The 72,089-nt window shown below is 34.7% G+C and overlaps 3 protein-coding genes and 1 non-coding gene across 4 annotated transcripts; 3 read left to right on the forward strand and 1 right to left on the reverse strand.

Moving 5' to 3' along the window:
- The first annotated feature begins 15,080 nt into the window (after nt 1-15,080).
- LOC113760430 (cyanidin 3-O-glucoside 7-O-glucosyltransferase (acyl-glucose)-like) lies at nt 15,081-21,188 on the forward strand. Its single transcript, XM_027302999.1, has 13 exons — nt 15,081-15,292; nt 15,394-15,463; nt 15,554-15,609; nt 17,136-17,211; nt 17,303-17,374; nt 17,579-17,666; nt 17,781-18,036; nt 19,042-19,157; nt 19,277-19,497; nt 19,766-19,794; nt 19,874-19,961; nt 20,381-20,471; nt 20,609-21,188. Exons 1-13 carry the CDS (start codon nt 15,113-15,115, stop codon nt 20,856-20,858), a joined length of 1,593 nt encoding a protein of 530 aa, XP_027158800.1. The 5' UTR covers nt 15,081-15,112; the 3' UTR covers nt 20,859-21,188.
- A 3,007-nt stretch (nt 21,189-24,195) lies between these two features.
- LOC113759612 (beta-glucosidase 11-like) lies at nt 24,196-30,634 on the forward strand. Its single transcript, XM_027302194.1, has 14 exons — nt 24,196-24,239; nt 25,315-25,384; nt 25,480-25,549; nt 25,634-25,689; nt 26,810-26,885; nt 26,984-27,055; nt 27,256-27,343; nt 27,489-27,744; nt 28,652-28,767; nt 28,904-29,124; nt 29,399-29,427; nt 29,506-29,593; nt 30,120-30,210; nt 30,385-30,634. Exons 1-14 carry the CDS (start codon nt 24,229-24,231, stop codon nt 30,632-30,634), a joined length of 1,494 nt encoding a protein of 497 aa, XP_027157995.1. The 5' UTR covers nt 24,196-24,228.
- Nucleotides 30,635-50,530: 19,896 nt separating this feature from the next.
- On the reverse strand, nt 50,531-50,637 carry LOC113764328. The gene has a single exon (XR_003467598.1). It is a non-coding gene; the product is annotated as a small nucleolar RNA R71 (small nucleolar RNA).
- Nucleotides 50,638-50,866: 229 nt separating this feature from the next.
- On the forward strand, nt 50,867-52,010 carry LOC113759613. Its single transcript, XM_027302195.1, has 3 exons — nt 50,867-50,895; nt 50,986-51,246; nt 51,383-52,010. Exons 1-3 carry the CDS (start codon nt 50,867-50,869, stop codon nt 52,008-52,010), a joined length of 918 nt encoding a protein of 305 aa, XP_027157996.1.
- The last annotated feature ends 20,079 nt before the right edge of the window (nt 52,011-72,089 follow it).

A 72,089-nucleotide genomic window follows, 5' to 3' on the forward strand; every position in this document is an offset into this window, starting at 1 on the left:
GTTCCATTTGAACCTGAAGCTCATATACTGTGAGTGGAATTGGAACTTTTTGTGTTCGAAGCTTGAAATGCCAAATCACAAAAATCTATAATAATTTGTGAGTCGAACTTGAGTTTGTCAAAATCTGATGAGAAAGTCCAATTGGCATCCTTACAAAAATCATCAATTTTTGATGAATTGGTTGGATCTATGCCTGGCAATTGGGCGGGTTGGGTAGGTTTTGGGCGGGTTAATGTTGGGTTTTCATTTAAATGGGTTACACCCAACTTGCCCAACTTTAGATTGGGTTAATCTTGGGTTGGGTCATATTGGGTTGTTTCAAACCCATGACCCAAATATGACCCAATATATTAAATAATAGATTTTGATACATAAATTCTCTCAAATATATTTTCATATACAAAAAAAAAATTCACACACATAAATATATTTTCACACACTAAAACACTTACAGATGCAAGCACACACTCACTTTTTAAGTTCTTTTGAAATACATTATTTTTACACATACAAACACACTAAAATACACACTAATATACTTTCACAAATACACACACATACTAACTGTTTAAACTATTTGGACCCAATCACATTTTAAAGAAAGTTATAAACTGAAATTTTGACCCATAAATGAATCTTGTAAATAAACTATAGTCTCTCATATTTGTAATATAATTTGTTCAACGAAATTACTTATTTAACTCTAAATTATTATTTTATAGTATGTGTAAAAAAATAAAAAATAAAAAAAAATATGTGTGGGGCAGGTCGGTAACGCGAGTTTTTAATTATATGATCCCAGTTGAGGAATTGTAATTACTAACCACAAAAATCAATGTTTGGCTAATGAAATCCTGCTAATTAATATAATCAAAGCTCCTATTCATCCATGGCAGGACTCGAACAACCTCAGCAATCGAAACAGAGCCTTGTATTTTAAGTGGATTCATCATCTTAAATATTTGTCATTGGCAGAGCATATTGGAAAGTTAAACAAGCTTTTGGCCAAAATGGAAAACAATAATGTAGAAACAAATAAATAAAGAAGCTCAACATTTTGCTCAGAACCAAGCAATTGAAGCTACGTCACACAGTAAAAAAAATAATAAAATAAAAAAAGCCTATGTCACATCATGTTTCAAGGGGCTCATCCTCTGAACCGCTCTAAATTACAATTCCTCAACGGGGCAGGTCGGGTACCGCTCTAAATTAACTTGTTTATTTGTTTTTTTTTTAATTTAAGTTGGGTAATGGGTGCCCAACACAAATACCCAAACCACCCAAAATATATATAAATTTTTATTACCCAACCCAAAATTAACCCAAAACCCAACTTACCCAACCCAACCTCTCAAATTAGTGGGTGGGTTGGGTGGGTTATTGGATTTTGGGTATAATTGCCAGCTCTAGTTGGATCATTCCCAACTCTAGTTGAGCCCAAAATATTTTCAAATTTGGTCAATGAACCTTATTAAATTACATGCCACATTTAATAATAGCCAATTAGAATGCATGATTTTCTAGCCCCCCGGGGTTAGATCACCCGGTCTGCGGCTGGAAAACCACTCGCAAGGTCGTGGGATTGAACCTCACATAACGCCTGGGTGCGGTTGGGATGGCGCTGTACTCCAGGCGCAGGGGATTAGTCGGGCCACCTTCGGGTCTTGACCCGGACACCCCTGTGTTGAAAAAAAAAAAAAAAAAAAAAGAATGCATGATTTTCTCTACTAATTAGGCAACAACATTTAATGCTCTGTCCCACTTATCTCTCCCTCACAATTACTTTTTTTTGGGTCTGATAATGTATTCTCTAGTAAAACCTTTATAAATTAATAAGTGCGGATCATGCAAATTCTATTAATTTAAAGAGATATTAATTAATTGATAAATTAATAATATATTAATTTATGGAGTGCACTTATAGTTTAAAGAAACACTCATTTAATCAACTAAAGCTTTATTTTATTTTATAAAAATATGAATTATTCTATTAATAAAAGAAAACTAAAAGTCTAAGGAATATTAACTAATCCACATCGACTTAATCTGCAAATAAAATGTAATTCTATAAATGTATTCTATGTATGTATGCAACTGATATCTTTTTTCTATTACTAAGAGGTCAAAAAGACTTTCATTTTATTAAATCCATACAATAAATCAGATTAACAACATTATGTATATAAATGAAAAAGAAATCTTCTTATGATAAACACATACAATATCTTATTACATATCTCATTGTTAAACTATGACTTCCCATCTAGAAGGTGTTCATAAATCAACAATAGACTCCTATTTTATGATATATTAGTTTAGTGAATTACTAATTTATGATATGAATGGAATCAAAGGATTATGAAGGATTTTTTTAAAAAAATAATTATCTTATTATTTTGTCTAAATTTTTAACTCATTAGCCCAAGTTGGGATCATGAAAAACTATTAGTTAATGGAGTCGGGTATTAATTTATGAAGTTTTTACTGTATTTGGATATGGTACACCACTTTAACTATTTGAAAATCTCATTTAAACCATTGAACTAATTTTACGCCGGTCAACCCAACTTAACTCCAGCAAATGTTCATTTAACTCATTCCGTCAATTTTCTCAGCAAAAACAAACGGAAAACGTTGCATGTGCTCGGCAATATACCTTACGAGGGACATTTTGGAAATCTCAGTGTAACTAAATAATCTCCAATCTTTCATGTCCTAGTAATCTCCAGCTCCACCTTCCATGGCTATTTCCACCACCAATTGCAGCGGCTACAATTTCATATTAGCACTTCCAGTTCGAATTTCCGACAAGGAATTTGTCTTGCAACAAGATCATTATACCCATAATATCTTTTAGCCTCCATTTACAAGTCCACGGACAAATGGTGGTTAAAATAAATTACGGGCATAAGAACTCTGCGAGTGTCGTCCTCATCTTTCCCCCTCCCACATACGCGCCAAAGGCCGCTGTCTATAGTCACTGAATCCTTCGCAAAGCAGAGCCCTTTTGCTACATGCCTCAATGAACGGCCCCAACTTAGATGGCCCGAATTCAATGAGGGATTTTTTGGGTTCTCTCACTTGCATTTAGGGTGTAAATCTAATGAGGTGTGTAGGCAAAAGAGTTTATCATCTGATCAAGCTATCTAATTTTGTGCCTTAGATTTTTACTTAGAAGAGGATTCTTGATTTTTTTGGCGAGTAGTCTTGAACATGCATGTAAACTTTTTTTTGACTACATGGGTGAAAGGTACTTGTGTTCCGAAAATATATCGATTTTTACGTGTCTGATAAATGGTGGAAGTGATGAAGCGAGGAAATTGCTCGATGAAATGTCCACAAGACATAAATTTTCCTGGCCTATGATGGTATCCGGCTACGTTAACATAACCCGTCAAGCCATGCGCTTGAGTTGTATAGGTTGCTGCAGAAGAGTGGAAAATTGGTCTGTAATTAGCTTCAGTTTCCAATCCTTTTCTAGACTGCTGCTTCGCAGCTTGGGGAAGGAGGTGGTTGAAGAGATATGTCCAAATTTGCCCTAGTAAGTTGGTGCATGGAGCATGGTGGGACATTTTCCATATCTTCTAGCTAAAAATTGACAGAATGGGCTATATGAGCACTTCTGAGAGTTTAGTGGGTTGACTGGAACCATGGTTCAAAGTCGCGGTCGCGGCTTGGAACGTTCCACATCGGTCTCGGCATATCGGTCACGGTCTCGGTGAGACGCAAATTTTAAAGAATTTAATATTCTAAAAATTATTAATAATATAAAAAAAGTATGCTAAACAAAAATAATAAAAAATAACCAAAGAAATGGCCGAATCAATCCGTCGCGGTGTAACTCGGCCGATTTCTCGTCTTGACTCGAGATAACTCGGAGTGACTCGACCGAGTCAATCCGTCGCGGTGACGTCTCAGCCGATTTCTCGGCGAGATGAGTATCTCGGTCTCGATTCGTCGCGGTCTCGTCTCGGACTAGGCCGAGACGGTGACGACTCGGCCGAGTCGTCTCGGTCTCAGCCGAGTCTTCGAACCATGATTGGAACAAACATAAGTTTAATGGTCTATATGACAGAGCAATAACCATCTTCAAATAGCTTGAGAGTCAAATGTGTTTCTTGCATGCAGATGTGTTTGTCTGTCAACTTCTTGTGGAGATGAAGATGAAGATCTTTTTCTGGTTTAAAGAAGATTTCGAACTTTACAAAGAGGAAGGAGAAGTAGAAATTTTGAGAGTCGAGTTAAGAATTTCAGAGACTTCCCTATGATAGGGTGCTAATTGTTAGTCATTTTCTGATTGATTTCCCTCATTATTTGTGCCAAATATTTTGTTAATTGTCGTATTCTACTTATAATTGGCATTTGGATATAATTGTAGGGGTGGAGTACAAAATCTTAAAAAGTGAGGGATGAGACGTGCAAATATGCAAAGAGTTACAAGCTGATTCCAATTGGAGGACAAAAGTTTCCTATTTTGATGGCCGTTTGGTGCGTTGGCAGAGAAAACCAAAAAGAAACAGGACTCTTTGTAATTAGTCCTCGGAGATTACGCAGACTAGGAGCTATTTTCTTGGGATCCTCCTTTTTCTTTTGTTGGTAGTTTTAAGAGTAGGAAAGTCAATTGAGACTAGGAGACTGGCTTTTGGGTTTTTGACCAATTCCTATCTAGGAATTCTTTTCCTTCGTATGTCATCTTTTTGACTTGGTAATTGGGGGACAATATTCGGATTCCATCAAATTGAATCCTCTCAGGGGAGACAGTGGATGCGACAATTTTCTCTACAATTTTGCGTGCATTCTCTTCAACGGGATGAACTAAATCCCTTTTTTTAGTTAAGGAACAACGGAGGATTTGGTTCGACTTAAATTGTGAGATATAATCGATTTTAGTTTTCCTATTATTTTCCGGTATTCGTATATTTCCTGCTTTATTTTCCTATGGTTGTTGCATTATTCAATTGTCCCGGGTACGGATGTTAGATTAATTCAATAAGTTAGAGTCAATTAGAATAATTAAATCCGTAATTGTTTGATTGTTCTAAATTAGTGACAACTGGCATAATCACGGTTTTGTCAGGGAAATATAGGGGCTAATTTGTACACAACCCTCATAGCGTGTTGTCTGGTTAGAACATGGTTTCTCTAAATCTTAAGGCAATTGTGAAATTTAATTCTATGGTCGTTCTTAGGATTATCTTGCAATTAGGGCAATAGCTAACGGTCATACCTTAGTTATCGATAATTAAGGAGAAATTGATTGTCATCGCTCGTTTGACAATTATAACTTGTTTATCAGTTTATATGTGGAATTATTCTTGCATCGATGATCAATTAGAAGAATCATTTTCGAAGTTGCTTCTTGACTAGAGCCGTCTAATATTATTTGAGTTTCGACAGTTTGCTATTTAATTTTTATTTAATTGCATTATTTGATTAGCATAACTTATTGTTAATTTCCCTAAATCCCCCCATTGTTAACTTGAACTTCAAAGAGGCAAATACCCCCAGTCCCTGAGGATTCGATTCTACTCACCGCTATACTCAAAATTTGTATTCTTCTCGAGTAGGTAATTATTATTGAACAGGCTCGACACCTGTCACCCTAGTAGTTGAACTAGATCTCAGTCAAGACTTATGATCAGTAGGGGCAAGATTGTATACCTAAAATAATGTATTTGTTATGTAAAGAAAAATTCCATTTGGGATTTTTTTTTTTAGCTTTTTGAAGTGATTCTTATATTCTAATAGTAGTCAATTTTGTATTTAATAGTTTTGAAACTATTGTACCATAAGAGAGATGCCTAAAAGAAATTGGTTGTTTGGGGTGGTAAAGCGAGGGAAGTTGAGTATCCTTCAAAATATAGTGGACCAATGTCAAGGAAACAAGGTATTCTTCAAAGGCAAATACTTGGCCAGGTTTGGTCGGAGGTTCAAATTGTACACACCATCTCACTAACCCAAGAATTGAAGATGTGACAAAATTTGGATCACATGATCTACAAGACCAGATCTATTCAAGTTTTTGCCAATTATTATAGAATGAGTTGCTAAACTAACTCAATAAACTCTCTCTGCACTTTCTGCATATTAAAGATTTTTTTTTTCTGAATCTCTACTTTTCTTAATTTTATTGTCTTTTAAGTTATTAGCTTGACTGTTAATGACATACATAATAACAATGCAACTTAAGACTGTCTTGTCAAAGTATGGTTCTTCATTTGAAAATCAGCTTAAAGATTGCACCGCTTCTGTATTATGGCTTGTTCTAATAATTTAGTCCTTTTCTTATACTTTACCAATTAATTTACCTACGCAAAGATAATTGAAAAAGTTCATAGGAAAATAATTTTAATTTGGGGTCTGTTTGATTGGACTGAAAAATATTTTCCAGAAGATATTTTCTAGAATTTCCAATGTTTGGTTGCATAAGTGTGTGGGAAAATCTTCTCTGCCGGAAAACATTTTACACCAGCGGCTGTAAAATAACTTCCTTTCTCGCCATACTGAAGTCATTTTCCTCGCGTTCCGTGACTTCATTTAAAGAACGGACAATGATGCGTCCACTACCCTTCAAAGGCTATCGTTAAGAACTCACTCTGTCACACAATCTTTACCTATATGATTCGTTGGTGATCTCATCAGCACTTTTCCATAGCAATCTCTCTCTAAACACCCAAATTCTTGCTTTGTCAATCACGGGCAACTTTTACATCTCACAAGCAGATTCTGGATTTGATTACCTATCTGATCATGATTTGATATTGGAGATGCTCCTTTATTGACGAACTAATTCGATGAATCTTACTTTCTGCAGTATCCGATAATCCTTTTGAAAAACTAATCTGATACTAATTTATTGACGAACTAATCCGATACTCCTTTTGAAGAACTTCTTGTTGTTTCATAAGACTTCCCCATTGATGATAAATTTCTTTTGCCGTGAGGATGCGGCAGGGATGGTGCTGGGGCTGGCAAGGAGGAAGTGGTGGCAATGGTGGTGATAGTGGTACTAGGAGAAGGTTTTTGCAACTGTGGTAACAAGGGGAAAAAAGAATACGGATGGTAGGCAGCTTTGCTGGCATGACGGAGCAAAACGTATACTCGGACGCAAGGTGTTGCTGTGGGTTGGATATTCGGGTTCTAACAGGTTTAAACTTCTAGGAGGCCAAACTAGTCAACCAAACACCAGAAAATGAATAGGAAAGCATTTATTTTCTCTGAAAAAATTTTCTTTGGATAATATTTTCCAGGGAAAATATCTTACACCCAATCAAATAGACCCCTATGGTGCAAGCAATGTTTTAAAACCCGGACCGTCAATTGAACCGGTGAAGTGAAAGGATCGAGGTTCAACAGATCGGATCGGTTCGATCCCGGTTCAATGAATTTTTTAAAAAATAATTTATATAAATATATATATGCACAAAATAAGACATGCAATAGACTAATTTAAAACTTTATATGATGAAAAGTTTACTTTTTTTGAATAACTTGGATTTTAAAAAATAAATTTTTTAAATTATAAGTTGAAACAAATAAATTTCATCTCAATTTCAATTATATCTACCAAAAATATCTTAAATCCAACCCAAAAATATCACAATATTTTGAAATTATACAAAATTTACATCTATGAGAATTTAGACATTGTGAACTTAAATTTTAATTTATGTTTTTGAGATTTAGAGATTGCAATTTAAAAAAAGAAGTTTGGAGTTTGAAGGAAGTCAAGAGAATCAAAAATAGAAATACAAACTTGATAAGAAATAAAAAATGAGATAAAAGTGAGTGGTTGTGGCATTAAATAATTTGGGTTAAAGAAAAATAATTATTTTTTAACTTTTTTCAATTTAATGGACAAAAACAAAATTAAAAGATGGAAGAAAACATCAATAAATTAAAACTAAAGAGGTTTGATTAAAAAGGGAGTAACAAAAGAAAGAGAGAGAGAGAGAGAGAGAGAGAGAGAGAGAGAGAGAGTTGAAAATTTAAAAGAAAGGGTCATGAGAGGATGAGATTTTAGAAAAAAAAATGAAAAAAAGAAATATGAGTGTTTGTTTTATATAAATAAGTTATCAAAAAAAGCTAGTAAGATGTGATGGTGCAATGGTTATTACATTGGTCTTCTATTACAAAAGCCTTGAGTTCGAATCTTGATAGTTGTATTTTGCAAAACTAAAAAAAAAAAAAAAAAAGGGAAACTTGAAAACCGAAAACCACCGGTTCAGTGGTTTTTCACGAGTTGACCTGTTTTCTGACTTACTCTAACATAGAACTGGACCGGTGCCATGGCCAGTTCGCAGTTCAACCGGTCGAATCGGCCGGTCCGGTCGGTTTTCAAAACACTGGGTGCAAGACGTTTTTTCCATGGCAACTATTTCAGAAAACGGCTTAAGAGTACTTAGGTGGCGTTTGGTTCGCACATCGGTATTGGATTCGGATTCGGAATCGGATATCTTGGGTTTGGAATGAGGTCATTCATTCCAATACATTTGTTTGGTTCAAGTACCTGAAATGTGTATCATTACTATAGTTGATGTTTGGTTCGTCGACTCTTTCGGAATGGAATATAATAAATATATTATAAACCCCATTGTAAATGATAGTTATTGGCTCTTTGTAAATGGGATATAAGAAATCTTCACTAATTAAATATATTAGTATAAATGTATTAGTAAATTTAGTCTAACTAATTAATAATTTCTATTAGTAAACATGTATAATTATTAGTATAATGGATAATATTAATTATATTGCATAAATTAATATACATTATATACATATAAATAATAATAATATTATTATAAGTTTGTAACTAATTAAATTAAATATTATATATATAATTAAATATAAATATACAAATGTTATAATATAAATATATAAATATATAATATATACAAATATTAATTATAATAATATTTTATATAAATATAATATATATTACATATTAAATATAGTTATTATTATATATTATTATATTTAAAATAATTATTATTATAATTATATAACTTATTAATATTACATACATGTATATATTATAATTATATGCACATATAATATACATTTATAAATATACATATATATAAATATATAATATAATATTAATAAATTTATAATATATATTATATAAGTATAATTATATTTAACTAAATAATTATAATATATAATTATATAATACAATAACATCATTATTATAAGTTTGTAACTAATTAAATTAAATATTATATATATAATTAATTATAATTATACAAACGCTATAAAATAAATACATAATTATAATTATATAATATATAAATATTAATTGTACTCATATTTTATATAAGTATAATGCATATTAATATTAGATATAGTAATTATTATATATTATTGTATTTAAAATAATAAATATAATTATAAATATAATTATATAATTTATTAATATTATATACATGTGTATATTATAATCATATGCACATATAATATGCATTTATAAATATACATATATATTATAAATATATTATTATATAATATTAATAAATTTATAATATATAATATATGAATATAATTATATTTAACTAAATAATTATAATATATATTTATATAATGTACTAATATTATAATTATAATATATTATATATATGTATATATTATAATATATAATATATATAATATATATAAATATTAATTATATCATTGTATAATTATAATATGTAATTGGATTTGTTTCTTGGAATCAAACTTGGGAATCGGACAAAACCCACCAAAATACTTGGGAATGGAGAAACACCAAATTTTTAGAAATCATTCCAAGATTTCAATTCCCATTCCAGTGAACCAAACACCATTTATGGGGTTCATTCCATTCCCCGAATCCGATACCCTCTTACCAAACGCCCCCTTATTTTGTTCTAAAGAATGATTTCAAATGGTCAATTCCCTCAGTGCAATGCAGTTTAGACCTTTTGAAATGAGAATCAACATTTTACTATGACATTTCTTTTTTCTTTGCTACGAGATGTTGATTGAAGGTAGCACTTTCTCTGAAATGATACTTGTCCTAAGATTCGATTAAAAGATTATTAATTTTTTATAACTATATTAAGGGTCGAAGAATTAATATTTTTTTTAAAGATGTAGATCACAGTCATTTGTAGCTTTTTCTACTATTATTTTTTATTTTTTTTTAAAGGGGTGGAAGTGTTGGGGGGGGGGGGTGGGGAAATTAGCTAAGTTAATGCTATTGGTGTTTACAACGATAGAATGTTGACAGATTAAGAGTCTAAATGTGTTAGGTGAACATTGGAAAATGGAAGTTTACTAACGAGTAATCAAATTTAGCAAGAAGACATTTCAAACTTTATGCTTGCCAAGTTTTCAACACTTCTATTTTTCTTTTGGAAGAATCTTTTATTTCATTCATGTATTGTGCAAGGTTGATTCTTCCTTCTTAAGTAAATATGGAAGATGATACATGATCGACATGATCATCAGATTATCCCCTTCTATTTTTTACTTTCTTCTATGCTGCTTCGTACTTAAGAAACCTTACTTTCTGTTTTGCAGTTTTTTTTTTTCTAGATTTCAAAAGTTTAATGCAAGCTCATTGTGCAACTAATGCCGCAATATATATAAATATATATACGTATAACTACATGGGCGTATATTGTGGCAAAGCTAGTATCTTATGCGTAAGGCGACAATAGTTAACTTGAACATTTCTAGTAGAATTAAATTCATCTCCAATGTGGCTTGTTGTATCTCCCCTCATGTTTGAGGTATCATCCGTTTGTTTAAGCTAAAAAACAGGCTGAAACCCTTTTTTTCTTATAAATTAACATAAATATTTTATTTATAGTACATTTGAGAGAAACCCTAAAATAATATAGACATACCAAAAGTGCGACCCTTACCGTAAAAGTTGATGAAACTTTGATTTGTGAGAAAGCTGGTGTGTTCTCAAGATGCCATAGTTTTGCATCATTTTGAATGAAGGGGACGAGAAAAATATGCGTTTTTTTTTTTTTTGGAAAATTTTAGAGACAAAGTAAGTCAATTTCTCTTCTACTTACAGAAGGGAAGAATTTTATCTTCCTATACTGCACCTAAAGGTCAATCGGAATTGGATTCTGGGATGAAATTGGTATGTTTTCAAAATGTAAGGGATGATTTTTATTGCTTTAAATGTTGGGGGACGAAAAATGTATTTCTTGAAATAGTTAGGCACAATTTAGATAAATGACCCACATGTCACATTCATATGGTCAGAAGGACTAGGCAAGTATCTCACGCTTCATTTCATGTAAGGCTAATTTATTACTACTATTTTAGTGGGATAAATGGAGCCGGCAAATACAGGATACAAATCGCATATTCTTGACAAAAATAATTATCACTGTCTTTTCCGTGAAAATGACGACCAACAAAAAGTCTGATATGATGAGAACTAGGAACATGATGGAAAAAACTTCAGAATTCGCCAAGTGACAATGGGAGAGAAGAGCACGACCACGAACATTTGTGGTGATATTATCCAACTACACAGGGCGAAAACTTTGAATCCATAACCACGAACGACCATATTATGCAAGGTATATATTGGTCCAACATTCCAAGAGAAAAAAAAATATTATAGCGATTTGATTTATATGAAATAAAAAGATGATTGAAAAATGTATTTATAAAAAATTAAAATTTTTTTGAAAGGAAATAGCTTTTCAAACAAGGTCTAACTTATGCCAGAGTATACAATATCACGAGGAAACTTTGTCGAGCATTTAGATTAAGAAACTTGAATTTTGCAGGCTCAGTTCAATTTGTATACGACACGAAATATTGACCAAAGCCATAAAAAATTTGTATACATGATGTAGACAAAAATGTAGTGTTGTCAATTACCAAAAAACAAAGAGACAAAAAATGTAGAAAAAAATATACAGTTATCTATGGGTCTACAGGGATGGCTCCCTCTCCCCCCCCCCCTCCGGATGGGCCCCTTCTTATTTATTCCAAAGAGTTTTTCTATAAAAAGCGATTAAAAAACATGATAAACAATAGATACAATGCTGGGACATCTCCCCCCTCCCTTTATTATTTATTCCAAAGAATTTTTTTACAAAAAGCGATTGAAAAATATGACATTTTAAGTGATAGACATAATGCAAAAATTTCTAAAATTAAAGAGATGGGGTCATCTTTATTTTTGTTTTTTTCGTACAATTGTGTGTTGTATAAAGTAATATTTTTGTATTTTAGAACACATTTTAAACGCTCAATATCCAAGTAAAATTCGAAAAGCACATTAAAAAACCCGCCAAAAAATATATAAGTCATGTGATTGTGCGCATTATATAATATAAAAGTTGTGGCCATGATTCCAGAGAAATATGAGCTAATACCAATACGCCACGATTGTGTTACCGGACATTTTTTTTGGGTCAAATTTCATAGTGAGGAAACTACTCAACCGATTTATCGCTATTTGAGTACTAAAATTCTCTAAGTTGTTGACAAAAGATAATAAAAGACGAGGCACCAGTGAATACTACTGAATGGCAGAAACAAAGTGATAATAACATCGAAAAAAGAAAAGGTAGTAATATAAAAGAAAAGAAACATGATAGGAGCCTACTGGATTGGTTTCTTTTTTCAATGCGTTGTTTTGTTAAAGCATTGTCCTTTTCATAACGATAGTAAATTTGCCTTTGTATTCTTAGTTTTCCTACTGATCAACATCTCTGCGATGTGAAGCATAACAACGACTGGAAGGTTCAGGATGAGCTTAGGAAGTAATCTTCAAAGCCAGTTTCAATTTGTCCAATGCACTAGGTTGTGCAACCCATCATCACATCAAAAGTTGACACCTATCTAATTTTATATTATATAGAAATTTGAGATTTCATAACTTTAGTGGGCATAGGGTATGTTTTCCGTTTAAGAGTTTTTTTTAATTAAGTTTTTAATTTAAAAACCTAATTAAGTAAAATTATGCTTTTAATCAATTTTTAGTTAAGTGGAGCGGGCATCGGACTTGCTTAATTAAGTTTTAGAATTTTTTTTTCTAATTTTTGGTATGCCCATGCATGTGGATTCAGGGTCTCTGTTATTATTAGTGATAATTGCAGCATACAAAGCATACACTATTTTTTTTTTTTAAAAAAAGAAGATTAACAATGATTCTCTATTTACTCTTGTGATGATTCGATCTTGTGATTTTTCGGTTACAAGTGAAGCTTCTTATGATTAAGTCATGCTTTGTTATTAGCATAAACTAGTATGAATATGGGCACGAGAGTAATATAGACAAAATGATCAAATTGCAAAAGAACAACTTGTATACGGTGTGCATATGTTCACGTTCTAATGTTTACCTTTATAGTTTAGCATCAATATCTATCGTATTAATTCAAACGTTGTATCATATAATTATACCATACTTGCAGGGCATGTGGTAATAGATTGTAATCTATTTTTCCTTATAAACTAACCCACAATTGTAACATCAATACAATCACATTACAATTCAACAGTACCATCAGGGGCGGAGCCAGAAAAAAATCTTAGTGGGGGCAAAAATAACACTAAAATTTTTTATCTATTCTTTTTCTAATTTTTTAAGCAAAAAAAAAAAAGTCTCATGCATAAAATCACCATTTCACAAGTTAAAATATTTATCAAATGACCCATTTATTAGTTATTACATTAACTAATCAATTTTCAAATTTCTTTAAAACAATAATAGTCTCATGCTCTAGAAATATATTTGCAAACAAATTTAAAATAATAATAATAAGAAGTAATTGTTTAGAACCTGATTTTGATGGTCTCCTAAAGTTGGTGAAAAGAGCTGCAAAATGTGCGGGACCCAGGTCTTAGAAGATCAATTGATTCTGATGCAATCTCTAAATCGGATGAAGTGATCAACAGAAAGAGTAACAAGCTTTGGTTGTGGAAGAAAAAGTGGCTCTCGTATGTATGTTGGGGAGTGAGGACAACCGAGAGCCAGAGGAGGAAAGGGAAATTGGGGAGTGGGGACAAAGGAAGTAAATGATAATTGGATGAAGTGATAAAAAGAAAGAGTAGTTGGCTTGGGTGTGGAAGAAGAGGAGCCGGGTTGTGAAGGGAAATGGAGGACCACAGGAGTAAAGGGAACTTGGGGAGTGGGGATCAAAAGGAATGACTGATATAATTGGTACTTGGCCCTGTTGGGGAGAAAATGGGGACTAGAGGAGGAAAGTGAATGATATAAATTTTGTGACCCATTCTTTCATATTTTTTCTAAAAAAAATTCTGGAGGCACATTTAAAATTATGTCAAAATTGTAAATGTATTATAGGAATTTAAGGGCCCCAGTGCCCTCCTTTAAATCCGCCCCTGAGTACTATCAATTCACAATACATTAACATTATAACTAACTCAAAAATAGTGAGATAAGCAGTAACACACACAAGATTAAACTCATATTTATGGAGTTTAGTTTGCAAAAACACTAGGTAAAACTTGGAAAAATGTAATATGAAGATTGAAAATTTACAAGTACAGTGTAAGTATTAAGAAATTTGTGAATGGAGTATGGGTTACTATTTACTAGTTAAATAATTAATAAATGTATAATTCTTCTCTCGTAACAGTGCACTCTATTGAATACAAATGTGTGCCTTAACGAATAAAAAATGTATATTTTGGTGAACATCAGTGCATATCAAAATATGCGCGCCCACATATGTATGTATGAATGTATGTATGTGCACATGAGAGTAAATTTGTAATTTTGCATGCAGCAAAAATATTTTTACAGTTTACGAAATATGAATATTAATACATAACTTACAGCATATTTATAAATTTCCACTTTTCCTTATTCCCTTCTTCCAAATTTTCCCAAAAATACCACATATTTCATTTGTGTACTGTAGATTTCGTTTGATTATTGTGGTAAAATTACACTTGGTCGCTGAATGATCAAAGCAATGACGTTGTTGCCAGTATCCACTTTTCTGTCTTATAAACGGCCAAATGAGATTTCTCGTAGTTCTGAGAACGATTGAATGTGTATTTAAGTCAACAAAGAAAATAAATCAAGCCCACAAATGGAAATATGAAACAGCAGACTAACAATCTCTGGAATTTAGTCACCATGTTGAAACAGAAACAGAGGAGTCTAATGTATTTTACTTCTGCTCCATTGATTCTAGTACTAATGGTGCTAATGTTGTTGCAGTCTCTGGCTGTAATGGTAGTAGCCAGAGTGGAGAATTATACAAGATCAGACTTCCCAGCTGACTTTGTTTTTGGCGCTGGCACTGCCTCATATCAAGTCAATACTCTGATTACTCTCTGTGTTTCATTTTCTTGTACATGATTAAATATAGTAACATGAACTCAGTAAATTTATGATCATATAATACGTATATATAGGTAGAGGGAGCAGCTCTTGATGATGGAAGGACTCCTAGCATTTGGGATACCTATACCCATGCCAATAAAGGTATGTTTGTTTTGAGAAAATTTTATTTTTTGTGCTCTAATTTTTATCATCTATGTTTGTAAAACTTTTACTCTTGAATAAAATGATCAGGTCTATCTAATGGAGCCACAGGAGACATAGCATGTGATCAGTATCACAAATACAAGGTAGATATATCTTTCCTGACTTCTAGCTTTCTGGCATACTGATGCAATTGCAACTTCAGTAGCCAAACTTAGTTTAACTAGTGTGCCAAATTCGGGTTTTCACTAGAGACAGTAAATGGTTATCATATCCCAAAATGAATTTTGTGTGAGGGAGATTAAAGGATCAAAAGGTTTAGAAACTCTGAATGATTTGTATCATTACTATCTAACAGTTGTACTAGTATTACACTTGTTGTGTTAATATTCGTGTTAGTTTCTACATATCTCTCAAGCAATTGGAATTGCCAATTGCCAAGGTACCTGATCGCCCAAATTGTGACACTTACTAAGAGAGGAGTAGATACTTGTTAGCCTGCAAAATGTTTAATCACTATTAAACTGATTTCTGTTTAATACTAGGTATTATTGATCACCTATGAAAGTGATTTTAGCAGTAGATTGTAAGGGTAGAAGCTTTAAGACACTCAAATTTTCCAACTACCACCAGAAGTAACGCTTAAGCAGAGATAGTGGGATGTAATTGGCTACTAGATATATATGCCAATAGTAACTGCAACTAGTCAAGAAAATGGATCAAGTTTTTGTCTCTCATTGTCCCCTTTCCCTACAAAACTGAATAAGGAATCTAAAGTAGTTCTCGCCTTTATGACTTGGTCGGTGAGCTGGTCTTCTACCTTCTATTTCAAGCGGATGCAGCATCTGAATCTCAACTTTGTATACAGTTACAATTGAAAACCAATAACTATAATCTTTAGGCAATTCTAACAGTTCCTTTATTGATAAGCGACCCGAAAGTTACCGGCAGCATAGCTGGTCATTGCATCAGAAGAACATGCACCCAAACAAAAAACTTATTAAGAAAACCAAAACAACCTGCTGCAACTATCATCACTACTTATCAGACTGAATGTTCAAACATTCAGGCCATTCCAGATTCCATCCAGAAGTACCCGTAAACATTCTGCTCTAGTACTGAATTCTGCTCCAGTGTCCTGCTGCTTGAATGCATTTGTTGGCTGAGAGAGTACATTCTGAGATACCTGGATCTCAGTAGCCTGCTACTCGAATCTTCTTACAATTAGCACAAAGATTGTGGATAGCAAGTGGCGAAATCATGTATTTTGTTTAATATTAAGATCATAGTTCGTCGTCGTGGGTCGCAATCGTGTCGCGGCATATGAGTTGGATATAGGGTGATACGCACGTTATAACATACAAAAATTTCCAAAAAATCTGAAAAAATTACTAAAAATAAATTAAAAATACCATAAAAGGCAGAATCTAAAAAAAATATCCAAGTTGACTATGATATTTTGGCCAATTGTATGTTTCGCAGATTCGAATCAGTCAATATCGGTCAAGTCAAAGCAAATCGTTGTGGATATTAAATTATCCACAATTCGGTGATCGGTATTGTACCGGTCCCTCTGTTCCGGTTATGACTCGGCCGAGTTTGTGTGAAGATACATGATTTCGCCACGGTGAAATCTTAATGCAGTTCACTCTAGGAAATTTATCTGTTTCAGGAAGATGTCCAGCGCATGGTTGAAACAGGTTTGGAGGCTTACAGATTCTCTATTTCCTGGTCAAGACTTATCCCTAGTATGTTTAATTCTACTGTACTACCTTTGCAATACTACTGCATATTTTGTTTATTTCTTCTCATACTCTGTTTTGTCTTTTCTCTTTTCAGATGGAAGAGGCCATGTCAACCCCAAGGGATTAGAATATTACAACAATCTCATTAATGAACTCCTCATGCATGGTAGGTTTATTCTGTTTGATAAGTAAGCACTTAATGAACAACCTGTTTGTGTGAACTGTTCCATAAATGGGATGATATTGACAAATCTTTGTCTTACAAGAGCACGGACATAAACTTCCCCTATGCTGTTGACATTCTATCTGAGTTTATTTTCATTTTAACGGTTTTTATGTTTTGACATCATTACTGTCGGATGACACACAGGAATTCAACCACATGTCACGCTGGTTCACCTTGATAATCCTCAAGCTCTTGAAGATGAATATGGGGGGTGGCTTAGTCGGAAAATGGTGTAAGCATTTGATTTTTGTCATTTTGATCGAGCTCTGTTTCGTATATGGTTTGCATGGTGAACTATATGCGCATATTATGTGATTAAATCTAAACAGTTATTACTTGTGTTCAGGAGAGACTTTACTGCCTATGCGGATCTGTGCTTCAAGGAGTTTGGGGACAGGGTTCTGCACTGGACTACTATAAACGAGGCCAATGTATTTGCCATAGGTGGTTATGATAATGGACTTGCTCCCCCAGGACGTTGCTCTCCGCCATTTGGACTGACGTGTACCGAGGGTGATTCTTCAACTGAACCATATATTGCTGGTCACAACATGTTGCTGGCACATTCGTCTGTTGTGAAACTATACTACGCAAAGTATAAGGTAGTACTATGATATAGCATTTCATATTTTTCTCACATAATCTAGTGTTTTACTACCTAGTTCTACTTCAATGGTGGGCACTTGATTTTTGTCACATTGATCTTAGTAAGCTTTTGGTTCTTGAAAAATTCTAAGTGCAACCATATACATCTCTGCATGCACAGAGGAGAACTACTATGGTACTATTAGTTAGTTGTGCTAACTGGAAGTGCTTGAGATGATTGTACAGAGTTAGATGATAATTCATTTCCCATTTATAGAGATAGGGATGGAAACGTGCTAGTTCTTTCCAACCCGGTACTGATGCTCTGAGCCACTGGCTTTTTAACTACTAGTATCTAGAGTTGCACTTGCACCTGGAATTTGCTTTTGTAGTTTAATTGTTCGACATTTACATCATCTAGCATATTACAAGTATCTTCAATTACATATATCCTACCAAAGAGTGGCTATTACGAGTCTTTTGTGCTACATTCTGACTCTTGTGTAGCCAGTTGCGTTGGAAGGGCTTGTTTCTAAACATATTTGTCACCAATTTTGGATTCAATTCTGGAAATAACAATTTGCTTTAAGCTGGAAATTGGAATGACAATATTCTGTCTGTTTCCATAAGTCTCGTAGAAAAAATGCCTAGTCGCTAGTCGCAACTCACAAGTGCTGTGAGGACTTGGTGGAACTGCAAGAAAGGAGAATAAGTTTGGATAGAGATCAAATACTCTATAGTTTACCATTAGGGATTAGTAAAAAGGGTAGCTTAATAGGCCTGGGAATGGATAGGCAATCCTATTGGTGAGCCCCTAGCTGCCACCCCTACTAACATATAGGGTATGATGCAGCCTGACCAAAAATTTCCAATCTTGCATCAGCCAAAAATAGGATTGGAGTTATAAGATTGACATTGATGCATCTCTTTAAAGTTCTGATGGTGGTCTTTTGTTGATCTTCATATCTGGGAAAACATGATGGGAAGCAAGTCATACAACAGAAATTTATGTCTGTGTGCAGGCCATTCAACGTGGTTTTGTGGGACTAAACCTCTATGCTCCTTGGTTTTCTCCATATAGCAAAGCTGTAGCAGATGTAATTGCAACAAAAAGAGCCATCGATTATTATATTGGTTGGTGAGTTTCTTCACTATGCATTTCGTCATCCCTGGCAAGCAGCAAGATAACTTCTTTCCTTTGCTACTTAAAGCAAAAAGATAAGCTCATTTTATGGTTTATCCACAATTCGACTGCAGGTTTCTCCATCCATTGGTGTTTGGAGACTATCCTGACATTATAAAGAAGAATGCTGGCAAGAGGATTCCAACACTCACTCCGCGTGAATCTAAGCTAATCAAGGGCTCCATTGACTTTATAGGGCTGAATCATTATTTCATATTCTATGTCAAGGACAATCCCAGCAACCTTAGTAGGAACATCAGGGACATAACTGCCGATATGGCAGTAAGCATCTTCTGTATGTGATCGTTTTTTCGCAAGCTTGAATTACTTTTTTCTTACTGAATTTCATTTTGCCTAGTGAATCAAGTACCTGTACCCCTTTTGAAAAGCCTTTTTTAGTTCCTCTGTTTGTGAGTTCTTTGAGAACTTGTCCACAGCTTTAGTTTCATTTTACTGTCCTTAATGCTTCTCTTTTGTCAAGGTCTCTATCTCTCTGATGACGTTTATCGCTCTATATTGTTGTTGAATTGAACTAATTGCTTTATATGTTTTGGTTTCTTTAGTAGAGCCAGAAGATGCAACAACGGATCAGGTTGGCATGAGGAATTGAATTCCATGATTTTCTGTTCATCATTTTTGGTCCCTGTTATTAACCATCTTATTTGGCACAGGATGAAGTTGAATCATCCAGTCTTTTTGCAATTCTGGAGTATCTCAAGAAAGTTTATGCCAATCCACCTATTTATATCCAAGAGAATGGTTCTCTCTCTCTCTCTCTCTCTCTCATGCACGTGCACGCACACACACAAAAAAACACATTTGCCTCTGCTACCTCACCAAGGATGTGCAATTACTAGAAATCTGCCGACCTAATCAAACCTCCTGTGTATATATTGCTTGAGAACTTTCATTTCCTTTTGAATGGTTCCCCATTCTGGAATGTGTATGCTTGGTTGCAACTCTCTAAGGTTCAGCCACCAAAAATGCAAGTGTGGTATTTTGACTTTGAAGCTCGGGATGCTCTTTTACTGGCGCATTTTCTTTTCCTTGCTATTGGAGTCTGCATTAATTTGTATCTGTCACCTGATCAAATTATGATCTAAAGATGTTTGAACATATATAGCTCATAGTTTAACGTCTTAGAATCTCTTTGGAGACTGATTGACTGGTTTTAATAGGTAAAGGAATGGAGCGTAATGGAACACTAATTGACACACCGAGGGTGAAATATGTGCATTCATATATCGGAGCCTTGCTCGACGCTATAAAGTAAGCATGTGCTGATATGTACTTTTGAGTGTTTTTTGCACGTTCTGTCTAATGCCTTACGATTTACTGCATAAATTACAATTTTACTGGTTAACATTCCTGACCTGTTCTGGTCTTTCCTCTTGCAATGTCGGAAGAAACGGATCCAACACAAAAGGCTACTTCCTGTGGTCTTTCTTAGATGGTTTGGAGTTACTTGGTGGCTACCAGACAGGTTATGGCCTGTACTACGTGGACTTGGATGACAAGCAGTTGAGGAGATACCCAAAGCTCTCTGCACATTGGTACTCCAATTTCCTCAAAGGAAGAAGCATCAGGCCTGATGAGATTATTGTAGATGGAAATGAAGCCTTTGTTTCTTCGATGTCAGAAGCCTCTGACCACTGAAACAAATCTTTTGTGCTTATAACTGCTCAAATTCTGCATAATAGAATTTCTGGTGCAATGGATTCCACCATAGGGTGCACGAATCTGTTCAATTACACCATTAAATCTTCTATGAATCAAAGAAAGAAGCATAGTTATAGTAGCTAAATTGAGATAATCTGCTGGAGCTACTCTTGTTGACAAGACATTCAGCAGTCATAGAATATGACGGGAAAATGCAAAATTTGTAGCGCTCAACTGAGTGGATATGTTGTATTCAGGTAAAACCACAAACTAGATTGCACAGATAGTTGATTCTCTTGGCAATTGGTAGTGGAAGTTTGTATTTTCCCTGGATTGTTATGGATTTTATACTTTGCTGTAACTTTCTTTTAAGACATGTTAACCTTTAACTAGAGGTGACAATTTGTCCCAAGTCCCAATGGGTTACCCATGCCCATGGGGAATTTGGGCGGGATGGGTATTGGATTTTGATATTGGGTTTAAAATGGGACAAATCCCAATTGTACCCATTAATTGATGGGAATACTTGGGAAATACTTGGGTACCCATTGGGCTCAAATAACAAGGGCTCTGTTTGGTTTAGCTATTTTTGGGGGGTATTTTTGAAATATTTTATTATAGCAGTGTATATGAAAAATTTTTGCTATAAAATTTTTTTGAAATAATTGATATACTAATATGGATGGGATGTTTTTTGAGTTATTGTATATTACTGTAACATTGTATTTGAAAAACTTATTTTTTGAAAAAATAGCCAATCCAAACGGAGTCTTAGATTAAAAAATAATCTTTAACAATTTTTATAGTCATACTAGAGAATATAATCTAGTAGTTTTCCTAGTCATTATCCACAAGAATTTTCAACATTTCAGTCAATTTAGACCTGTCATCTTTGGACAATAATGAGGATAAATATTCAACACCTTAAGTACCTTGGTCATCTTGATATATGTTGGAATATGACTGTATATCTATTTTTTCCTTTATTTGTTAATCCAATTTTTTATGGGAATCCTGAGTATAAAGCACTTGCATGTTTATTTAATAAAACTAAAAAAAATTTAATAAATCAAAAATATTAAAATTATATAAAAAATAAAAATGAATTAAAGGAAAAAAAATATGTAGAAAATAGATTTGGGTATTGGGCGGGATCAATCTAAACCCATCCCAAAGTGATCCCGCCCAAGTTAGTCCCAAAATACATATGGGTAAGGTTGGGCCCAAACCCATATGACTCGGTTCCATCACAAACCCAAGCAAATCCCGCCCATCCCGCCCATTTTGCCACCTCTACCTTTAACGCAATGCCTGACATCCCAAAAGGGGCACCAAAAAAAAAAAAAAAAAAAGGTATCAAGCTTGTTTAAGCCAATGAATTAAATGGTACCATCCTTGTTCAGCCAAAACATTTTGGAGTGATTTTGATCAACTCTTACAAATGCATTTGGCAGTGGCAGTGCAATTAATTGGAAATATTCCTACATGGATCCAGATAGAAGTACAGTTATGAGAAAGTTCTTGTTGTTTTGATGAAATTGAAATTAGCCCTTATGTTTATTTCTGAAGACCCTGAAGTTTTAGGCCATGTGATATAAAGTTACATGTCGAAACTTCAACAAGTCAATGACAAACGATCCCCCTTTGGGGTTAATTATTATGGCCTTCAGTTTATCAGCAAGAGTTCAACCAATCATAGGTTGCTTCATTGGGATGCAAGAATGAGTCTTTTGTAGATGTGAATCAAATGTCAAGTGCTTCTGAATCTTGTTACCTTTTCTTGCAGGAGGATTTTCGAGAGCTCTAGTTTCTTTATTTGATTGCATGTGTACAATTCAATTAGTTAGACTGTGCAGTTTATGATATGTACAATTAATTTTTCATTAATATTCTTATAATTTACAGTGACTCTTACAGATCCTCTAATACGTAGTACCGTACATGCCATTTACAATTGACATGATCAAAATTCACAAGATGATATGGATGCTTGCTGGTTTAAACGAATAGCACATTTATTATCACTTTGTCTCATATGCCCAATTCAACAATCAAGTCGTTTGATCAATGATTGGCTTCCCCCACGCAATCTTTTTCTCCGTCTACTTATTGTGAAATGACTTCGTAACTAAAGACTACTTGTCCAACTGCAATTGTGCATTTCAAAGAGATTATTTGACCATCCAATTCCTGATTGCTACAAGGGGTCATTCATATACCCCCAACTCCCTTTGATTTAATCAGGAATTCAATAGTTGTTCCATTCGAGTTTACCTAAAAAATTATTGAGTGGAGAATTGGTTAGATCCCACATGAAACGGATTAAACTAAAACTCTAAAAAAAATTTAAGAACTTGAGTTTTTTTTTACTATTTTATTTCTTTTTTTAGTTTTTGATTTTCTTGACTTTTCCAAATCTCTTCACATATCGATTGGCACTGCACTATGCAAGGCAGTAACGACATTACTCCTTCTGTTGCTTGAATGACAGAACAAGCACCCCCTAGTTCTACATAGTAATATGACATGAATGATGTTAGATCTAGGGTTCAAGCCCTCATGGTATCTGTATGTCTGCTTTCGATTGGAAAACAAGAAAAGGAACTCTGCTCCCAAGATTAAAGTCGAAATTTTCATGATAAGAACTTTGATTCGTATACTTTAAGAATAGTACTTGCAGGTTGAAAAAATCATATAGGATAGCCAAGAAGAATTCACTAGAGAGTTTAATGAAGAAAATGTTAGGTATCCAGACGTGGAATAAATTATTAGTGTGAAATCAACAATATAATAATTTAATGAAACATAGCATGAATAAGATTTAACATGATTCAATTTAATTACCAAATATATGTCAACTGTGAGAAAACCCTTCTTCTATTATGAGTATAACGTCACTCTCGCCCAACAACGCTCTCTCACCTTCTCTGTATGTCTATAGGGCTTCCTTGTGTGCATCTTGTAGTATGCCATTACTTTTTTTTTCGATAACACTTATAGTAATTCCCAAAACACATATAGATAGGAAATTTTTTTGGCTAGTAACTACAGAACCGCCAGAAACTATTTATATGTCACACGAAAAGGTAAGCAGTTTACTCGAGAAAAACTCAAAACAGTCCACCAAAGAGGCCATATATAAGTCAATGTCTACATTGATTTAGCAGCTTATTCATTGAAATGACAAAGTGTAAATACTAAGATAAACTAAAAAATGTACGCAATAATTACAACATATTAAAACTCACCTTTAAATGTGAACCTAATAAAGTGTTTGGATTTGCTATTCTAGAGAAAAAATTTGTTGTTTGGTGCGTACACTTGTTGTATAAAATTATATAGTGTAATTGCTCTGTCAATTATTATAATGATACTAGTGTACCTTTTTTTAAAAAATTCTTATAAACTAATCCACAATTATAAGAACAATATTTCAATAACATTACAGTTAAATCAACATTTAACAACATCACGACTAGTCCACAAATGAAAGCATAAATCACCAGTACATAGGGAGTACAATACCCAAGCCCCTCGGGTTTTGGAGAGGCATATAGAAACATTGGTGGTTGAATGTTGAAAGTTAGAAATATGAGGGATTATTATGCACGGTATTACATATACTAATGTGTACATGCCAATAAGAAAGTACATGTGCTACTTACTGAACAAATTGTTATTCACTCCATTTATTATCATTTTGCAGAGATTATAGCATTGAAAGAGGTGTTTAGACTTTGAATCTAATGGAGAGATGATTGCAATAAAAAAAATGGAAATTTATATTTGATTTTCGACATTTGCTTAGTTATGCAAGTACTTCAAGGTGGTTGATTATATATTCGTATTAGGTTGGATCCTTAGTGAACTTGTGAAATGAAATCTCCCGTAGTTGTAAAGAAAATGTTTGACTATGTAGATGAATTGTATTTGATACTTGATGGAATTTAAATCCATTTAGCTTTGTGCCTTGTGGATTAATCACAGGGTACGGTGGTGTTATGTCCAGAGTATGGAGCGTCACAGATTGATTAAACCTGTACAACTATTCAGTTTAGTGTGTGAAAATACTACTTTTTTCATTTGCATACATACTGCAAATTTTAATTTGTTTATTGTGGTAGAATTACGTTTGATGGACCGCCGGCTGAATGATCAAAGGAATGACGTTGTTTTCTATGGAAATTTAAGAGCCCTTGCCCACATTACAGTCCTGTAAACAGACAAACAAGATTTCTTGAAATGTGACAATCTTTGGATGTGTATTTAAGTCATCAATGGAAATGAATGAAAGCCATCAATAACATAGAAATAGCAGATAAAAAAGCTCTACAAATTTAGACACCATGTGGAGACAGAAACATAGGAGTCTTACGCATGCTTCTGCTCCTCTGATTCTAGTACTAGTGGTGCTAACGTTGTTACAATGTCAGGCTATAATGGTGGTAGCCAGAGTGAAGAACTATACAAGATCAGACTTCCCAGCTGACTTTGTTTTTGGCGCTGGCGCTTCTGCATATCAAGTCAGTACTCTCTCTGTTTTCTTTTTCTTGCACATGATTATATACATAACAGTGTTATACATATAACAGATTAATAATCATAGACATATACATAGGTAGAGGGGGCAGCTCTTGAAGATGGAAGGACTCCTAGCATTTGGGATACCTTTGTTCATGCCAATAAAGGTGAGTTTTCTTGAAATAAATAATTTTTTGCTCTAGTCCTTTTTTTCCCCACCAGTAAGCTCTACTGTTGAATAAAATTTTCAGGGTTTTTTAATGGAGACACAGGAGACGTAGCATGTGATCAGTATCACAAATACAAGGTACACATTTCTTTCCTGCCTTTTGGCTTTCTGACATATATTGATGAAATTGCACCGTCATTAGCAAATCTTAGCAAAAAGGAATGATTCCCAAATTGGGGTTCACTTTTGCTGGAGACAGTTAATGGTTATTATATATCAAAACAAATTTTATGTAGTGGAGACTGAAAATTTGAAAAGATTCACAACTCTGTAGGACTTGAGGGTGATCACTGCATGTATACGTCCTCCTTGTATTAGTATCTACACTTACTATACTAAGATCAGCTTCGTTATTGTCTTAGTTTCTACATTCTCTCAAACAATTGGTACTATCAATTGCTAAGATATCTGATCCCCCAAATTGTGAGGCTAATTAAGAGAGGATTAGATATTTGTTTACCTTCCACGAATTTGATCCTCAATCAGATGATTTTTGTGGTTGTAGATAGTAAATGATCATGGATGAAAGTGATTTATGTAGTAGTAAACTTTGAGCATAGAAGCTTTAAGTGATTCAATTATTGCAGCTAATAGCAGATTGTAACAATTAATTCAGAAAAATCAAGATGATTTTATAGTAGGTGTTTATAACAAAAGTAATTACTAAAGTATTAGAACATAAATCAAGTTCTTATCTCTCTTATTTCCCCTCTTCCTACCAAACTGAGGACAGAAATATAAAACAGTTCTCATCTTTCTGACTTGCTTGGTAAACACTGGTCTTCTATCTTCAATATTACAATTGCAAACTACTAACTGCAATCTTTAGGCCATTCTATAGTTGTTTTACTGATAATCAGTAAAAAAAATAACCAGCAGCATAGCTCCACATTATGTTAGAAAATTATGCAACCAAAAACAAACTTAAACAAAAAAATAAACAACCTGCTGCCTCTATCAGCAGCTACTGTTATCACTAGTTATCAGACTAAATATTCACGGCCTCAGGCCTTTATTGATGCCGTCCAGCAGTATCTCTAAACATTCTGCTGTACAACTCAATTCTGTAGCCTGCTCTTTGAATATATTTGCTGGTTAAGAGATAGTACATTATTAGATATTTTGACCTCAGTAGCCTGCTAATTGAATCTTCATATAATTAGGATGCGGTTCACTATAGGAAATTTATCTGTTTCAGGAAGATGTCCAACACATGGTTGACATAGGTTTGGAGGCTTACAGATTCTCTATTTCCTGGTCAAGACTTATTCCTAGTATGTATAGTGCTATTGTATTACCATTAACTTATATAAGACCACTACACATTTTATTTCTTTCTTCTCAAACTTGGTTTTTTTCCCTCTCTTTTCAGATGGAAGAGGCCATGTCAACCCCAAAGGCTTAGAATATTACAACAATCTCATCAATGAACTTCTCATGCATGGTAAGTTTTTCTGTTTAATAACTAAGCACTGAATCAAGTCTCTAGTTTACAGTTAAACTTCGGAAATGAGATGATACTGACTCAAATCCCAATCGTACATTTAAACTTCCTGAACACTGTTGAAGATCGATCTATCCAAGTATCATTTCATCTTAATGCGTTTATGTCTGATTATATTAGCTCTCTGATGATACAAACAGGAATTCAGCCACACGTCACGCTCTTTCACTTTGATGCCCCTCAAGTTCTTGAAGATGAATATGGGGGATGGCTCAGTCAAAAAATGGTGTAAGCATTTGATATTTGTCATTTTGATCCATTCACTTTTAAGCTTGTTATATACACGGTATGCATTGTGAAGTACATTTGGTTATTGCATGATTAAATTTAAACCATAATTCGTATTTATACCATCATTCGTTTATGACTTCAGGAAAGACTTTACTGCCTATGCTGATGTATGCTTCAAGGAATTTGGAGACAGGGTTTTGCATTGGACTACCTTAAATGAGGCCAATATGATTGCCATTGCTGGTTATGATTCTGGAATTATTCCCCCAGGGCGCTGCTCTCTGCCTTTTGGACTGATGTGTACCGAGGGTAATTCGTCAATTGAGCCATACATTGCTGGCCATAACTTGTTGCTGGCACATTCATCTGTCGTGAAACTATATTACAGAAAGTACAAGGTATTGCTAAAATGCCTTATTTCATAATTTTCTCATGTAATCTGGTGTTTTCTACCTTGATAGTTCTACTACAGTGATTGAAAACTTGATTTGTCACAGTGATCTTACTAAACTTTTGGTTTTTCAAAGATTCATGATCCAACCATATACATCTCTGCATCTACTGAGGTGACTCCTACCTAGTAGTCACAGATGGAAGAACTACAAAATGTTAGTGGTGTTAACTGGAAATGCTCGAGATGATTGCACAAAGTTAGTTGAACCTGTGCAAAAAAAGGGTTGCACCTAGAATTTGCTTTCGTAGTTAAATTTTTAACATTTACATTATGCAATGCATTTATTCTACTTCTCATAGTATACCAAGTAGTAGAATCCTTGCCTGGTGGCTGTCTTGAGTAATTCGTGCTACATTCTGAATCTTATCTAGTGATTTGCATTGGAAGAGTTGCAGTTATAATCATACTTGTGACCAATTTTGGTTTCAATTATGGATATAACGATTTACTTTAAGTTGGATGCCAATATTCGTTTGTCTCGTAGAAGAAAACCTGGTTGCAAGTGCTCCCAGCACTTTGTTGAACTGGAAGAGAAGAATATTTTGGAATAGAGATCAAGTACTGTACAGGTGGCCATTAGGGATTGGCATGAAGTGTAGCTTAATATTAGCCTGGGAATGGAAAGGCAATCCTATGTGTAAGCCCCCTTTTCCCACTCCTAATGACTTATGGGGTGTGATGCAGCCTGAATTAATGACTTCCCACCTTGAATCTGCTCAGGAAGAACAGCACAATAAGACATTAAATATTTCTCTTTAAAATTCTTATTGGTAGTTCTTTTTATTGATCTTTGCTTCTGGGGAAACATTATGGGAAGTAAGTTAACTAACGAAAATTTGTGTGCTGCGCAGGCCATTCAACATGGTTTTGTGGGACTAAACATCTTTGCTCCTTGGTTTTCTCCATATTCTAATACTACTGAAGATGTATTTGCAACTCAAAGAGCATTTGATTTTTATATTGGTTGGTGAGTAATGAATCATTGGTAGATAAGTACCTTTGCATTTAATCGTCCCTAACAAATAGCAAGATGCTATCTTTGCTTTGCTACCTGAAGCAAAAAGATAAGCATATCTTAAGGTTTATCCACAATTCCTCTGCAGGTTCCTCCATTCATTGGTGTTTGGAGACTATCCTGACATTGTAAAGAAGAATGCTGGCAAGAGGATTCCAGCATTTACTCCCCGCGAATCTAAGCTAATTAAGGGCTCATTTGACTTTATAGCGCTGAATTATTATTTCACATTCTATGTCAGGGACAATCCTGGCAGCCTTACTATGAATATCAGGGACATGACTGCTGATATGGCGCTAAGCATCTTCTGTATGTACTCATTTTTTTTGAGCTTTAATTACTCTTTGCTCATTGAATTTGCTATTGCCTAGTTAACCAACCATCCCTATATTTTTGCTAAGCCATTGTTCCTGTCCTCTGTATGTTAGTTCTACGAGAACTTGTGTACGGACTTAGTTTCATCTTAGGCATCCTTAATGCTTCTCATTTTCCCAAAATCTACAACTCTCTTATGACTTTTGTGGACATATATATTTTGTGTTTGAATTGAACTAATTTCTGTACCTATTTTCGGTTTCTTCAGTTGAGCCAGAAGACGCACCATCGAATCAGGTGGGGTTAAGAATTTAATTTCATGATATTCTGTCCATCATTTTCGATCACTATTATTAACTTTCTTGTTTGGAACAGAATGTACTTGAATCATCCGATCTTTTTCCACTTCTGGAGTATATCAAGAAAGTTTATGCCAATCCACCTATTTATGTCCAAGAAAATGGTTTGCTCTCTCTCTTTCTCTCTCCCTCTTACACATACAAACACATCAATGTACAGATCCAAGCATATTTGCCTCTTTTACTTTGCATGGATACCTGAGACTTCTTTTTGTAGCTGTCCTATTGTCCTAATTCAGCCAAATGCTTAACATGGTACAGCATCTGGCCTTTTTTGGCCAACAATGAGAAATGGAGCAATTTACTTTAACCAGAAATCTGCCAACTTAATCGAATGCGATGCTTGAGAATTTTTCATTTTCTTTTGGATTATGTTTGCATGGTTGCAACAGCCAAAACTCTAAGGTTCAGCCACCTAACGTGCAGAGCTCTTCTAGACTCCAGTCTTGTTTTTCTTCCCTTGCTGCTTAGCTCTGCTTTAATTTGTAATTCTCATCTGATCAAATTATGATCAGAAGTTTCTTGAACATATGTAGCTCATCTCTCCCTCTCTCTCTCTCTCTCTCTCTCTCTCTCTCTAACCACGATCGCAAAAAGTTTTAGAATCTTTTGGGTGATTGGTTTTGATAGGTAAATCAACCAAGCGCAATGGAACACTAATCGACACACCAAGGGTGAAGTATATGCGTTCATGTATTGGGACCTTGCTTGATGCTATAAAGTAAGCATGTGCACATATGTAATATCTACTTGTGTGTTTTTTGCATGTTCTGTCTAAATGTCTAATGCTTTTAGCTTTATGACTTACTGCATAAATGACTCTTTCTTTTTCTCTATTTTTTTTCTTCTTAATGTTCCTGATTTGTTTTGGTGCTTCATCTTGAAATTTCGGAAGAAACGGATCGAACACAAAAGGCTACTTTGTATGGTCTTTCATAGATGGCTTAGAGTTTCTGGGAGGCTATCAGACAGCTTATGGCCTGTACTACGTCGATTTGGATGACAAGCAATTGAGAAGATACCCAAAGCTCTCTGCACATTGGTACTCCAATTTCCTGAAGGGAAGAGGCATCAGGCCAGATGAGATTATTGTAGTTGAAAACAATACCTTTAATCCTTCAACTTCAAAAGCATCTGATCACTAAGTCATAACTTTCGTCATTTTTCTTTTTTCTTGCGACTTTATTAGATCAATTTGTGGTTCCTATGATCTCTGTTGAAATTTTGCATAATAGATCTTATGATAATGCACAAACCCCACTACACGATGTTCAAATCTGTTTGAAAACACCATTGAATCTAAGCACAATTTAGTAGCTAATTCCGGTAATCTGCTTGGAGCTGCGTTACTAGAATATGACGGGAAAATGGTTGAATGTTTTACCAAGTGTCAAGTACTAACACTATCTTGGACCCCATTTCGTTCAAGAAGACCTAGTGATTGATTGCGCTGTCCACTGACAGTTGATTTTCTCTGCAATTAACAGTGGAAATGTGCAACTTCCCTTGATCGTCATGGATTTCATACTTTGCTGCAAGCCTGCAACAGATTACCTTTCTTTTTAGTCAGGTTAACTTTTAAAGGCAGTGCCTCAGATCCTCAAAATGATAAAATGGTATATAGCTTGTCTAAGCTACTAAGTCGAATGTTGTCGGGATCCAAGCGTGGAGCAAACCACTGTTAAGATATCAAGTACATAATAATTTAATAATAAAAAAGTCACAAGCATGAAAGATAAACGACACACAAAATTTAACGCATTCAACTCCAACATTAACTCTACATCCACGGAGAGAAATTCATGACTCTACAAAATTATTTCATAATCCGTATGAGATTAGGAATTAGCAATTATTCCTAACCCTTTATATACCATTTTTCATCTCCCAAAAATCCTTTCTCATCCCATGTATAAGGTTACATGTCACTCTTGTGTGTCTCTTGTGTGCCACTTTGTAGTATACCAACCCTCACATATTTATAAGCTACAATACTTGTTAACATCCAAGCAATAATAGAAAATAATTGCTAATTCCTAATCTCATACGGAATAAGAAATAATTTCTAATACCTAAACAAATACAAAATAGGAAATAGCTTGGCAACTACTCCAAGTAACTAAACAGTTAGGAAACTAATTACTTGTACACAAAACAAGAAACCTGTCTAAAAGAAATTAAGCCATACCTACTCTTGTAGTTGTGAAATTAACTGCAAGTTCATTTCTTCTATGAAATTACATGAAACGAGTCACCAAATCTATAAGGTGCACCTCTACTCTCGTGAGTATAGTTCCTAAGTTTATTACTTCCTTGAACTAGTGTTAAGTTCTAATTTTCATTACAAACTTAACACCTTAAGATTATCACAATTAATGACCGGTTAATTGTAATTAGACTAGCAAAAGTGATATATAACTTACTCAAAATAATATTATCAAATAACCAAGTAAACATTACTAGCAAGATATAAAAAAATTCATCCATAACTCTAGGTATAAACTTTAGCAAAACATAAAGGACAAGATCCAAACTTATATTATAGTTAAACATGAAATCAAATACAAAAGAAAAAGTGATAGGAGAGAAGTCACCCTTGTCACATGAGCTTCAAACTCTCCATCTTTGCTCTTCAAATCTTCATCCAAATCTAACTACAAATACGGGATGAATAATCTACACTATACGCTAACTAATGAACTAAAGAATTCTAGTGAAGACTACATTTTTGGTGAGTTTCTCTAGTCTTCCAAAGTTGTAAAAATGGTCTTCAAAGGCTGCTATTTATAGATAATTCAAGCTTAAGATGAGTTGTTTCTTGGTTGGCAAAATTGGCTTTTGAACTCACCAAGAGTTGTTCTCCAAATTTCCACACTCTTCTTAGTCAGATGCAGCCGAAATTCTAAATTGTAGATAAGTTGGAAAAGTTGTGTGAATGCAAAACAAGTTGCAGAGTAAGTTGCAACAGAAAAACTAGAATACGAAACTTCGAATACGCGATCTACATTTTTTTCCTTTACAAGTTTGCACTTTCTGGGCAGAATTCATTCTTGCTCTATTTTTTGTCCAATTTTCAACTGATATTTTCTCAATGATGAAGACTGAACTAACTCTTGTGCAAAACATGAAATTTGTAGCCCTTTAAGCTAGTTTTCCAATGCATAAAGAATCATCCAATTTGGAGATGTGTGGGTTGATAAATGACCAAAATACTTTCGAATGGTCAGAACTCTATTTCAGCTTTCGACAATGAAAATGCACTTATGTATTTCGAGTTTTTGACTAGGAAAATGACTAAACTGGACTTTGATGTCTCATATAAAATGTAGATCTATATCTTAGCTTTAAAATAGTAAAAGAATCACCTCAATCCAATACTTTTAACTCAAGATATAGTCAAAATACCACAAGGTGTCAAAGATGGAAAACTTCCTTTAATTGCATTTCATCCCTTGCACTTCATATTCTCTTTTTATCACTTCAAACCATTATTAATCATCCAATTATCTTCTCAACTTACTCCATTTGATAATTGAATCATTAAACCTACAAAAACATGAAGTTTTCACATTAAAATCCATAGGAATACAATTTTTACACTTTAAACCACAATATGCATTTTTTACTAGAAACTTGGTTAATTAACTATAAAAGTAAATAAACACACCAAAATTAATTAATAAAACACGTTTAAAACACTATTGCTTGTTCTCAAGCAATTAGAAATACAAACCAATAATGATCCAAAATTTTGAAAATAAATATATGTGCACCATTCAACTTCATTTCTCCCAAACAAGGTAATTAACGATTATGTAATCACTCAACCAAACTCAAGTACTCATAATATCAAATAAAGAAAAGCCAATTATACCGCAATTATAACAAGTTCAAGTCAATTTCTCATCCTTTCCCAATTTCATAAGGAAGTAAGTCATATGGTCAATAAAATGTTTCCTAAACCCATGATCATCTTCTTATTCATATTTAAAGAGAGATTTATTCATATATCATAGTTAAATATTATTCAAGTTGTGAAAGTGCCTTTTGACGCGAAGATCAACATTTTTAGATAAGATCGTCAGTTATTCAACACTTCACATACTCGAGTTGTTTTACGTACTCTTAATTCAAGTATTATTTCACGCAAAAGTCGACATTTGTAGATGAAAACTTCTGGTTACTAAGTACAAGAACCATTGGAGTAGAACAAATCTTATTCTCTTTTTTTTCTTTTGTTTATTTTTTTGTTTATATTTTTTTTCAAAATAAAGATAATAATTATTCCCTTAAAAGAATAATCATGAGAAGAGTATTACACTTATTGACCATATTTATTACTTAACCTATAAAATCAAGTACAGAGAAGAAATTTCATCAAACATGCAACATTTGGACATAATTATTTCCACTTTACACGATATACTTTCCTAGAAATGCACAAATTATAATTACATAATAGTTATTTCGAAGTTAAATGAGAAAAAAAGTTTTCAAACCACATATATTTATCTCAAAAGTAGAAGGAATTTGAGTTACTAATGATATGGAACTTATCACCCCTTGGAATAAAATTGAAAAAATTTGAAACCTTTTTGGGGTATTTTTGTAATTTTGGATAAGATTTTAAAAAAATTTTGGCAAAGTTTCTCCGTATGAATGGACTAAATTCCTTGCCAACAAACCCAAGTTTGAACAAATTAAAGCACAAGAAATATTTTCAATATCAAGTCCAACCATTCAAATCATATAAGCACACAAGCAACTCTATTTAACCTATTCCCTCTCCCACACTTAACATACACATTGTCCTCAATGTATAGGAAAAGAAAATAAAAATAAGAACGAGTTACTTCCCAATTTAATGGCATAGATCCAGTTCGAGCATGAGTCATGAGTTATCGACGAATCTATGACCAATATCTACTAAAACAGCCACAAGTCCTAAATGCAAAATGATAAGTGCGAGTTAAACATCCTACAAACTAAAGATGAAAAGAAAGCGACAAGAAAACAAGGAAGCAAAAACAAGAGTCGTCCAAAGGTGCATCTTCAATCATCAGCTTCGTTTTCATTGCCATCGTGAGGTGGAGGAATGCCCAAGTGATATTCAATCAGCTCCAACCGAGTGTCCATCCGTTCCAACTGATATTCGATGTCATCCAAACGAGTAAAGAGCTGCTGCCAATTCGATTGATGTGGTGGAGGAGGTGGAGCAGTAGTGGAAGGTTCGACTTCAACTTGGCCATGACAGGCTTTTTGTCTCCTTTCATGAGTAGGTTGAGGGATGTGCTCAGTACCAATGCTCATGGCACAAAATGAAGAAATCGATAACTCGGTTTTGGACCGAACGAACTCATGAGCTACACCCTGTAAGTTAACTCCCTCCTACTTGAACATCAAAGATAAAAGAAAAGGAAATGCTAGTTTGAAAGAAGTAGTTTGTCATCTCGCTGTTGACCTTATGTGACTGATGATGATATTCGGTAGCAGAATGCGAGTGTAAGAGGACTTCCGATTGTGAAACATATAATCTAAGAAGTAAATGTCACTCTTTTGGACCTCTGTATGGCCAGTCTTCTTGGGGATAACATTGTGCGCCATCATAAATATGTTGAGGTGATGGCAAGGGTTGAAGACGCTAGAAACCATCGTCTCCTTTCTAGAAGAACGGAAAGACTGGTACTCGAGACCAAAATGGGATATACCATGAGAGGGATCCCACTTCTTGTTTGGAGGAACAAACCCCTTTTTCAAATCAACTACCTTCCCTATGTTGTTGCAACCTAAAATGCGAGCAATAAGATCACGGGTCAAGTAAATTCGTATACTGCGCACCCAAGAGTCCACCAATTCTCCACTATGACTGGCTTTGTTAACAATATTGGCATAGAACTCGCGCACCAAATTTGGGTAGTAGTAAGTCAGTAATATCAGAATCAGCGTCTAACCAAATTGGTTAAACGCCTCCGAGATACAATAGACCGTCTCAATTTCTAGACTAACATGCATTTTGAAGATAAACTCCAAGTTAGCATGTGCTTCATGCTACTCTTGATTTTTGAGACTTGTAAATCTGGCACTATCAAATACTGTAACCTCGATGCTACAAGACGTGCTCCCATGTTGTCTCCTAACCTCCGGTTGGGGTGAAAGAAACCTCTTTTCTTTATTCTTCTCCATCTCCTCGCTCACTTCCATCTCCTCACTCTCGAAAGAGGTGGATGATGAACGAATGATAGCTCTTCAAGCTTGTACCATGATGCCTAAGAAAGAATTTTTAATTATATTCACATACTAGGTTAAAAGTTGCATACTTCACATCTTGTACACAAAATAATTCATATAAAATGCCTAAAGAAAAATCTTTCCACTAATAGTAATCTTAGGCATTTTATAAAATTATCATGCATATATTGGGATCAAGATTGGCACAAATAACCACAAGTACATATCTTTATGTCATAAAAAGTCAAATAAATGGTCAAAAATATCCAAGATTATGACATTAAAGACATGACGACATAAAAAATTTTAAAATTTTATCAAAAATTTGTCAAAATCATCAATCTATTGAAATAGGCAACAAATATGTTTCAATTAATGAATTTGAATAATCAAGTTTATAGCAAGCATTAATTAACAACAATATTCCACATTTTGTTACAAACAAGATTAAGTACAAATTATCCCCATAATCACAAAATCCATCAAAATTACTCTTTATACAGAATGAACATGCTAAAACATTATCAACTAATCATTTTTAGTATCATCAATTAAAAGGGCTCAAATAACAATTCAAGCTACCTTTCCAATTTTATCCAAATATAGCAAATTAAAAATATAAACAATTAATAATCCATCAATTTGCTGCATTTGAATATGTAAACATGCTTAAACAACCATAATAAGCATACTAGAGTCCAAAAATATTAACAAACATCATCAAAAATTCGAAATTAGAAAATATCAGAAAACTCAGGAAATTGAAAAATATCAACTTCTAAAATACGAAGATTTGATGAAGAAACTTATCTCAATCTAGTAGAAGGATGTTTGGAGAAGAAAATTATGTAAAAAACTCTATGAAAAACACCCCAATTGACCTCCAATTGGAGAAATTAAGAACCAAAACCATAGCCTCAAATTTTTTAAAAACCAATTTTTAGTTATTTTTCTTGGATTTCAATCGGTTAGAAAGGTGAAAGGCTATATGATGATCAAAAGTGTTGGATTGATGATTTTTAGCAAAGACATGGAGTAAAAATGAATGTGTGTGAATTGTGTGTGTTGGTGGAGAGAAAACGCGAGTTGGAGAAGAGAAGAAGAATGAAGAATACAAGCTGTGTTTTGGCTTTCAACTAACAAGTGCCCAAATACGCGACTTTAAGCTGCGTTTTGAAGGCATGGTTTTCTGTTGAAATTTCTCAGAAATGAATACGCGAATTAAATTCACATATTAAAGTCGCGTTTTATGTTAAACTTTGCAGAAAACAATACGGGAGTTGGAGAATATGTGACTTAGAGTCGTGTTTTTCTAAATTTCACGTATTGTTCTGTAAATTTTGCATCCTAGATTATTCTTTTGTCAAAATTCAATGCACGCACATGTAAAACGATCAAAACATGTATTTTATCCCTTTCTAACGTATCAAAAACAACTTTTACTTAAATCGAGGGGTTAAGTTCTTTGATCGAATTTCGTCTTTTTCACCTCATTTAGTTACCTTTGCTTCTATCTCCTAAACCTACAAAAGAAAAACAACAAGATAAGTCAAACACATAATTTAAATATAAAATCACATAAAATTAACATAAATAACAAAAATATTGGGTTGCCTCCCAATAAGCGTTTTTGTTTATAATCGTTGACTTGACTATTTTACCTCATTTTTTAAGGAGACTTTGTTAATGAATAATCCACTATTTTAGATCGTGATGAATCATTAAAAAATGGCTTAATAGCAAAAACTACATGTTCTAATGATGTGAAAGATGGAAGTGACTTACCTATCTCAAGTGTTTTATAGATATTACCTTGAATATGCACCGCCTGAAAACTCACCAAAAGAACGTCCACATGGATTTCTTCGGGAATAATACCTTTAATACCTATATTCTTAATACATTTCTCAAGAGGGTGAAAAATGAGTCGTTAAGGCTCACCTCTTGAGATTCAAAGTTAGCTCCAAAGGTATTATGAAGTGAAATGGACATTTTCTCATTGAAACACAATTGAGATTCATCATTTTCATCAAAATGCAATCCACTTTCACTTGCAACATGCTCACCAGTCATGCTAGGGTCATAGTGCATATCATTAGAAGAAATAACTTCACACAACTCATGCAATTGGTCTTGTATTCTACTAAAGTGAGAAGTTAATTCATTTAATCTTTCCTCAACTCTATCAAAACGGTAGGTGGTTACATTAGCTAGCCTTTCTATAGCTAAATCAAATTGATTAGAAGAATTTTCTATAACTAGTTCCCAAGATGGATTAGAATCATTAGCTAATGATTCACACTCTAATTCCCAAGATAAAAGTACATTAGCTAACCTTTCTATTGTCAATTCCCAAGATGGCTTAAATTCATATTGAACAAACTCGGGTTAGTAATCATAAAAACATGGAGAATTACTATATGCACATTGATTATCCCAACCATAAGTATAAGAATTACACCAATTAGGTCCATTTTGATCAAAATAAGGATTGTAATACCCCAATTCATCATAATAACGTTCATTTTGTGCTTAACTACATGAATGAGTAGCATGACAACCTTTACACAAGTCACAAATCATATGATTATAATTAAAAGTATTAACATTTCTCTTTTGTTCAATCTCATGCATAATGGTGTCCAATTGAACTTTTAACGTTATAACATTAAGTTTAGCCTTTAAACACCTTAAACCATTTTCGAAAGACATACATTCGGTAATTTCTTGGTTATCTCTATTCATGGAACTTTGGATGTAGTAACCATTCGCTACCAAACTTCCACTTCTTATGCATTGTCTGACGATATTTTCTACTCTCCTTGAACCCCTAAATATGTTTTCAAAGTAACTCAAAAACACGTTTGGTCAAGAAGAATAAATGACTCTAAACATACAAAAAACATAAACAAAGACTCAAAAAGGTACTGAAAACAACAATTAAGACACTGGACACAACAAACACAAGAAAAATAAGTAAAAATGTCTAAATTAATAAAGTTATTCTTAGCACCGATATTGTCAAATCTTCCCCAGCAACGGCACCAAAAACTTGATGAGTGCAGAGTATACATATAACAATTAGTTCATTCACAATCAAGTTTCACATTTATAAAATTCTAAATACCCCACATGCGATTTTTTACAAGTATACAAGTCGTTTATTAGGTATCGATCCCACAAGGAAGATTATCAATTACCGGTGGTTATCAAACTTCTTTATTATTTAGACTATCACAAGTACAAGAAATTAAATCTACACTATAAAAGTAACAAAAATACAATAGAAAACTCCTAGAGGTATGGAATTCCTTACCACTCTTGCAAATGACATTATTGGTTAAGTGAATGCTATTATCTTAGATAGTTATGTTGTAATTTTCTCATGTATGTGAAACCTACTATCGTAATGAATCAACTATACTTGTAATTAAGCCATACCTACTCTTGTGGTTATGAAATTAATTACAAACTCATTTCTTCTATGAAATTGCATGAAACAAGTCACCAAAACCACAAAGGTGCACATCTACTCTCGTGAGTGTATTCTCTAAGTTTATCACTTCCTTGAACAAATTGTTAAATTTCCATTCTCATTGCAAACTTAACACCTTAAAATTATCACAATTAATGGCCGGTTAATCGTGATTAGAAAAGCAAAAGTGATAAATAACTTGCTCAAAATAATATCATCAAATAACCAAATAAACATCACTAACAAGATATAGAAAGTTCATCCATAACTCTAGGCATAAAGTTTAGCAAAACATAAAGAACAAGATCCAAACTTGTATTAAAGTTAAACATGAAATCAAACACAAAAGAGAAAAAGATAGGAGAGAAGTTACCCTTGTCACATGAGCTTCAAACTCTCCATCTTTACTCTTCAAATTTTCATCTAAATATAACTATAAATACAAGATGGCTAAATTACACTAACTATACTAATCTACCCTAACTAATGAACTAAAGAAATTCTAGTGAAGACTACATTTTTTGTGAGTTTCTCTAGCCTTCCAAAGTTGTGAAAATCGTCTCCAAAGGCTGCTATTTATAGAGAATTCAAGCTCAATGTGAGTTGCTTCTTGGTTGGCAAAGTTGACTTTTGAACTCACCAAGAGTTGTTTTCCAAATTTCTACACTCTTATTGGTCAGATACAACCGAAATTCTGAATTATAGATGAGTTAGAAAGGTTGTGTGAATGCAAAACAAGTTGTAGAGCAAGTTACAACAAAAAAACTAGAATACGCGACTTATGTTTTTCTCCTTTGCAGGTTTGCACTTTCTAAGCAGAATTCATTCTTGCTCTATTTTTGGTCTAATATTCAACTGATATTTTCTTGATGATTAAGGCTGAAATAGCTATTGTGCAAAGCATGAAATTTTGTTGCCCTTTGAGTTGCTTTCCAATGCATCAAAAATCATCCAATTTGGAGCTGTGTGGACCGAGAAATAACCAAAATACCCTCGAATGATCAGAACTCTGTTTCAACTTTTGACAATGAAAATGCACTTCTGTATTTCGACTTTTTGACTAGGAAATGACTAAATTGAACTTTGATGTTTTCATACCAAATATAGATCTATCTCTTAACTTCAAAATGGTGTAAGAATCATCTCAATCCAATACTTGTAACTCAAGATATAGTCAAAATACCACAAGGTGCCAAAGCTGGAAAACTTCCTTTAATTGCATTTCATCCCTTGCACTTCATATTCTCTTTTTATCACTTCAAACCATTATCAATCATCCAATTATCTTATCAACTCACTCTATTTGATGATTGAATCATTAAACTTATAATAACATGAAGTTTTCACCATTAAAATCCATAGAAATACAATTTTTACACTTTAAATCACAAAATGTATATTTTCACTAGAAACTTAGTTAATTAGCTATAAAAGTAAATAAAACACACCAAAATTAATTAATAAAACACACTTAAAACACTCAAAATATACACTTACCATTACTCTTTGTGCATGTTTTCATTTATAACGTGCAAAGTATGACTCATTAAAATATAAATGTTTGCATGTCATTAATTTTTAAATAAATGATTTGATTGCTATGTTATTTCCTGATTTATTTTACCCACTAAACTAATCTATAATTCTTAAAGAAATGAAAGTTTACCTCAATCAGTCCTATGTTAAAAATCAACTCACATGCTCTTTTAATTCCCAAGTAACCTGATAAGACCTTAAGGAATACTTGACTAAACAATTGATAAGACCTTAAGGCATACCTAACTAAACAACTACCAAGCGAAGCATTTAGTAGTAGAATGATATATTATGCATATGAAATAGTGCAATAAAACATAATTAAGCACTCTACACTATGGACTTTTTAGTTCAACAATTTTTTGTCTACTCTTTCCCTCCTTTCTTAAGTTTCGTATTAGACTTCAGAAAACAAGTAAATCCAAGCACAATGATATAGGGCAGACAAGATAACAATAAGCTACCTGCCCATTGATTCAAGTGCATATTTCTTTGTAAAGATACATATATTTGTCATTGATCAGATACGTTTGTTTGTCCTCCCTAAGAAGGCACCCATATTGAACACTGAAAATGAGAAACACATAAGACATGCTCAAAATTATCATATGGACCGGCAAACAATCCGAAATAATTATCTGTCATAAAATTATTCTTCTTGAACAGTTGATTTTAATCCTTTTATGCAATGGAGCCAAAAAAAGGAGCTTGCAAGAATACAAAAAATTTCCTAAAAGTATAAATTTATGCTAAAGGAACAAATTGCTTGAGGAAACGCGATCTCAACTCAAAAGAAAAAACCAGCCTGGCGAATTGATGCTTGAAAGAAATTCACACAATGTGAAAATTGGACACTTAAAGAATTCACAAAGTTACTTCAAAGATTCTGAAGAATGTATATTTTGTTGTTGCAATAGAATTTGTTTCTTCGTGTGTCCTCGTGCAACAATAATAAGTTGACCATCTAAAGAATATGTGGTAGCATTATTTAGTCGTGTATGCCTTAGGGTTTGCATCGAAGTAGGCCTTCACAGCCTTGAACATATCCAAGACATTTTCTTTTATAGCCTTGATTTTTTCTTTTCCGCCCTCAAATTGTTCTTTTGTAATTTGGGCATTACATTTGATTACTTCTTCATGTCAATACTCCAAAACTTTTTTTAGTCAATTCATAAAATGAACTACTGGACAAGTTATTCAAATCATGCAAGAATCCTCAACGAACTAATGAAAAGACAGTTGAAATGATGCAAGAGTCTAATGAAAAGGTAGTTCAAATCGTGTAGTAGTCCTCTTATATCAAGCAAATAATGAAAAGGTAGTTCAAATCATGCAGCAGTCCTCTTGTGTCGTGTCAAAATCTAATCAAGCGCATTCATTTAGGATTTTACTAGAATGGAGTAGGCAAATTATATAATAAGTAAAGGGTATATTAGACGTCACAAAAAGGGAAGAAACAGGATTATATTATTTAGTAATAGATAGATAGATAGATTGTAAGTGCCCGGTGCAACCCAATGAGTACAAACAAATTCACAATGATGCACAAAGATATATCAAATTTAAGCACAATAAAGAAAACTTAATTAAAGAGAAAGGATAAGAAATGCAAACCAAATATCAAACCAATAGCCTCTTCAATTGATGGCGATGCTAACCAAGATGTACAAGTGAAGACTCACTCCTTCCTCACCCCAAACACACTTTGGTTGAGCCAAGGAGTTTTACAACAATTCTAGTTAACCCTCAACAGCCTACACTTGAAAGATCACTCACCCAATTAAGAACTATTTTATACAAATGAGGCAACCTTCACCAAGGTTTTACTCCTCAACCCAACTTCCCCAACCCCTTATACAACCAACAAAGAATCTTTCTACTCAAAAATCTCACTTGTAAACTTGTATTTTGTGTTGGCAAAAGTCTCGTGTCTTCTTGTGCTTTGGGGTGTTTATAGAAGGTGAGAAATGGCTCCAAAAGGCTCTCCAACGGTCAAATATTAAATGCTGTCAAAACTAGCCGTTGGCCTGTCGGACGTCCGAACCACCTGTCGAACGTCCGAACCCTGCGTCCAAACCACCTGTCGGACGTCCGAACCATGCGTCCGAACGTCGTCAGAGAGTCATCAAATCTTTGCGAAATTTCTCGGACGTCAGATGTGATCGATGTGCGTCCGATGCGTGCGTCCGATCCTTCCGGACGTCCGATGCTTCCTCACGAGCGTCCAACAGAGTTTCCTTCTTAATGTTCTTCATCTTTTCGGACGTCCGATAGCTTCCTTTCGGACGTCCCACATGAGTGCCCTGTTTTTGCTTCTTCTTTTGTGCCACAAGAATCTGTTCTAACAAATTGCTCACATAAAAACATTAGCCCAAATCTACATTTTAGTTTGTTAATCATCAAAACCAAGGATTGATCGACCAAGGTCAACAATCTCCCCCTTTTTGATGATGACAAACAAAATGAAGATTTCTTTGATCAAATAAGTTCAAATAAAACTCCCCCTTAGAAAATGCCAACATACAAAGAAATTTCAATAAATCCTACTCCCCCTTTTGACATCAATCAAAAAGCAAACTCCCCCTTTATTTTCCAAATCAAGACCATATAGAATGACAAAACTTTCATGATACCAATTGTAATTTTTTATAGGGTTCTTGGGAGTTAGTACAACATGATCTAGCAATCCACATGGATTTCATACATTTTCTCATATTTTTCTTTACATAGCAATCATTTTGCATATGTCCAAATTGGCAACAAAAGTGACACATGATAGAAGTATTTTGCACATAGGTGGATTTAATGCAACTAATTTTCTTACTTCTTATCATAGCAAACTTATTTGTACCTTGAAAAGATTTGCTTTCTTTTGTTTGAGAAAACGTTTGTTTTTCATTTTGGAGAAACTCGTTCAAGTCATTAATTCTTTTCTTTAACACATTTTGTTCCTCCAACATTTTTTCATAAAACTTTGTTTTCTCTTCCAACTTCCTTTTCAAATTATTTTTGCAATCAAAAACACTTTTTTGATTTTTTAAATCATCATTTTCCATTCTCAAACATTTGTTTTCTTGAAAAAGTTTGGATTTTTCTTCCAACAAATCATTTATTTTTGTTTTCAAATCTTTATTTTTAGCATAAGATTTTCTCAAACTTTTATGCATTTTAATCATAAGAATTTTCACATCATCATCTTCATTATCTTCATCACAAGAAGAGTGATAAGAACTTACCTCATCTTCTCCAACGGCCATTAGTGCCATTTGGGCCAACTCTTCTTTTTCTCTTTTTGAATTGCATTCATCCCATGTAATTTTGCAATCTCCTCTTGAACATCTCTTGTTGAAGATCTTCTTGAAACTTTTGATGTGAGGAGTTATATCATTGTCCACTTCCATGATTTCATTACCCATGAAGGATGGGTTATCCCCCACTTGAGATGCTTTAAAAGCTATGCCTCTCTTATACATTCTTGCATTTTCTTCCTCTTGCACTTTGAATTTCAGCTTTAATTCATAAGAGATTAGGGTATCCACAAGAGATTCAATGGACATAGAATTTAAATCCTTTGCCTCTTCTATAGCATTTATTTTGTTTTCCCATTCTTTTGGCAAGGCATTCAAAATCTTTCTATTTTTCTCACCCAAAGAATATTCTTTTCCAAGCAATTTAAGATCTTCAATAATGTCACAAAATCTACTACACATCTCATCAACATTTTCAAGAGGATGCATTTTGAAAAATTCATATTGAGAAACAAGCAAAGATTTCTTTTATTCTTTAATATCTTGGTTACCTTCATGAAATACACACAATTTATCCCAAATATCTTTAGCTGATTTACAACCTTTAATCCTACTAGATTCATTTACATCTAATGCATTGTACAATATACACATGGCCTTGGCATTCAAAGAAAGGTATCTCTTGTCTTTTTCATTCAATTCTTGTCTAGTCTTTAATCTACTCAAATTGGTGGTAGAGTCAACTATTCTAACTTCATAAGGACCATCTTCTACCACATACCATAATTCAATATAAACGGATTGTAAGAAAATCATCATTCTTTGTTTCCACATGCTAAAATGAGAACCATTAAACATAGGTGGTCTATCAATAGATTGTCCTTCTAAAAAAGAAACTTTTATGGTTGCCATGATCTTTACTCTAAGCGGTTAAGCTTGATCAAAAGAGACCAAGCTCTGATACCAATTGTAAGTGCCCGGTGCAACCCAATGAGTACAAACAAATTCACAATGATGCACAAAGATATATCAAATTTAAGCACAATAAAGAAAACTTAATTAAAGAGAAAGGATAAGAAATGCAAACCAAATATCAAACCAATAGCCTCTTCAATTGATGGCGATGCTAACCAAGATGTACAAGTGAAGGCTCACTCCTTCCTCACCCCAAACACACTTTGGTTGAGCCAAGGAGTTTTACAACAATTCTAGTTAACCCTCAACAACCTACACTTGAAAGATCACTCACCCAATTAAGAACTATTTTATACAAATGAGGCAACCTTCACCAAGGTTTTACCACTTCAAGTGATAGGTTCACCTTCACCAAGGTTTTACTCCTCCTAGAGAATAACCTTCACTTGAGCAACCTCACAACCCAACTTCCCCAACCCCTTATACAACCAACAAAGAATCTTTCTACTCAAAAATCTCACTTGTAAGCTTGTATTTTGTGTTGGCAAAAGTCTCTTGTCTTCTTGTGCTTTGGGGTATTTATAGAAGGTGAGAAATGGCTTCAAAAGGCTCTCTAACGGTCAAATATTAAATGCTGTCAAAACTAGCCGTTGGCCTGTCGGACGTCCGTCCAAACCACCTGTCGGACGTCCGAACCCTGCGTCCGAACGTCGTCAGAGAGTCATCAAATCTTTGCGAAATTTCTCGGACGTCCGATGCGATCGATGTGCGTCCGATGCGTGCGTCCGATCCTTCCGGACGTCCGATGCTTCCTCACGAGCGTCCGACAGAGTTTCCTTCTTGATGTTCTTCATCCTTTCGGACGTCCGATAGCTTCCTTTCGGACGTCCCACATGAGTGCCCTGTTTTTGCTTCTTCTTTTGTGCCACAAGAATCTGTTCTAACAAATTGCTCACATAAAAACATTAGCCCAAATCTACATTTTAGTTTGTTAATCATCAAAACCAAGGATTGATCGACCAAGGTCAACAACCTCCAAAACAATAAACACTTCCCTCACTTAGATGGCCATATCAGTAATATGCTATTTTGTGATAATACTCGAACATACCTATATACTTACCCAAATCTACCATCCTATCGGACCAAGCCCTTTTGCTAACTCAAATAGTCCGTTGAACAAAGAATTTTGGGGCCCAGTTCAGCTGGTGTGGTAAAGTACACACACGGCTTACAGTCATGCACACTTACAATAACACTGGATCAATTATCAACCTTCAACCTCAAACTAAGTCGAGTGTGATAAAGTACACTCTCGACTTAGAAAGCGAGGGACAATTGAAAACACTTCATAATAAAGCACTGGCATAATTATATAAACATCATTTAAGTAATACATAGGCAATTTTAAACACACAAATGTGGAAACACTCACCAAATTCCAAATAAATTACTCTCGAGTCTCGGGTTCACTTTCTGGCTCACAGCTACCCCCTGAGATAAATTTATAACTCCAAAATGAAGATACAATTCGCAGATAATCACTTATCATTTGTTACCTTATAATTTAAACTTATTAAAGTCAAGTTTGTCTTAAAATACAATATATAATATATCCAACCTTTTCTTAAATTTTATCTCGAAACTTATCAACTTTATCATTTTAAACAAAGAAATATACATATTCCAAGTTTATAGTCTTATAAAACGTTTAGCCTAAGATTAAACCATTTTCTATCCAATATTCTAAGATTAAGGCAAATAGACTTTTCATTCTTTCCTTTTTAGATTAAACTAGATTCTAAGTTGCCTATAGTTTAAATCTCGTTTAAATTTTACTAATTTTCCATTTTTAAGTTCTTTAAAATACTCATAAAAAGAGTTTCAAGATGTTATAAGATGCTCCGTATAAATTCACAACCATTTAACCTAAGTTTTCAAAAATTTCATGAGAGTTTAATGTTTCTAAATCTTCAACAAATTCCATCTTTCATTTGTTCAAATATTAGTCACTTAGTATTCATTCTGTTCAACATGAACTAAGGTGAGTAACTCATAATTTCAGCATGTTATTCGGCCAAAATCACATACAAAAGCTGTCATTAGCTATAGCATTCCCCAACTAAATTTTCTAGCAGTGTAACAGTCTAACAATTGTTGTTTTTCTCAAATCCTTCCTTTCAATTTCATGTTCCAACTAAACAGGCAAATCATATTTATTAAGATACAAAGTAGCCTTAAACAGAACATAGAAAATTGGTAGCTAAACTCAAAGGAAAGACTGATCAAACTCTTCCCTCTCACTCGGCCATGATGTAATTCAGTAGCTTGATTCATAGCTTTCCTCCTTATTTGCCTTAGTTTAACTCTACTCATAGTGCTAAACATAGTTACTAAACCACAGAGCAGCCTTGGCTATCATCTATGAAAATTTATAGTGTTGGAAATTGGATGGAAAGCTGTTCAAAGTTGATTTCCTCCCTCTCAGTATCATCGCAGATTGCATCAGCTTTCTTTTACCAAATTTAGCTAGACTTTTCTTAAGTTTGCTAATTTCAAAGGCACCTATCTATTAAATCAAGGGATTAACATATTTTCCATGTGTTCATTAGTAAAAGTTCCAGAATCAGCAACAAGGAGTTGCATAGCCTACTTCATTCCCTCGGCCAACCTACCTACAGTCAATTAAATTCATTCTTCCCTTCAATGTTCACTTTAGTTTCCACCCATTTCTTTCTTGCATGTTGCAGTTAAGAGACCTTTCAACATAGTACAGCTTAATACATTAGCTTAGAGGCTAGAATTTGCAAGGGACATCTAGAGTTTCCTATCTTTTCATCTCGGTTGAAGTTAACAGGTTCCAGCAGGTAGTAACTTAGCAGCTAATATTTCCTCTTAGTTCCTCCCCAGTTTCATATTCTAATCAAATGTACAGAGTATATTGATTCCATCACAAATTATCCTAAGCAAAACAAGGCAGTTTATGACCAGAATTCAAAAGAAAAACTGGATTAAATCTCAGGTCAACGCAAGGCTACAAAATTGATGCATAGCAGCCTGCATCAACTTTTTTCATGCTCATAGTTCCAATTTTCACAAGTTCCTTGATAAGTGAATATTTAACATACATTTTGTACAAGTTTGGCATGAACTTTTGGTATGTTTTGAGAAGATTAAAACCATATTTGAACTCTTTTGGTGCTAATTGCTTAAATGTTGTTTAAGTGTTCAAAACTTGATAAATGAGTGGATTAATGCTTTAATTAGTGATATTTTGAAGGATATTGATATATGAAATTCATGTACGAGATAAAGGAAAAAGTAAGGATCATCTGGAGGATAAAGTGCAAAAGAAACTAGGAGCAAAAATGAAGAAAAAGGGAAGGAATTGAAAATTCTGGAAATTGAAGAGCTCGGATCCGTGTGGACCAAGGGAGATCCGAGCCCTCGTCTGTACTTCTGAAACAGTCGATCCGAGGTCAGTCGATCCGAGCTCGGATCCATGAGAAAAAGACCTCTGATCAGCTAGGAATCGAGCTCAGATCCAATTGCATCCCTCAGATCCAAGGCCTCGGATCTGCATCTCTCCTCTGCAAGTGGCTCAGCCGTTTTTCTTTCTTTTCACACAACTTTCCAGCTATCTTTGATGAGAGAATTCGGTGGCACATGCTTCTGAAGTAAAAAGAAAGACAATGAGTTTGTTTGGATAAGAGTTTATTTGGATGATTTATTTGAGATATTTACTGTAGCACTTTTTGTGATGTGATGTATGTGAGATAAAAAGGTGATTGGGAAGATAAAAAGGTGGTTGGGATTTGTGAGAATAAATTTTGCAAACCAAATAAACTCAGTCCAAACAAACTCAATATGATTTATTGTCAAGTCAAAACAACATTTCTTTTGACTTTCTTAACAAATCTGAGATGTTGGAATATGAGGAGAGAAAAAAGGCACTTTCTACCATCTTTTTATGTAGAAAATGAAGGGGAAGTCAGGGGAACCATACGTAGCTAGTTTTTCTTCTTGTAACATTTTCTCTCTAACTAAGAAGTTCTTGAAGGAGCACTTGGAGACTTCATCTTGGAATTATCTAGTGCAAGACATAGCAGAATTTTGAGAGCTTCACCAACAATTTGGCTAAGTTTTTCTTTATACTTCTTGTACTTGTAACTTGAGATGTTTTCCATTATTGAAGTTATGAGTTTGTTTATTACATCATTCATGAGTGGCTAATTTTCTATATCTAGAGAGTAGATGAAACTTATGGCCAAGTGATATGAATTGAATGTGATTTGCACTTGTTATATCTTGTATTAACTTGTTTACTTGTGCATGATTAATTACTTTTTATTATTTGATCACCAATAACAAGTTTATAGTTGTTATTATTCAATGAGAATTGGTGGTAGCAATGGAAAAACATGAGTAGAACTTGAGTTGTATGTTCATGAGAATAGAAATACATTCAAGTGGATTAATGTACATTTCATGAATTAAGCAAGAGCAGAATTAGTTATTCACCAAAAGATTAGGAGAAACTAAGCTGTTTTAAATCATTATTATCATGAGAATGAGATTTTGCATTTTTGGAAATGAATTCCTGGTTAAACAAGAGTAGTAATAAATGTTAAATTCATTCATTTGGATCTTTTGTGCCATAAGTGGAATCTATATCCCTAGATTCAAGTCTTTAGTGAAATTTTCTCCATTTGTATCTTGCAATTGTTAAATCAGATTGTAGGTAGTAGTTAATATAAATTCTCTGCTCAAATTCATTGTAAGTCTAAATAATAGAGGAAATTTGGACCTAGTACTTGTAGACATTGCTCCTCGTGGGATCGACCCGATTAAATGCCCTAAACTACTAGTTTGGTCTGTATACTTGCAGTCAACGGGTATAAATTGAAATTTAGTTGTACGTATATAAAAGACCCATCAAGTTTTGGCGTTGTTGCCGGGGAACAGTAATATTAGGGTCTAATCATCTCTATTAATTTAGACAGCCTTATTTTTATTAGTTGAGTTGTTTATAGTTAATTTTGTATTTTTATCAATTTTTGACAATTGAATCTGCATAATTTTCTTATTTCTGTTTGTAGTGTATGCACCGGATATTTCGGGAAGTTACACCTTTTAATCCAAAAATTGAGAGGACACTTCGTAGACAAAGGAGGGATACACCACAGTAAGAAGAACAAGAGATTTGGCAACCGATAGAGGAAATCTTAATAGAGCTACCATTTGAAGAAGAGATGGCCGAAAACGAAGCAAATAGACAAGCTCTACGAGATTTTGCTCTATCGGGGACACAAGGATCTCAAACAAGCATAGTAAGATCAACGGTAACTGTTAACAATTTTACGATTAAACCATTACTTATTCAAATGGTTCAACAATCTCAATATAGAGGTAATGCTACTGAAGATCCAAATTCTCATTTGTTAATATTTCTTGAAATTTGTGACACTATAAAACTTAATGGTGTTAGTGATGATGCAATTAAGTTTCGACTGTTTCCATTTTCACTAAGGGACAAGGCCAATGTTTGGTTACAATCTCATCCTCCAAACACTTTTACTACTTGGGCTGAATTAGCTAAGGTTTTTCTTAACAAATTCTTTCCACCTGGAAAAACTGCTAAATTTAGAATGGATATAACTAGTTTTTCTCAACAGGAAGGAGAGACATTATATGAAGCTTGGGAGCGCTATTGGGAATTACAATGAAGATGTCTTCATCATGGTCTCCTTGATTGACTAATAGTCCAAACATTTTACAATGGTCTCATCTATCCGACAAAGACGCATGTAGATGCGGTAGCAGGAGGAGCGTTGATGGGAAAGTCGGCCAAGAAAACTCAACAATTGATTGAAGAAATGGTTGCTAATAATTATCAATAGGCCAACGAACGAGGTAATACAAGGAGAACCGCAGGTATGCTTGAAGTAGATACCTTGAATATGTTAAGTGCAAAGATGGATAATGTGGTTAAGATGCTTAACAGGTAAGTTGGTTCTAGTTCTAACCAAGAAGTAGTTGTTGTGTGTTGTACTAACTGTGGAGGAGATCATGATGATTCTATGTGTTCTAGCAGCGAACAGGTTCAATATCTCAACAATTACAACCGTCCACTCCAAAACAATCCATACTCCAATACCTATAATCCAGGGTGGCGTAATCATCCAAACTTTGGATGGAAGGATCAAGGAAACCAACAAAGATCAATGAATCCACCGGATTTTCAATCGAAACAACCACTTCCGGAGTCTAAACTAGCTTGGGAATTGGCAATTGAGAAACTAGCAAATGTATCAAATGATAAAATTGAAAAACTAGCTAGTGCCACTACTCAAAGGTTTGAAAGAATTGAGGGAATGATTGACCAACTCACTAATATGTATAGGAATGTCGAGACCAATTAGGCCAAATAGCTAATGCGGTCAAAATCGAAACCAAGGTGATTTACCTAACAAGACTGAGGTAAACCCAAGGGAGCATGTGAAGGCCATAATCCTCCGTAGTGGTAAGAAAGTGGGTGATCCTCCTGTGATTGAAAGTGTGAGAGAACATGAAAGTAGAGAAAACAAACAGTCGAGTGAGTTAGACAAGGTGGAAGAAAACAAGCCACAGATTATAGAGACAACACAAATTCCTCCACCGGTGCCATTTCCACAAAAATTGAAGCCTTCGAGAAGTAACAAAGACTTTGAGATGTTTGTCAACATTTTCAAACAATTACATATTAATATTCCTTTTGTTGATGCTATTTTACAGATTCCTTCGTATGCAAAATTTCTCGAGAAGATAATGACTAAGAAAAGGAAATTAGAAGATAGCGAGACTATTGCATTAACGGAGGAATGTAGTGCCATCATACAAAACAAATTACCACCAAAGTTGAAAGATCCAGGGAGTTTCACAGTTTCTTGCACTATTGGTAATATAGAATTCTCTAAAGCACTATGTGACCTGGGTGCTAGTGTTTCATTGATTCCTTTAACTGTAGCTAGGCAATCAGGGTTGAAAGAGTTAAAGCGTACTAACATTTCTTTGCAATTGACTGATAGGTCTATTAGACATCCAATGGGTATATTGGAGAATATGCTTATTAAAGTGTAGAAATTCATCATCCCCGTTGATTTTGTTGTTTTAGATATGGAAGAGGATGTTAATGTACCTATTATTCTTGGTAGACCATTTCTGGCCACTGCAGGTACTATAATAGATGTTAAACGTGGAAAGTTCAAGTTCCAAATCGGTGAAGAGGAAGTGGAGTTTGATTTGAGTAAAGTAGAGAAGTATCCCTCTTTTACCGATCATGTTTATTCTGTTGACATATGTGATAAATTGACACTAGAGATGAGTCAAGTTAACCTTGACGATGACTCTCTTGAACTTTGTCTTAATGGTATAGGCTTGCAAGAGAAACAAGTTGAAGAAATGACTAAATATTTGCAGGCACAAGTTCCTTACAGAAGGGGCAATGCGTATGAGAAGTTAGGATTGAGTAAAGGGCTACCCCCACCATCGTGTGAGCAAGTTCCACGGCTTGAACTAAAGCCACTTCCTAAACACCTCAAATGTGCATTGCTTGGAGAAAAAGAGACATTGCCAGTGATTGTCAAAGCCGCACTTAATGAGGAACAACTTGGCAAACTCTTATTCGTTTTGAGGAAGCATTTAAAGGCTATAGAATGGACAATTTCTAATATCAAAGGAATTAGTCCAACTATTTGTATGCACAGGATTTTGTTGGAAAAAAACTCTAAACCGGTGGTTGAGACTCAAAGAAGGTTAAATCCAAACATGAAAGAAGTGGTAAGAGTAGAAATCCTTAAATGGCTGGATGCAGGTATAATTTTTCCAATCTCTAATAGTGTTTGGATTTCTCCTATTCATGTAGTGCCAAAGAAGGGGGGAATAACTATAGTATGTGGTAAAAATGATGAAATAATCCCATCTAGAGTTGTAGTTGGATGTCGAGTTTGTATTGATTATAGAAAACTGAATGCAGCTACTAGAAAGGATCATTTTCCTCTTCCTTTTCTTAATCAAATGGTAGAAAGGTTGGCTAGTTATGAATTTTATTGTTTCTTGGATGATTTTTCAGGATACAATCAAATAGTCATTGCACCGGAAGATTAAGAGAAAACTACATTCACCTGTCCCTACGGCACTTTTTCATTTCAAAGAATGCCTTTTGGATTGTGCAATGTGCCGGCCACTTTCCAACGTTGCATGATGGCAATTTTCTCCGACTTTAATAAGAAAATCATGGAAATCTTCATGGATGACTTCTCTGTATTTGGATCTACTTATGATCAATGCCTTAACAATTTAGATCTAATTTTGCAGAGATGTGAAGAAACAAATCTTGTACTCAATTGGAAAAAATGTCACTTCATGGTTTGCGAGGGTATTGTTTTAGGCCATAAAATCTCTTCAAAAGGTATTGAGGTAGATCAAACCAAAATAGAAGTAATTGAGAGAATGCCTGCACTTACCAATGTGAAGGGCATTCGAAACTTTCTTGGACACGTGGAGTTCTATTGGCGGTTTATTAAGGATTTCTTCAAAATTGCTAAACCTTTATGTGAATTACTTGCAAAAGATGTTGCTTTTCACTTTAATGAGGATTGCTTACTTGCTTTTAATAGGTTGAAGAATGAACTTGTCTTAGCACCCATAATAACATCACCGGATTGGAGCTTACTGTTCGAATTGATGTGTGATGCTAGTGATTTTGCGGTGGGAGCTATTCTTGAGCAGAAGCATGATAAGCGACTTCATGTCATTTACTATGCAAGTAAAATGTTAAATGAAACTCAAATCAATTATGCGACAACAGAGAAGAAGTTGCTAGCAGTGATATTTACATTGGATAAGTTTAGATTTTACTTAGTGGGTTCTAAAGTCGTCATATACACCGATCATGCGACACTTAAATACCTTTTAAATAAGAAAGATGCAAAATCTCGACTAATTCAGTGGATCTTATTATTGCAGGAATTTGATTTGGAGATCAAAAATAAAATGGGATCCGAAAACTTAGTCGCAGATCATCTTTCTAGACTGGAGAACAAGCCTCAAGAAAACATTCTTCCCATTAAAGAAGAATTTTCAAATGAGTTTTTAATGGCTATTCAAAAGTCACCATGGTATGCCGACTTAGTTAATTTTGTAGTTAGTGGAGTGCTACCAAGTGATTTGAATTCCCACCAAAGAAAAAAATTCTTAAATGATGCTAAACATTATTTTTGGGAGGAACCATTATTTTACAAATATTGTGCCGATGGTATGGTGCGCAGATGTATTCCCGAAGATGAGGTACATAATGTTCTATATCATTGTCATAATCTTGAAACAGGTGGTCATTTTAGCACTTCAAAGACTGTAGCAAAGGTATGGCAATCAGGGTTTTATTGGCCAACTATGTACTGAGATATTAGGGAATATGTTAAAAGTTGTGATGTATGCCAAAAAACTGGAAATATATCTCGTAAAAATGAAATGCCCCTAACTATCTTTTTGGAGGTTGAGTTATTTGATGTATGGGGTATTGATTTTATGGGACCATTCCCTAGTTCTTTTAATAATAAGTACATCTTAATAGCAGTGGATTATGTTTCTAAATGGGTAGAGGCAATCGTTTCACCTACTAATGACTCTAAGGTTATATTTCGATTCCTTAAAAAGAACATTTTTTGTAGATTTGGCATACCTAAGGCCATAGTAAGTGATGAAGGAAAATATTTTTGTAACAACTTGATTCCTTATTATTTAAATATGGCTGTAGGCACAAGATATCACTTCCGTACCATCCTCAAGCAAATGGACAAGTAGAGTTAGTTAATCGAAAGATAAAGCTCATCCTGGAGAAAATCGTGAATAAATCACGTAAAAATTGGGCTACAAAGCTAGATGATGCACTATGGGTTTACCGAACGGCATTTAAGACACCCTTAGGGATGTCGCCATATCATTTAGTCTATGGAAAAACTTGTCACCTACCTGTAGAGATTGAACATAAAGTTTATTGGGCTATTAAAGCAATTAATATGGATTTTAATCTTGCAGGTGGAAGGAGGCTACTTGAGTTAAGTGAAATGGAGGAACACCGGCTACATGCTTATGAAAATGCCAAAATTTATAAAGAAAAGATCAAATATTAGCATGATAAGCATATTATTCCTAAACAATTCCAGGTAGGGCAAAAAGTGTTTTTATTCAACTCACGCCTAAGATTGTTTCCAGAAAAACTGAAGTCAAGGTGGTCGGGACCATTTGAAGTTACTCAAGTATTTCCTTATGGAGCTATTGAAGTGGCAAATTCAAGAAATGAAAGGTTTAAGGTCAATGGACAACGATTAAAACCCTACTTAGCAAGTGAAATTGTTCCCAAGAGACTCATATGTCACTTGGGTGATTCTTCTTCAATTTGAGAATTCAACCTTTAAGTCGAGCCAACGACTATAAACAAAAATGCTAATTGGGATGCAACCCAATGATTTCTTTAGTTTAATGTGTTTTTAATATGTTTTTCATGAGTTGGTGTGATTTTTAATGTTTTAATGGTTTGTAGGGGGGCTACCGGATGATAAACGTCTATCTTGGAGGTGCACTTGAAGAACAATCGTAAAAAGGGAGTTTTTCCTATTGCATTTTGTTTTAAGTGTCCAAATTTCCAGTTCATATATCCAATATTGCACATTCATTATATTCAAGTGAGTTTTGGTGATAACATGTTTATATATGCTCATTGACTCATTTGATATGCAAGTCATACCTAAAAGTGCAATTTTAGTGTAAAGGTGTCAAAATGATCAAAGAACCTCAACCCTTGATTTACAATTTAGATGTGTTTGTTGTGTTTTAAGAAGTTGGATTTAGTGTTTAGGGTATATTACACTTGCGTGAAGGGTTGGAATTGATAAAAAGTTTGTCCAAGGTGTAATTTGGAATTGGCCGGAAAAAGGAAGAAAAATTGAAAAAAAATTGCAGCTTCTGCAATTAATGCAGAAAACAGGCGATTCGAGCTCGAATCCGAAATTTTCCAGACGGATCCGAGGGCTCGTCTGTTCTTCTGGAGAACCGGATCTGAGCCTATCGGATCCGAGGCCTGTTCAAGTAGATCCGAGCTCGGATCGGTTCGGGTTCAAAGCAGAAACGCAGTCTCGGTTCCTCATTTTCCAGTTTCTTCTTCTTCTTCTTCACCGAAAACCCTAACCCCTCTCCACCAATCTTCCATTTCATCCAATAACCCTCCAATATTTCACCATAAAAACATTCCCCAACATCTTGTGATCATAACCCTCAACAATTACGCATCAAAAACATCAATTTGGGGATTTTGATTGTTAAAACGGGAAATTGGGGCCGACTGAATTTGATCAATTTGGGAACAAATTTGGGTTGTTTCTCTTGCATTTTCGGCATCTTTATCATCGTCTATCATCACCCTACGCACTTGAGGTAAGAATTTTCAACTTTCCTTCAAATTCTACATTTCCTAATTCTTAATTTTTTCTATTTTTATATATATTTGGGAAATGCATATATGTTGAAATTTCTTGCTATAATTGTATTACATTGTGCTAATATCTTTCATTAGAACTATTTGTATGCTTAGAATTAAGGAATTTGTTAATATGGTGATATTTTTGGAGATTTGTTTTTCTCAATTATTAAGTTAAAGCACATTGAATTTTTGCTTGCAATTTCTGGCTTCTTTTGGGATAATTTGCACTTATTTTTTAAGAATTGAAGCTCATTTTTATGCAAATTGATGATAATGTGTATTCAGTATAGCCGATTGGTGTGTAATTCTTATATGAAATTACTATACGTTGAGAATTGTTCGTATTGAGGATGTTTTGCTAATGCATATGGAGATGATACTTTGAAGTAATGGTTAAGGTTCAAAGTTGTTGCACATTTTATTTGAAAGTCCTTTTTACCTTGAGATTTTATTCTATTCTTGAATATAACTTCAATTCTCAAGTGATTGGATTTTTCATGCCATTAATGAGATTCTAATTGGAAATATGCTTTTCAATTGTTGAAAATGGATGTCATAAAGGGTTAAGAGGTCTGTTTATTTAAATTTTGGTAATTCTTGGCAGGGAGTTTCATCCTTTTTCAAGGAGAAACTCTGCCAAAATTTTCTCAAATTACTGTCCAACATTTTTAAAGTGTATTTTCAAGGGGTTTAGATGGCTTCTAATTTGCATTGCTATTCCTTTTGATATAGACATCATGGTTCGCACAAGACGGGCTCGTGTTCGCACTCCTTCACCTTTTTCAAGTGAAGAGCGTACTCCTTCAATACTTGAGCAGTCACCAGTGGAAGAGTCTCCCTCACCCGAGTCGCCGCTGTGACGGCCCCACCTTCTCCTAGGGCATACCCTAGAAGTTAGCGGACTGCCCGCCTGGCTCTCGCCAGGACTCATTCACTTACATTAACTTCACAGATAACATTACCATTGAACAACTGAACATTCACTCTTAAGTACAACTCCAATAAACTTGAAACATAAATTTATCCAATAAAAGAAACAAAATACATGTTCTAAACATCCATTCTTAATATCACATCAACCTAAAACAAAAGATTCAACCATCTCTAAATACAAAAGAAACCATGACTACAATATATACACACAGTAACGGATCTTCCAAAAATAACTTTCTAATTCAATCCAATCACTCTTCAATCTCCAACTCCTATAAGGAAAACAAAGCTGAGGGGATGAGCTTACGCCCGTGAGGTTTCCATGCAAGCAACAATCAATAAGCACTTAAATCAGTACAATTAAGCAAGTAGTACACATTTCACTCACTGTACAATCACTTTCATTAAACAATTAAGGAAACACTTCACTTCACTGAACAATCACTTTTAAAAGGATACGGTGCTTGTATTAGAGCCACTTCAATGCACTACACACTCCACCGAACTCCTCCTTATAACGTCCAAAATAATAAACACTTCCCTCACTTAGATGGCCATATCAATATCATTGATCTGCTACTCCGTGGTAATACTCGAGTATACCAAAACACTTATCCAAAACTATCGTCCTACCCGACCAAGCCATTTACTGGCTCGAATAGTCCATTGAACAGAGGGTTTTGGGGCCCAGTTCAGCCAGCGTGATAAAGTACACACTTGGCTTACAGTCATGCACACTTACAATATTACTTGATCAATTATCAACCTTCAAGCTCAAACTAAGTCGAATGCGATAAAGTACACTCCCGACTTAGAAGGCGAGGGACAATTGAGATACACTTTGCAATGGATCACTTAGCAATATTTCATAATAAGTACATTTGTCACATAATTTCACTCAAGTACACATAATCAATTAAACACGTAAATTCGGAAACACTCACCATTAAAAATCGATTAAGTTTCGCTTTCTTGGTTAAACCCTTGATCACTCTCAATTCTTGAGGTAAAATACAACTATAATCATTCAGGTATTCTTAATGTGAATGCTAATAAGTTTATTTAGAGTTTTAGGATTCTCTAAACATAGTTCAACTAATTCAAGCAATCTAGTACTCTTAAAACTCTCAATTGATTTACACTTTCGAGATTAGGAATTTTATGTACAACCCCAAACATAAGTTCTAAAGTTCTAATGTGATGACCCCACCTCCCCTAAGGCGTACCAAAGGGTTCGGCGGACCGCCTGCCCAACTCTCGCCAGGACTCACTCACTCGTATCACATGCATACATCCATAGACCATAAATAACATCCCAATTCAATCTTATAATTTACATTGACGCACAATCAAGATACAAAACCTCAATATACCCAAACTGGTTCAAAGTATATACAATCCAGATACAAAACATTCTATTCGAGTAATAGCGCGAGTACAAGTCAAAAGTCAAAAACAACTAGTCTACGCTAGTCTTTACATATCTCACGCCTCGCTCGTACCCCTGAAAGGAAAACAAATGGAGTGGAATGAGCTAAAAGCCCAGTGAGGTTCCAAATAGCAAATTGACCATTATTTATAAGTACAAGTTTTCGATATAGCAAAGTAACGAGCATGAAGAGTTCATAAAAGTGAGCAATAACACGTCAAGTAGCAATCTCAAAATGAGCGAGTGTAAAAGTTTTCAGAGGAAACAATAATCCAATAAACAATAATCATTTCAAAGCATAAGGATACGGATGGCTCTCAGGAGCCAACTTCCCATTTCATCATCAGGAGCTTGATCACGTAATAGTTGACACTCCGTCAACTTTCAAGTAAGTAACCAATCCAGTAGAACACCACTTACACTACTCTCCGTCCACTATTCACACCCCCTACTGGGCCCAAAATCCTCAATAAACACGGGTAGTAATACTCGAGTATACCGATTAGTCGAGGAGATATCACTCCACTCGACAATCAAGAGACCCAGGGTTCGTTACCCAATCGACCAAGCCCTTGCCGGCTCGACCCGAGTAACTTGCCGTAGGATTTCTGGAATTCCAGGAAGTGCGCACAACATAAACAAGTATATCAATTCAATTTCAACAATAAACAAGTATATATCAAATAAGGGCAAGTGCGATAAAGTACACTCTTACCCGATCAAGCCAATCATATATCATTTAATCATATTGATCAAGTATTAGAAACAAGTGTCCAGTTCAATCAGGTATTTGGAAGCACTCACCAAAATGAAGTGTCCCTAGTAATCACGTCTGGGTTATACTCCGGGTTCGGAGTCCAAATCTGCGATAAAACTTTGTTTCAAAACTTTAAAAATCGACTAAGGTTCGAAACTTAGACGTTTCGTTTAATAAGAATCAAGAAATGGAAATTCACTTGGAGAATATTCGTGAAACACTCGCTCGCTTTTCAAACTATATAACTTTGTAACATTTATACTTGGAAATGCCATTTGAGTCGAAAGTACAAGGAAAACGTATTCCTAGTGGTCATAGTTGTATTTCTCAAGAGTACAAGTTCGGCCAAGTCCTTACTTATATACCTCGATAAAAGAAGACGCAAATATCCTAGATGGTTCAAGTAGTAATCACTCTTAACCCTTACTCAAGTCGCAAGTATATTTCTCTAGTCCTCGAGCGTAAATTTGGGCAGCACGCCCTTTGAATTTACCAAATTTTCCAGCCATTTACGGCTTCATTATTTTCCTCAGCCAATCCCAAAGTCATACACAATATAAATTCATCACAATAGCCGTTCAATAGGCTCAAGACAATACAAGAACAAAATCAAGCTAACAACAAGTGCGGAAATGAAGTTTAACAAGAGACAGATTTGATAGAGTTTTACGTAACGGACACAACCGAAGCTACGCTTATCGGATTGGGCTACAACTTATACCGTTTCGAAGCTAAGACGAGGGCCTACAACTTTCATGAAGATCACTTAGTCAAATTTCCAGTGTAACCCAATCAAATTCCCAATTCACAGAACCAACTTCCAACTAACCGGCTAGTTAACCGTACTACATTTAAATGACCATATCTCAGGCTACCAAAGTCCGTTTAAGGCGTTCTTTGAGGCGTTTAAAATCTAAGACAGAGTACTAAAACTTTCATGTTTTGGAAAATGGCTAAATCAGCATGGATCATAGTGAATAGACATGGTCAACTAGATGAACTGTCTAAAACGGATCACTGGAAACATCCTAGGGCAGCGAGGGTATTTTGGTCTTTTCACAGGCTACGTTGCTCCGATTGGGCTGAAATTTTGTAGAAACTATAAAATATCATTCTCTACAACTTTCATGTTTTATTCTAAGCCTAATTCTGCCTCTAACATCACGAACTGGAACCGGACAGAACAGGGCTACATTTTTCCAGAAATCTGGAATTTTACGGTTTCAAAGAAAACTTTCTTCATTTCTTGTTTCAATCACTACCACAATCACTTATATAAACTTAGATACAACATATATTATCCATACAACAAGTTTAGGTAGAAAATCATCAAACCCTAACTTACATTCATCACCTCAAATTCATCCCAACAACTTGGATAACTACTAATCTAACCAAAATATGAGTTATATAACAACTTAAGCAAAAATAAAAGGACCAAAGCCATGGTTAGACCTTATACCTCAACAAAAGAAGCTTGCAAGAGTAATACTTCACCTCCTCTTGAAATTTTTGTTTCCCCTAACTTCCCAAGGTCACAACTCACAAATTAATCGATTTAGAATTTTGTTTCCTCACTTGGATGACTCAAACTCAAGATGAAGGAAGGTTGTTTCTTGCTCTCTCTTTCTCCTCTCTTGTCTCGGCCAACCAGCAGAAAAATGAAGGGGAATGGAGCAAAATGGAGGATAAGAAGGTTGGACTTTTGGCTTGGTCAAGTGGCCATAGGTGAGTGACACTTGTCACCACCAAAGCCAACCAAAATTTCTTTTTCTTTCCTTGCATTTTTAGCCCTAAATTTCGGTCAAAGCCAGCTGGAAAAAAGGAGATGTTTTGCTCAAATATTAATGAGCTTGTATGGTAAGAAAGTGGTGGTCAAGTGGTGCGTTCAATCGGTAGTGATCGATACCCGTCGGTTCGAGCCGTTTTTCCTTAAATCACGTATACTTGGATTTTTACCTTCTAATCACTAACTTATTATTATCACTTCAAATCATATAATATTTTCTCATCCAAAAGTCACTCGTACCTACCAAATTTGATCCTTACTCCGTACCGAATAGTCACACTACGGAAAAACGTGAAAACCCTAACTCGCTCCAACTTGAAAACGAAAAGTGAAAACCTTTACTTTCATGTTCATTTGCACTTATTGTGGGGTGATTGGGTGGTAGGGCTATTATAAAATCATAATTTCCAATTAAAAGGGCATTTTTAAGAAAACGTGAGGGGTTTTACAATTCCATAAATTGAATTTAGAGTTTCGGTTGAAATATGAGAAATTTGAGAAAATGGTTACTCACAAGTAAAAACTAGGGTTTTGATTAGGCTTTATTTCTAGAATTTAGGGTTTCTAGTTTTTAAAACAAAACAATAAAATAAAGAAACCGTAATATTCTCTTTGAGGCTAAACAACAATAGTATCCTAAAAGTTGGGGTATCACATCTAAAGTGTAAGGAGAGAAGTTTTAAGCGTTAAAATCTCACCAACTTAAGGTTTAAATCACTAGAAACCAAGTTCCTTAGCTTATTAAACATGATGTGAAATTCCAGCAATTCTTTCTTACATTTCTCTTCGAGATTTATTAAGTTTATTAACTAAGAATGATGAATATATACGTATACACCAAATTTAAAGTCTTGTGAAGTATTTAGACTAAGATTATATCATTTTCAATCCAACTTAAAGAGTAGAACTGGAAAAACTTTTCATTTCTTCTCTCTCGGCCAAATCAATTTCCAATCAAATTTGTTGTTTAAGTTCTCTCAGATTTCACTAGCTTTTCAGGTCTCAAATTCACTAAAATGAACGTGAATGATAGGGTCAAGATGTTATAAGATGTTTTATACAAGATTACAACCAATCATCCTGGAATTTTTTTGAAATATCATAAGAGTTTCAATTCTTCACTCTCTCGGTCAGCAAGTCAATTTTTCAGCAATACCACTTCAAAAATTTCCACAAAGTTCCATCTTTTACTTGCTTAAAACACTAAACACTGAGTATACATTCTGTCCAACACAAACCAAGGCAAATAACACTTAATTCCAGCAATGGTTCAGCCAAGAAATCATATATATACTAATCTATCATCAGCTAAGTATAACAGTCATCAATTGGCAATTCAACATACGGTTACTTCCTTAATTTCTTTTTTGTTAACACTAACTTAACATGCAGAGGATGGTTATCAAGCTACAGAGTATCTTTAGCAGGGATATATGTTGACAGCCAAAAATCAAAGAACAAAACTGAACCAAGGTTTATATCCTCTCTCGGCCATAGGGTTGAATTCTAAACAGTAATCAGTGCAAAAGACAAGAATTTCTTCCACTAAACCCATCATTTTATACTAAAATCTTTCGTGCATGAAGAAATCGAGATATTATACAACATATTACAGATTAATACAGAATTTTAGAGTCATTATTCACAAATGACAGCTGAAACTTTTCCATTTCCCTCCATTCGGATGAAGCTGGAAAAATTCCAGCAAGGTTCTTCCATCGGTTCCAACCCAAATCTCCAACTTTTCACAAGTTTCTACAGCTAAACCTCTTATAATACTTGAGATATATATGTTACATGAATTTCCAACGTTATTTTCCATTCTACACTTGTTACCAAGCTGCAACTCTAACCAATGAACTTTCGGTTCCTACCAGTTTCAATCCAACAGCTTTTCAATCCCAAATCAGAATTTTTCCTTGGTCAAGAATTCATTTTCCTTGCTAAACTTAACATGCAACTTATATATTCACTTATACTTAATAAATAAAGGTTTATTACAGAATTTTTTTACCTTCTTTCCTTTAGAATTCAACAGTTGCAGACTGCTCCAGTTTTTAAGCTTTGGTTCCTCTAGATTGCACCAGCTCTCACTCTGTTCCCTCACTGATGCAGTTGATACGTGAGTTGCAGACTGGTTTGACCTCTTTGTACTCACTCTTAGCTTACGGTTCTAAGGTCACAAGCTAGATGAATGCAGCTAACACTGTCTAACTCTCTCCTCCTCACTCTTTCGGTTGCACTGGAAGCAAGAGAAAATCATAAATGCTTCCTTTCCTCCCTTTTGATTGTGTACTGAGATGAGAGAAATATGTCTTAGTTTCTCTCGGTCTTGCTCTGACTCTCTCTCAATCTTGCTTTCTTTCCTCGCTCTCTCTGTTTCCTCTCACTCGGTGGTATTTGGAAATGCATGGGTGTGACCGAAACTCTCCCTCAGTTTGGTTTCTAATACTAGATTGGTAAGAAAAGAAATGAACATATTTCCTTCACTCAGCCGACCACTCAAACCTCTTCATTCGGTGCTGATCATTCCAACTCTCATTCAGTCACTGCTTACTCAGCAACTTTTGGTAGCAAGTTCATTCCAACAGCTGTCCAAATGAGAGTTATTCACCGCCCCAAGCTAGCAGCCAAAACACTACTCATTTCCTTTCCACCGTTTAGTGTAGTAGATAATTGGTCGACCCCTATTCAATTTCAATTCCTCAAGTCTCTCGGTTTTTTTCTATAAATTCCTGATGGTTAGTTCTTTGGCTGCATGGTAGTTTAACCAAAAATCCCAAGGTTAGTTTAGTATTTTCATTTTAGTTCATTTGGTTACCACGAGTCCGTAATTTTATTATTTCGCACATTGTCTCGATATTTCATTTGTTTTAATTTGTATGTACCTTGTAAAAAAAATTTCCCTTATATCGATCCAGTAAATTCCCACACATTTGGTTTTAAAGAAAATTAAGTAGGCATATATTTATTCAAGTATATAATGTATTCAAATGGCTCAAATTACAATATGCATATCATATGTTTATTTGATTCATATAATTTTTTTTCACCATTCTAGGATATTTCTAAATTCTCAGTTTTATAGGGATTCAATTAGGTATTTAATTTAATCATTTATTCGTTATATGTAATATTTCTAATATCAAAGTAGATAAAATAAACCAATTTTAGGGTATACACATAATTTTCTCGGGTTCTCAGAGCCGCCCTGCTTACGACGAAAGAAAGCATCCACTAGTCGTGAGGAGCCACCTCCAGACTATGATACCACGCGATTCACTTCGCTAGAAAATCAACAATGGTACGAGGCCGGCTTAGACAAAGAGATCATAATTGAAAACACTTGGCACCGGAGGTAGATGATCATTACAAGATTTTCACGGCATTTAAGCGACTTGGATGGGAGAACATACTCAAATTGCCGAAGCAATACTATCCCAATTTGTTGCGGGAGTTTTATGCCAATGTGGAGGACAAGCAGAGCCACAGTGGGAATTTAATTGTCTCTTGGATTCGAGGCAAGAGAGTGGTCATCCACCGAGAGACAATCGCCCGATTTGTCAAACTCAAGGACGAGGAAGAAGATGTTAAATTGACCAAGGAATTTAAGGCACGTGATCCATGGCAGGTGGGAGAAGCTGTGGCACGTCTTAAGGGTCAATACCGGGAGCGAGGAAGTTCGAAGAAGCTCATTGTATATGCTGATTCCTTCGAGCCTATGTACCATCTGATTTTCTATCTCTTCGCCTTTAATGTGGTACCGAAAAGGAGTGAAAAAAGGGAGGTCCGTAACAGTGACTTATACTTCATGGATAAGATGATGCATGGTGTGGGTCGGCAGCTGACTGGTATTCCTCTGGCCAGCATCATCATCAGTTACATGCGAACTACAGCTCGCATGAGAGTGGGCGAAACCTGCTTTGGGTTCCCTCGCCTTCTGTCCCTTATTTTTGAGAAGTTAGGGGTTCCTCTTGGAGCCGAGCGAGCCATAGTCCTTAAGGCAGCCGAGGAAGTCAATACTCCATTACTTAAGTCCTTAGGTATTCCTACGGATTTTGGAACTTCTTTGGTTTGCGACGTTGGAGAAGTGTCGACCTCCGCTCAGCCTCCTCCTCATCCTTAACCAGAACAGGAAGCTCAAGAAACAGAGGCACAACAGCCCCCACCTCCTCCCATTCCACCTCCACCACCTCCCTCTAGGTCTCGGTGGCAAGAGGTTCTCAATGCCATCTGCTGTATGGAGACCCGAGTAATGGAGCGGACTGACCAGCAGGAACGCGTCCTCTCAGAGAGGTTAGAGCGGCATGATCGCCGTCTATGGGCTTTGGAGGATCATTTCTACATCCGTCGATCTCCTACACCGATTCCTGAGCCAAGAGGAGACGGCAAGCATGAAGCTCGTGTGGAGGGTAGATGAGAAGATGCTACGGAACTTGGAGGCTCATCCACTTAATTTGCTTTCTTTTGTTATTATTTAGTTTTTCATTTTCTTTTGTTATCTGCTGATGACTCTTATGGGACCGTCTCACCCCCCTATGGCTATGTATTTTCCCCTCATGCAGACTAGTAGCTTTTGGGATGATAATGATGTTCGTGGCTTCAAATTGCATTACCACTTCTTCATAAGAGGAGTATTAGTTTCTTTTCCTTTCTTTCACAATGAGGACATTGTGAACTTTAAGTGTGGGGGAGGGAATATTTTGTGTTTTGATTACCTAATGGCTTGATTGTGTCTTGAAGTACATGATTTTAGTTGATTGTGATTTAGAAATATTGGAATCATGTTCGGAAATATTGCCCTGAGGATAATTTTCTTGAAATTGAGTTGTTGGCAGGGAGTTTTGTCTATTTATAAGGGGAAATTCTGTCAAATTTTTTCTAAAATATTTTCCATATTTCATTGCACTTTTTCAATTAACGGCCAAATTGTTCAACCTTAAGTGCCTAATTCTTCCATTGGATAAAATGTTATATGTATCTTGGAAGGTTTAGTCCTCATTTGGCTTAGAATTGGTTATTATGCAATTAGAATTTTTACATTTTAGAAAGTATATTCGGTTAAGTAAGGAAAATTATGCTTAGAATTTTACATGTTTAATGAGTGTCGCGCCCCATTTTTCGCGATGGAAAAATAAGAATAAAAATAGGTATTTATAAAAGCTATAATTTCCATTCAAAAATAAGTGAAAAGGACCTAAAATGGGACTTAAAAAAAATGCGACAATTTGGGTCCAAAATTTAGTCTAAAAGGGTTTTTAAGAAAAAATAGGAGTCGCCACTTGGTATGGAGTTTTGGTATACCAAATCACCCAAAAAAATAAAAAATAAAATAAATCAAAACCCTTTTTGACAACTCCAAGTCTTTGAAAAACAAGAGAAAATAGGTTCGGGAGTCACGGTTGAAAAAAGGGAAGGCAAAGGTTTCATTGACTCAAACCTAAGGCACCCTTTCAACCTAGTCTAAGCTAGTTGCGAGGTTTAATCAAAATTTTCCTAATCTAACCCTTAATTTTATCATATTTGGATGTTTCCTACATGGATGCAAATCTAAATTTATAAAAAATATCGAAAGGAACAAAATGTTCATTCAAGGGTTTAATTGAACCAATCACATTAATTGCGAAGGCCAAAATAATTCCTTGAAGGTGTCACGAGTATGCAAATGATGAAATTAAAAGAAAAGAAAAGAAAATTAAATTATATACATAAGGTATAAGTGAGCAAAGAAAAATGAATGCAAGCATAACGGGTACGGGGGACAAAAATTCGTGACATGATTTTCTTATGTAGGGATTAATGGAGTATTTAAACTAAAAAGTTATAATCACCCCATTTCCCATATTTAAAGAATAACTCTCCAAACATGAACAAGCAAATGAACTAACTTAAATGAGATGCAATTCTAAATGACATGATTAACACATGGAGGATAGGGGGATAATAGATAATAGGGAATATCATGCAAATGGGAAAAAATCCTAAAAATAAAATATGCATGAAAATGTAATGAATATCACACAAAAAATGAAACTAATGCATGAACGATCTATGGATCTAGCATTGGACTAGCCCATTTCTAAAAATCCTTACTAGCGTTGGACTAGCAAGTAAGCGGAGGGAGAAGCCACAACTAGCATTGGACTAGTGTGGTGACGTCATGCATTAACAATTCATAGTGAAACAAATAAAGCATAAATTAAAACAAATAAACACATAAGAGCACGTAGCACATAACACGCAAACATAATATCTAGATGCTAAAATCCTAAGAAAAGCGGATAAAACACATAACACATAAGCCACATAAACACGCAACCTATCTATTACATCGGGGAATCTAACTACAATCTAAAATGGGAAAGATATGATAAAATAAAATTAGTTATCCTATCTATTACATTTTTTGAGGTATTTAAATGCCTCTCGAATAATTATAAAAATTAACTTAACAAATATAATATAAGAAAATTTAAATGAACATTTAAATGCAATAAATAAAACATATAAAAATATATAAACACATAAGAACACATAGGAGCACATAAGAGCACGTAATTGACATTGAAATAATAAAAATAGGAGTACCTCTCGTTTGAAGTGGTGACTAAATGGAGTCAAATTGTCCTATTTATACTCACAGTGAACAAAAGAATCATGGCACCAATTTAATTGAAAAATAATAATAATAAAAGTACCAAATTCACCTTAACATGTCAAACGTAAATAAATTTAAGAATATCTAAAAATTACAAGTTAAACATACTCAAAAGTAGCATAATTAGCTATTAAAGAAGAGAAGCAATCATAATAAAGAGAGTCAAAATTCACTAGGGACTAAATTGCAAAAATTGAGAAACTTTTGGGGACAAAAATTATATTTTTCCAAAGTACAGAGGTCAAAAGTAAATAAAAGATAAAATCCAGGGACCAAAGTGAAATTAATTTAAGGACCTAGGTGAAAGGAATTTAAAATGTTCTGGGCTACAGTGAAACTACTTCAAAGATCAGGGGCTAAAGTGCAAATCGTAATCAGATCTTCTTAAGAAAACAGGCCACTGGGCCATTATTTATTTCTTTGGGCCGAAAACTACCTAAGCCCAGCCGAAAGTCCAAGCCAAAACACACAGGCCAGCCCGTCTTCTATCACTCAAACCCAACCAAAATTAAAGCATGGGTCTAACCTTCTAGCCCATCCGAAACCCCAAAAAAAAAACAAAGGTCCATTATCCAAACCCAACCAAAATAACCACAAGCCCACCTAAAAAATAAAACACTAGCCCAAGCCCCCTTTTTCTTCTTTTCTTTTCTTTCTTTTCCCTTCTCTTTCTTTTCTTTCTTTCTTCTTCCTTCGTTTCTTCTCCTCCTTCTTCGGCCAGCTGAAGCTTCAGCTAGTGGCCATGGTGGTCGCCGGTGGCGCCGCCGCCACCGGACCGCCGTCGCCGGAGGTCGCCGGCGACCTCTCCGGTCACCGAATTTCCCCAAAATACACTCCCTCACTCGATTTTTCGCGTAGATTCCATTTCCGGAGTTAATTTTTACAAAAGATGATCCGAAGGTGGCCGAAAAGCAAAAAGTCAGTCCAGTTTTTTATTTTTTAAAACACTATATCTTTCACCAAAAATCACAAAAATTATACCATAACACTCCTTGCAACTTCTACAATACAACTATAATCTTAATTTGACAAGAAAACAACATAAAATGGCCAAAATAAAGCAAAACAGCCCCTAAAATTCTTTTTGGCATTTTTTCAAACAATTAACATGCATTCACAATAAACCTTTCCTTTTCCTAAATCTGGTTCATGCCATTTCCCAAATTTCAGCAACACAACAATTACAATAAAAACCAGCAAAAGCAAGATAAATTAAAACCAAAATGTATCTCATATGCCTTAAAAAAAAAACTGGAAAGTACCTCAATGAAAGTGAAATTGCCTTGGCTGAAGCTTCTCTGATGCCTGTGGGTGTGTTGGGAGAAAAAAAAAAAAAGAACCGAGAGGGAGAGAGCCGAGAGTCCCAGTGAGAGTTGGAGTCTTTTTTCTTGTTGTGGCTTGTCCTCTGTCTGTTAAGAGCTAGCCGAGAGAGGGAGGGAAAATTTTTTCTTTTTTCGGTTGAGAGCCCAGAGAGAGAGCCGAGAGCCTCCCTTCTTTTCCTTGTCTGTTTTTCCCCCCTTTTTCCAGAGAGAGCCGAGAGGGACTTGTAGCCAAAAAAAAATGGAGCTTGTGTGTAGGATTTTCCGAAATGATGACTTCTGCCAATGAAAAGAAAGGTCCCTGGCAATTGAGTGTGAAATGGGTTAAATGTATTTGGTGGGGAAAAAAAATGATTAGGATGATTTGATTTCTTGATTTTCTCCTTTTTTCCTTTTTTTGTTGCTATTTTGCTTTGTTTTTTTTTCTTTTGTTTGTTTTTTTGTCTTTTTTTTTTCTTTTCCTAAAATAAACCTGTAAAAATGAGAAAATTACACATTAAAATACTAGAAAATAAATAATTCATTAAATAGAAAAATCTTGAGAAAATATTAAAAATTGACAAAATTTTGGTGTCTACAGCTTGCCCCTCTTTGTCTAGAGTTTCAAAGAAACTCAAGACAAAGACGTAGACACCAAATTGCTTACCTGTCTCTTCTAGCTGTACCTGAGCTAAAATAAACAAGCTAACACTTGGCTGAAATTATTGAACAAAAGATGTAATGAACTTGCAAAACACGTGACCGAACTCATGTAGAGTTGCCTACGTATCCCGCCATGGGAATCAGGTCAAACGTAGTTCGAATGCAAGTGAACCACAATGAAACAAGTGCATTGACAAACTGCGGTCTTTGCAAAGTCGAAAAAGTTTGAGCTCTCAGAACTTCTAAACAGGAAATACAAAATGAATGTTAAAGCACAATTATTAACCAAATAATCAAGAGAAACGGTCAGTGGGATGCGACCCGAGCCTGCCGAGGTTGGTGGGATAAAACCGATGCCCAACGAAAATAAAAATAAAAAAAAAAGGTCAGTGGGATAAAACCCGAGCCTGCCGAGGTTGGAGGGATAAAACCCATGCCCAATGACAATAAAAAACGGTCAGTGGGATAAAACCCGAGCCTGCCGAGGTTGGAGGGATAAAACCCATGCCCAACGACAATAAAAAACGGTCAGTGGGATAAAACCCGAGCCTGCCGAGGTTGGAGGGATACAACCCATGCCCAACGACAATAAAAAACGGTCAGTGGGATAAAACCCGAGCCTGCCAAGGTTGGAGGGATACAACCCATGCCCAACGACAATAAAAAACGGTCAGTGGGATAAAACCCGAGCCTGCCGAGGTTGGAGGGATAAAACCCATGCCCGAGGTTGGAGGGATAAAACCCATGACGACAATAAAAACGGTCAGTGGGATAAAACCCAAACCTGCCGAATCCCAACATGATATACAAAAGACACGTTAGTGGGTTGAACCCGATGCTAACGGATGTGAAAAAAAACATAACACACGTTAGTGAGTCAATACTCGATGCTAACGGTGATAAAAGACACGTTAGTGGGTTGGACCCGATGCTAACGGATATGAAAAAGCAAAACACACGCTAGTGAGTCAATACTCGATGCTAACGGTGATAAAAGACATGTTAGTGGGTTGGACCCGATGCTAACGGATATGAAAAAGCAAAACACACGCTAGTGAGTCAATACTCGATGCTAACGGTGATAAATGACACGTTAGTGGGTTGGACCCGATGCTAACGGATATGAAAAAGCAAAACACACGCTAGTGAGTCAATACTCGATGCTAACGGAGATAAAAGACATGACACACGTTATTGCATGAAAAAGTTCTTGAATACTTACCTGAAAAATCATTTCAAAAATTGACTCAATTTGAATCAATTTTGTTCAACCAATCATCTGCTTTGCATTTTGACATTGTGGCTCAAGTTGGTGGATTTGTAATCTTCTTTTCTTTTCTTTTTTTCAAATGAAAGAAACACACACATTTTTTTTGTTTTTTTTTGTTTTTTTGAAAAAAATCAAAGGTGACGAATTCTAAAACTTGAAAAATACCAATGACAACTCTCCTTTCAAAAGATTTGAGAGGTACATACATATGTCACTGTCCTCTCGATTTTAAAAGACCTTTTTTTTTTTTCCACAAAGCCGATTTAAAATGCATTACCAAAATTGGAGCTCATTCCTCTTGATATTTGGCCAGTGTAAATCATGTTTAACAAAGGCCACATTTTCATGCTTTCGAGAGAACAGAAAGAGCGATCATATAATGCCACCACCATGTGATCATTTGTGGTCTTTTTGGCTTTGAGAACTATGCAAGCATGATCTTTTGGATGTCAAAACTGCTCCCCAGGAGTTGTGGAGTTGTGCTGCAACTTATGTTGAATCTTCTCAATTTTCTAGCATCAGTCAGCCATACTCCACCGTGTATCACAAATCAACTTTTCTAATGATCAGATTTGAATGAATGGCCAGTATTTCAAGTGTCGGCATCTCGCTTTTCGTTCATGATTCTCTTGTGCTCCAAAATCTCACCTTGATGACCTTAACCTTTCAGATTTTCACAAAGGTCACACCTTTTATTTTATTTTGTTTTCATTTTCTATTCTTTTTTCTTTTTCATCCTTCTATTTTTTTTCATTTTTTTTTTCAATCCCTTTTTTCTTTTTCTTTTTTTTTTTCATTCTTTTGAAGACACCCTTTCAGGTTTTCACCTAATGAACAAATCTTGTTAACGACCTTTATCAACTCAGAAATGTATTTAAAGAAA

Source organism: Coffea eugenioides, chromosome 2 (assembly GCF_003713205.1).
Source record: "Coffea eugenioides isolate CCC68of chromosome 2, Ceug_1.0, whole genome shotgun sequence".
NCBI classification, from domain to species: domain Eukaryota; kingdom Viridiplantae; phylum Streptophyta; class Magnoliopsida; order Gentianales; family Rubiaceae; genus Coffea; species Coffea eugenioides.

What these genes read in the sequence shown, in the direction of transcription:
- LOC113760430 (XM_027302999.1), top strand. Translation starts at nt 15,113, where the DNA reads ATGTTGAAACAGAAACAGAGGAGTCTAATGTATTTTACTTCTGCTCCA. An exon ending in ATCGATTATTATATTGGTTG is followed by an intron (nt 19,158 to 19,276) that starts GTGAGTTTCTTC and finishes ATTCGACTGCAG; the next exon opens with GTTTCTCCATCCATTGGTGT. An exon ending in TATGGCAGTAAGCATCTTCT is followed by an intron (nt 19,498 to 19,765) that starts GTATGTGATCGT and finishes TGGTTTCTTTAG; the next exon opens with TAGAGCCAGAAGATGCAACA.
- LOC113759612 (XM_027302194.1), top strand. An exon ending in CTGGCGCTTCTGCATATCAA is followed by an intron (nt 25,385 to 25,479) that starts GTCAGTACTCTC and finishes ACATATACATAG; the next exon opens with GTAGAGGGGGCAGCTCTTGA. An exon ending in CTTTGTTCATGCCAATAAAG is followed by an intron (nt 25,550 to 25,633) that starts GTGAGTTTTCTT and finishes TAAAATTTTCAG; the next exon opens with GGTTTTTTAATGGAGACACA.
- LOC113759613 (XM_027302195.1), top strand. Translation starts at nt 50,867, where the DNA reads ATGGATAATGTGGTTAAGATGCTTAACAG. An exon ending in GTGGTTAAGATGCTTAACAG is followed by an intron (nt 50,896 to 50,985) that starts GTAAGTTGGTTC and finishes GTGTTCTAGCAG; the next exon opens with CGAACAGGTTCAATATCTCA. An exon ending in GCTAGTGCCACTACTCAAAG is followed by an intron (nt 51,247 to 51,382) that starts GTTTGAAAGAAT and finishes GGTAAACCCAAG; the next exon opens with GGAGCATGTGAAGGCCATAA.